Source organism: Perognathus longimembris, chromosome 11 (assembly GCF_023159225.1).
Source record: "Perognathus longimembris pacificus isolate PPM17 chromosome 11, ASM2315922v1, whole genome shotgun sequence".
NCBI lineage: Eukaryota > Metazoa > Chordata > Mammalia > Rodentia > Heteromyidae > Perognathus > Perognathus longimembris.
In genome coordinates this window covers 12,568,197-12,640,285 of record NC_063171.1, presented here as the reverse complement: position 1 = coordinate 12,640,285, position 72,089 = coordinate 12,568,197, and the positions used below count along the sequence as shown (strand labels likewise).

General features: G+C 33.9%; 1 long non-coding RNA gene and 1 pseudogene across 1 annotated transcript; both read right to left on the bottom strand.

Moving 5' to 3' along the window:
• Positions 1-38,503: 38,503 nt before the first annotated feature.
• On the bottom strand, positions 38,504-52,635 carry LOC125359971. The gene is made up of 3 exons (XR_007212629.1): positions 52,498-52,635; positions 47,901-47,907; positions 38,504-38,515 (listed from the first exon to the last, which is right to left on the bottom strand). It is a non-coding gene; the product is annotated as an uncharacterized LOC125359971 (long non-coding RNA).
• Positions 52,636-52,710: 75 nt separating this feature from the next.
• On the bottom strand, positions 52,711-53,467 carry LOC125359887 (annotated as a pseudogene).
• Positions 53,468-72,089: the final 18,622 nt, after the last annotated feature.

Below are 72,089 nucleotides of genomic sequence, written 5' to 3'. Positions count from 1 at the left end.
ATGACTCTGTTTGTGGTCATTTGGGTAAATGACCAGGAGTGGGATTTGTGGATCAGAAGAGAGCTCTATGTTTAGTCTTTTGAGGAACCTATATACTGCTTTCCAGAGTGTTGAACCAATTTACATTCCCACCAGCAGTGTAGAAGCGTCCCTTTGGCCACATAGCTGCCAGCATCTATTATTATTTGTTTATTTGATAATTGTCATTCTAACTTCAGTGAGGTGGAATCTCAATGCTGTTTTGATTTGCACTTCTTTTATGGCTAGATGTTGAACATTTATTCATGTTTCTATTGACTCTACTTATTTCCCCTCCAGAGATGTCTCTTTAATTATTCAGTCCATTTAGTAGTGGGTGGTTGTTTCTTCGAGGATTTGTTATTGGGGTTTTAATTTTTTGAACTCTAGGTATATTTTTCATATGAGGCCCTTATCTATTGTATAGCTAGTAAAGATCTGATGCTAATCTGTGGGCTTTCTATTTATCTTGCTAGCTGTGTCCTTTGCCATGAAGAAGCTCTGCAGTTTAATGAAATGCCATTCATTCAGTCTTTCTTTGATCTGTCATGAATCTGGATCTTTATTTAGGAACATTTATCCTGTGCCTAGGCGACCTAGTGTATCCCCTATCCCTTCCTGCTCAGGATATCTGCTCTTACCTGGATGTCTTTGATCAATTTGGAGTTGATTCTGGTGCAGGGTGATATATAAAGAACTAACATCACTTTCCTACACATGTACAGCTAATTCTGCCAGCACTATTTGTTGAAGAGCCCATTATTCTTCTGATAATTTCAGATCCCTTATCAAGGATTAGATGGCCCTAAGTCTGTGGGTTCATTTCTGGGTCTTCAATTCTATTCCACTGGTCCTCAGGCCTGTTCATGTGCCTGGCCAAGCTATTTTAATAATTAATGCTTTACAATAGGATTTAAATTTTGTAACTGATATTCCTCCAGCACATTTTTTCCCTCTAAGGATTGCTTTTGCTATTCAGGTCTTCTATTATCCCATGTGAATTTGTAGATTGTTTCTTCTATTTCATGACCGAAAAAAAATGACATTAAGTGAAGTAAACCAGATGCAAAGAATCATAGGCTCCATGTTTTCCCCCACTTGTAATAATTAGAATATGTCTAGGGTAGTCCTAGCAAAGAATCACAATGTATCAATAGCTATGTATATATGGCTATGTAAAAATGATGCTATTTGAATTGAACACCAAGATATCGAAACAAGAGGTTTTGTATGTTTTTTTTTTTTTTTTTTTTTTGGCCAGTCCTGGGCCTTAGCACTGTCCCTGGCTTCTTCCCGCTCAAGGCTAGCACTCTGCCACTTGAGCCACAGCGCCGCTTCTGGCCGTTTTCTGTATATGTGGTGCTTGGGAATCGAACCTAGGGCCTCGTGTATCCGAGGCAGGCACTCTTGCCACTAGGCTATATCCCCAGCCCTTGTATGTGTTTTTGTTTTTGCTTTTAATGTAATGTGTGAAGTTATTTCTATTTTCCTTCACCCCTCTTCAGTTTGGTTTAACCTCTGTTGTCACTGTTATTTATTTTGGTACTCTATGTCATGTATATCCATTTATCTGATTTGGGAGACCGGAGGTGAATAACAAAGTGATGAGACAAAGGGTGAATCAACGCAAAAGTAATAATCACAAGACACTATATAGGAAATGAACTTTGCGACTTGGGGGGAAGGAGAGGGAAAGTGGGAGAAAATGAGGAAGGGGATAAGAGTGTTCGGCAAGAAATGCATTCATTACCTTATGTACATAACTGTTACCCCTCTGCACATCAACCTTCCATTAAAAAAAAAAAATGAGACTTCAAACCACCTGACTTACAATTACTTGGATTTTTTTTTTTGTTTTATAGACCAAAAATATGACACAGAACAAGGTTGTAGACATCTTTTCCTTTTTTTTTTTTTTTTTTAACAAAAAATAAAAAGGGGGGCTGGGGATATAGCCTAGTGGCAAGAGTGCCTGCCTCGGATACACGAGGCCCTAGGTTCGATTCCCCAGAACCACATATACAGAAAACGGCCAGAAGCGGCGCTGTGGCTCAAGTGGCAGAGTGCTAGCCTTGAGCGGGAAGAAGCCAGGGACAGTGCTCAGGCCCTGAGTCCAAGGCCCAGGACTGGCCAAAAAAAAAAAAAAAAAAAAAAAAAACATAAAAAGGTTTTTTCTTGTTAACAGTCACATCCACTTTTGACTTACACAGAAGTAGGAATGCATTAAAAGTAATTTATCATTATGTGTCAATAAAATCTCTTTACCAAAACTAACAAGCCACAGAATATTTATAATAAGTATATTTTGAATCTATTTAGAACACAAGTTGATATTCTTCTGATACCTACTTTTAATCAAAAAAACAAATAAAGAACAAACCAAAAACTAAAAACCTGAGGACTAATTAACAAGTTAATAAAAGGTTTGATTAAGTATCCAATCCAATGAATTTACATGAATGAAATAACTTTGTTGTGAAATTATGATACGTTAAATTTTATTGATCAGGATTTTACTTTCTATGTTGTAACTTACTAATAATGCAGTCTGCCATGATATTTTCTTAAGGATAAAAATAGCTTGTTATGAAATAATCATCTTTGAAAACTAAGAGATAGTTTTTCAGTCTCACATTTTAACATTGCTTTATCGAGATAAAGAGGGAAAGGGAATATTCAAATCGAGAGACAAAGGATAAAAAGACAAATAACTCCAAAAGCAATACTTACAAAACCATTTGGTGTAAACCAACTGAACAACTCATGGGAGGGAAAGGGGAAAAGTGAGGGGGGAGGGGAGAAATGAGGGAGGGGGTAACAAATTGCACAAGGAATGTTTGGGCTGGGAATGTGGCCTAGTGGCAAGAGCGCCCTAGCACCACATATATAGAAAACGGCCAGAAGTGGCGCTGTGGCTCAAGTGACAGAGTGCTAGCCTTGAGCAAAAAGAAGCCAGGGACAGTGCTCAGGCCCTGAGTTCAAGGCCCAGGACTGGCCAAAAACAACAAAAAAAGAAATGTACCCAGTGCCTTACCTTTGAAACTGTAACCCCTCTGTAAATAACATTGACAATAAATAAGTAATTATTCAGAAAAAAATTGATTCATTTAGGACATATCTTATAGGTAGATTCATCTCCTGGTTTCCTTTACACTCTTCTAATTTATATGACTTAAAGAGACAGTTGCAAAATACTACACCAAAAATGTGTAATGTAGAAATTATATTTTTTGTGTATAGAACTCATTCATTACAGATAAAAGAAATATTGCATGAGGAAAATCAGCGTTGAACTTGCTGTATACCTTAAGAGGAAGGACCATTTTCAAATAACCACATTTGAGATTGAAATTTTAATTTATAGATAATAAATTGTATTATATCGGGCTCATGTAGTATTGATCTGAGTAAATTTTAATTAATTACTAAAGGTAAATATTAACTAATATGTACAAACATACAACTTTAATAAAATAAAATAAGTAATGGATTCCCTAGGTAAAATACAAAAAAAAAGCTGTATAGATGTTAAAAACTTATCTATGTAGTCAGAATATTTATGATCATTATTATGAAAGTAAGTACTTTAATCACTACACCTCTAGTGTTGATTGCCTACAGCAGTACTTGACAATCACAATAAGTCGTTACAAACATTTATTTAATGAAAGTATATTGAATGACTTTTCTATCCCAGCCAACATTTTTCACCAAATAGTTCCATAGACACTTGGTGAGATCTGTGTAACTTGAATAGTGTACATATAAAGTTGATTATTCTAATATATATTGATCATGTTTTGGGATTTTTTCCTCTTGATTATAAATGCAAACTCTATCATTTTTTTTCTTTCTGTGAGCTTAATGTACATGAAATTTGCATCATATGCAATTTTATATTATTTATATTGAATTTTCCATTGAATTTGTGACATAAATTTAGATTGTATTTAATTACATGATTCATTTACTCTGAAGGGTATATAACGGAATGCTATTTTATGAATTAGCATAATGAAACATTTTTCCTTTTTTATTAGAGCATTTTTCTGGGGAAACTATAAATATGATTTTTTTGTAATTAGCTAAATTATGGAATGAATAGTAAAATTTACAAATACACATGAGTTACAAACAATGGATCTATATACATTTATGGTCATTTCCTAAAACTCCTCAAAATTTGGACTTAGATTTTTTTAAAGTTTGCTAAAATGGAATACAATACATAAAAATAAAACAATTTTAAATCAGGTATAATATTATTTTAAAAACTCCAACTGTCAGAGAAATGGAGAAATATGTAAATTATTCAGTGAATGTGGAACTCAATCACAAGAGTCCAGTTTGAGCTAGATATAACTTGATATCATTCAAATTATATATATATATGTATAGATGAATATTACAGAGAATGATACATTAGTCATATTCATATGAGAATGGTTAATTAATTCCCAGTCCTGTGAATTAAGCATAAATTATCTTCTATGTTTCACTGATGTCATAGTACATAGTTAATAAATATAAGTTCTAGTTTCTCTTGGCCAATTTATCGGGCTAATATTTAAGAAGGAATAACAAAATTACAATGTTATTTTAAATAAAACAAATAGGTAGCATCTGTAGAAATATAGCAGCTTCATCCATATTAGAGTTCATTATAAATCTATAAAATGCATTTTGAAAGCATATTAAAAAACTTTTAGTGAATTATAATTAATACTGAAATGATACTGAAAATGACTAAACAATAAAACCAATATTTAATTTAAAAAAAAGCATATAATTTCAAGTTCACAAAGTTTGTTTGAGGAAGCCAAAAAAATTCCAGAATTCAGTTTAGATAGCCCCTCTCTTTTAGTATATTGTGATATATTATTTTTCCTGGAGAATTGCAAGGAACAATTCAGAAATTGAATTGAGTATAAGGTGACACAGCTCAGCAGATGGCTTCCAAGATTGAAGTTAAATGATATTACCCTTTAGGTTAGCTCCCTTTGACCAAGACTCATAGTACAAGTAAAAAGTTTGGTTTATGTTAATTTATTATGGTTGACATGTACATTTAAAAAGAATCAAGTAGGGCTGGGGATATGGCCTAGTGGCAAGAGTGCTTGACTTGCATACATGAGGCCCTGGGTTTAATTCCCCAGCACCACATATACAGAAAATGGCCAGAAGTGGCGCTGTGGCCCAAGTGGCATAGTGCTAGCCTTGAGCAAAAAGAAGCCAGGGACAGTGCTCAGGCCCTGAGTCCAAGCACCAGGACTGGCAAAAATAAATAAATAAATAAAAAGAAACAAATATTGGATAGCATTTATTCTCAATTGCCCATATTCAGATTGACAATATGAGAAATGATTGCAATGGGACTTCATAGACACTATATCAATATCAACATTAAATTCCACTATGTGAGCATATCTTATAGGACCATTTGTGGTTTAAAATTCCAAAGTGCAATAAAAAGGCAAGTCTTTTTCCAGCCACTGGGGACAAACATATATTTCTCATATAAAATAGAATGCAATTCAATAAGAAACATTGGGGTATGAACATTGCTGAATATAAAATTCACTGTACAGTTAGTTTCCATGTCAATCAATAGTTTGGAACTTGAAAAATGCACAATGATATTTGGCTTGCAAAGCAATGAAAGAATTTTATGGTAATTGATAAAGAGTTATAATGCCTTTAAGGGTATACTAGTGAAGAAGCTTGGATAATACTACCACTCATATGGCTTGGACATTACTATTGCGGAACTGTACTGTGATTTTTTTTTCCCCAAAAGTTATATAGTAAGAGCACATTATAAAAGTTACTCATACCTTGTGACTTTGTGATGTAAATTTTATATTGAATACATATTTAATAAACCCATGCTTACCACAACAGAATTTTGCACAAGAATGTTAAAATGAGATGGAACAAAGTCAATGATAAACAACTGAAAAGTTTCCATAATTTTAAACTTTCATTTTGTGTCTTCATTTTTTCATATTTTATTTGAATGTCCAAATTAAGGAATAAAGCAAATTTAATGATGTATATATTGTTTTGCAATATTAGTGGGTATATACTGATATTAGTGAGTATATACCAATAATTTCAGCCTCACTAAAAGTCTCAGAAAATAATTAAAATGCATACCAATTCCTTTCCAGAAAGTAACTTCAAGATCCCAGTTCAATTTGCAATGGAGTTACCATTTCCTTCTGGAACTAAATGAATAGACTTTACTATCCTCAATTTGAATCTTATAGTTTTCTGCTCCAGTTTTCATTGAACCTTGATACTCAGATCTCAGCCAACTGAATATAGAATTATAGCCCTGAGCCCTGAGCTTAAACTTTTTTCTTTATTTTTAACTTTAGTATCACACTTTAGCTCTAAAGTAAATACACGATATTATATATATTCTATTAGTACAATATGCTAATATTGGTATTAGTTAATTAGTATTAGTATTAATGTAATGTAATATGTACATATATAAATACTTGTTTTCTGAAAATGTTTAATTAAAATCAATATCAGTGTCCTGATCTACTTGCTTACAAACAACAACAATTATACAAATAACCATTGATGCAAAGCTCTATCTTTGAATTTTAGCCAAAAAAAAAAAATTGCTGTCCTATTTTAGTTGCCCATTGATTCACAATTTAACTCAAGACTCACTGATTACTTTCTGAATGTAAAACATACTTGTCTTTGAATATAATACTTCACATTCTAGGACAGTTTCCAATGCAATCAAAAGTTATATCCAGTGTGTTATATTGGAAAATAGGGAGGATGCTTCAGTTAAAATTGTTTTCTTTATTTTAAGGTGGGCACTCTTTCTTCCCAGCCCTAGGTATTTTTTTTAAATTTGAAATACATTAGAGCTTCAACAATTAAATTTTCTATATGAGAAGAGTTAAACACCTTTATAACATTCAGTAAGGCTCTAATATGATAACTGATTAATCTAACTGTGGCACATACCTAAATGCTTGTTTACATAGGAAAAATAAACTCATAATTATATATTCATCCATTCATATTCCATTACGTCTAATCTAATAGTTTTACTGGTACAGAGATAAAAGCACTTCTATTATCAAGGCAATCACTTTAGCTCTATGATAAAGTAATACAATAAAGTGTAGATAGAAAAGAGGGGAGCAAACAATCTGAATTTTCTTTTTGTCAAAATAAGTTGTCAATGTATCACTAGCCATTTATATGTGTGATTGTTTTATGTTTCACTGTGAATATTGTATAGATAAAATTGTCCAGTTTCCTTGAAAGCTACTTTTATTTTTCAATAGAAAAATTTTAATTTTCTTCTGAGACACATCTAGGCTGGGTGGCCCAGAACTAGAGGATAACAACAATGTAAACAGAATTCAGGTGAACTGTGCTTCATCCCTTTGTGAGGGCTGGACTTTAAGTGCCAGGATGGATTGCCCCTATTTGAGAACAAAACATCACTGTACGACCTTGCACTTCCCTACTCCAGGGCTTTGAAGTCCATGCCTCTTCTACTACCAGTCCACTGAAAGTTTCACTTGGGATCTCAGCTGCTTTTTCTACAACCACCTCTAGAGGAGACAAGACTTACTATGTTGATTTCACTTATATTTTTGTTGCTTAAAATTTTGATATGATTTCTACATTTTCTTCATTGACAACAATGATTAGTTTTGATCAGAAATTCATCATTTTTAATATTTTGATGTGTTTCTCTCTTGCACAAATAATTTTCCAAAACACTAATTGGTCATGGTACAAACCACCTAGATTCTGAATTTCACATAAAATAATTCAAAAGATTATGGACAATTTTAATTTTGAAATACATATCCAAAGATGTAAAATAACAAAATAAAAGATTAGTACATACCTTCTGGGATTCTAAATAAAGCCAAACTGTCTTTCATTTGGACACTTCCTCTAACTACTCTCTCTCTCTCTCTCTCTCTCTCTCTCTCTTTCAATATATATTCATAATTTATCTTAAATTTTGAAATTAAGCATTGTGTAGTAATCACTTTTTGTTTCATATTTAAATTAATTACATTGTGGTTAAAAACGCCTTTAAGGGGCTGGGCATATAGCCTAGTGGCAAGAGTGCCTGCCTCGGATACACGAGGCCCTAGGTTCGATTCCCCAGCACCATATATACAGAAAACGGCCAGAAGCGGCGCTGTGGCTCAAGTGGCAGAGTGCTAGCCTTGAGCGGGAAGAAGCCAGGGACAGTGCTCAGGCCCTGAGTCCAAGGCCCAGGACTGGCCAAAAAAAAAAAAAAAAAAAAAAAAAAAAAAAAAAAAAACGCCTTTAAATTTACCAGACATTGGGCTGGGGATATAGCCTATTGGCAAGAGTGCCTGCCTCGGATACACGAGGCCCTAGGTTCGATTGCCCAGCACCACATATACAGAAAACGGCCAGAAGCGGCACTGTGGCTCAAGTGGCAGAGTGCTAGCCTTGAGCGGGAAGAAGCCAGGGACAGTGCTCAGGCCCTGAGTCCAAGGCCCAGGACTGGCAAAAAAAAAAAAAAAAAAAAAAAAAATTTACCAGACATTGACAGGAATCTAAGGCCATCACAAGGTAGATTTGATACATAAGTTAAGTCATCTTGTCCACATTTTACTTCATAAAATTTGGGAACTTTTTTCTCTTTAGATAAACAGCAATTCATTGTAACTGAATTTACAGATTTTAAATCTTACTATGATATTCAGTCAGTAGATTTTTTTGACTTATGAAAATCATCCCAATATATTTCTCTTTAAGAAGAAATTAAAATAGTTCATGCCTACAATCCTTGTTAATCATAAGGCTAGGATCTGAGGCTCTCAAATCCTCATTACTCTGTCTCCAATATCCATCATAAAGCCTGAAGTGACTGCATGGCTAAAAGCTTGCCCAAATTATACATATTTATAACATTTTAGAAGATTTATTGAACAATTTCATGTATTCAAGATTTACAGAACCAATAGAACAATAAGGCTTAATAGTGGTGTGTTCAGACCTGAAAACTGAATGATCAACAACTCACTTATAGTAGTAAATTGTTTAAATAATTGTTAATATAGGAACACAGTGAAAGTCTATACTAAGATGCAGAATATTGTTGTTCTAAAAGTGTATATATAGTTAATAGCTTGAATTCATTGTGAAACCTATAATGTTACTGCAAGTGGTTTTGACATTTCCTTCATGGGTAGTAATTATCAAGTGCTTTACTGATAAGCATTTGCCAAATAAATAATAAATCTTTTTCTTGAAAACATTGACTACATATTTAAAATATTATTATAACATGACCAGAGAATAGACGAATATGTTGAGACAGATAGATTTAAAAGATAGGTAGATAGATAGATAGATAGATAGATAGATAGATAGATAGATAGACAGATAGATAGAAGATACAGATATACAAATATTTGGTATATATGAATATATATGTGTATATACTACTAAAAGATATACTAGAAAAAAGTTGATAAATGTAATTTTGAAATTTAGAGAATCCATACAGATGAACACTTCTTATAGAAAAATTTGAGCAATCCAGAAAACCTGTTATAATCTATTGTAGTTAAACTCAGGGCACAGGTTAGCATCTATAGGGTCCAGGTTCAATTTCCAGTTTTTCCATTCAAATCACACAGAGATATGTTCATATATACCCAGGCATTCACATACAAGGATATATTACAAGTCAGTCTAATAGACATATCTTATCATTCATCTTTCCCCTCAAGTCACTTCCAAGTCAAACTCATACTAAATGTCCCAACGTCCTACCACAAATCACACTGCTAGCATTAAAGAATTCCAAGATGGCTTCCATTAATATTGTTTGCATGAATTACCTATGTCCATGGCCTGAGGCAGAAAGACCCTGTATTAGGGTGTGGTGGCTCATATCTGCAATCCTATACTCAGAATATAGTTTGAGATTGGGCAAAAGTTAATAAAACTATCTCCCAGAAGGAAAAGCTGGGCTTAGTGGCATGTTCCTATCATCCCAGCTAAAGCAGCAAATACAAATGTGATTATAGGTAAGAATGTGCTGGGTAGAAAGCAAGCACATATATTAAAATAATTGCAGCAAAAAAATCTGGTGGCATAACTCAAGTAGTAAAGCTCCTGCTTAGTAAGCATGAATATATGAGTTAAAATCTAATAGGAAGGAAGGAAGAAGAAAGCAAAAAAGTAAGGAGGGAGGGGATGAGGGAAGGAGGAAGGACTGGAGTGAGGGAGATAGGGAAGAAGGGAAGAAGGGAGGAAGGACGGGAGGAAGGAAGGAAGGAAGGAAGGAAGGAAGGAAGGAAGGAAGGAAGGAAGGAAGGAAGGAAGGAAGGAAGGAAGGAAGGAAGGAAAGGAAGGAAGGAAATATCCTGTTAATATTTAAGTGCTTGGAGATATAGTCCAGGGAAAATATTTCTTTGGAATATACAAAGTGATCTTGGGGATTTAATCTTATTCTCTAAAGCTGAGAACTAACTGTAAAGAGTGTGGACTATTATTTGGAGGCTCTAATAGAGTTACAGCTAAAAATACAAAACAACAACTGTGTTCTTGGTAATATATTACATCTTCTTCCTTTCTAAGAAATGAACTTGTTTACAAATGAAATGTTCTATACAACTAAGTATGGCAATTTGATACTGGTTGCTTTACTAATTGTCACCAAATATCTTGAGACTCATTAACATTATCTTACCTTTCTGGACCATCTGGTATTTGTTGGAACTAAACTTAGAAAGTACCAAAAATATGATATTTTTATATTACTAGGTCATTCTTACATGATGGTCTATTCCATTTTCACACTTTTGCACAAAGATTAGATACATTCAATTAAAAAAGACATCATTCTTATCAAGTGAGAGTAAATTATTTCATGATACAGTGCAGCCATAGGAGTGAGAAATAAGTTTTACTTCGGTAAATTTTTCAATATTGATTTCATCTCAAATGTTACACTTTTTTCTTCCAGTCAAACATTTGTTGTCACCAAAATGGAAAGCAGAAATAACAAAGAAAGCAAGGTCATCTACAAAAATCACTGTTGCAAAAAGCATAGATTATGTTTTCTTCTCCATTTTATATTTTAGGAAAATAATGTTAACTTTTTAGGTACCGAGTACCATTTTTCCCTTCTATTTTATCCATACTGGAGTTTGAAATCATTACCTTGCATGAGGCAGGTGCTTTCCCACTTCGGCGACATCGCCACCCTTTTTTTTTCTGTTTTAATTAGATGCTAATGTGACCGTGTGTGTGTGTGTGTGTGTGTGATAGTTGTTGTAACTGGGGCCACCTTCAGATTATGATTTCAATTCTCGGGCCCATGTGTCTCTTTTACCTTATTAAAGAAATATACAGCAATATTTTGACTATTTGCTTTAATCAGTTGGGTTGTCCTAATGTTTTCCTTAGGCTGGTACTACTGTCCTCCCAACAACTTTGTCTTGGTTAGTTGAAATTATAGGCAGGAGACACTATGAAAAACTATCAAAGAGGTTTTGACAACACTCATAGACCCAAACACATTGATAGTTGGGGACTTTAACACTCCACTATCACCTCTGGACAGATCAACACGCCAAAAACTGAACAAAGAAACCCCAGAACTAAACAATTGCATAGACCAACTAGACTTAATCGACATCTACAGAATATTCCACCCAGCAAGGACAGAATACACATTCTTTTCAGCAGCACATGGAACATTCTCCAAAATAGATCACATCTTAGGGCACAAAGAAAATCTGTACAAATTCAGAAGTATTAAAACCATTCCCTGCAATCTCTCAGACCACAATGGAATAAATTTAGAGCTCAACTCAAACAGCCACCACAGAAATTGCTACAAATCATGGAGACTAAACAACACACTGCTGAACCATCAGAAGGTCATTGAAGAAATTAAAACGGAAATTCAAATGTTTATGGAATTCAACCAAGTTGAGGACACAAAGTACTAGCTCCTTTGGGACACAGCAAAGGCAGTACTCAGAGGAAAATTTATATCTCTGAGTGCATACATCAACAAACTGGAGAAACAGCAACTCAATCATTTAAGGAAGCACCTTAGTTTCCTTGAAAGAGAACAACAAGCCAAACCCCAAATCAACAGACGGAAGCAAATAATTAAAATCAAATCACAATTAAATCAATTAGAGATGAAAAAAACCATCGAAAGAATCAACAAAACAAAGAGTTGGTTCTTTGAAAAAAATCAACAAGATAGACAGACCCCTGGCAAACATGACCAAAAAACAAAGGCAGCACACTCAAATAAACAAGATAAGAGATAAAACAGGTAACATCACCACAGAAATAACCGAAATTCAGAAAAATAATAAGGGACTATTTTGCAAAACTTTATGCCAACAAATTCGAGAACTTGGAAGAAATGGATGATTTCCTAGAAAAAATTCATATCCCCAAACTGAACCATGAAGATTTAAACCTCCTAAACAGACCCACATCCAGTATTGAAATAGAAACAGCAATAAATGATCTCCATCCAAGAAAAGCCCAGGTCCAGACGGATTCACTGCAGAATTCCACAAGGCCTTCAAAACAGAACTCACACCAATATTTCTCAAACTCTTCAATGAAATTGAAAGAGAATGTTCACTTCCAGACTCATTCTATGAAGCCAGTATAACCCTCATCCCAAAACCAGGCAGGGACTCATCACGGAAAGAGGACTATAGATCGATCTCCCTGATGAACATAGATGCAAAAATTCTCAACAAAATTCTGGCCAATCGACTTCAACAGGTCATCAAAAAAATCATACACCACAATCGAACTGGATTCATCCCAGGGATGCAAAGTTGGTTTAATATACGCAAGTCAATTAATGTAATCCACCACATCAACCGGAGCAAGCTAAATAACCACATGGTTTTATCTCTGGATGTGGAAAAAGCATTTGATAAAATCCAGCACCCATTTATGCTAAAAGCCCTGGAAAAACTGGGATTCCAGGGAACATTCCTGAATATAATCAAGGCAGTTTATGACAAACCAACAGCAAGCATAACTCTAAATGGTGAAAAACTAAAGCCATTCCCTTTAAAATCAGGAACAAGGCAAGGATGTCCACTCTCTCCCCTGCTCTTCCACATAGTACTAGAATTCCTAGCCAGAGCAATCAGGCAAGAAGAAAATATAAAGGGGATCCAAGTAGGTAAAGATGAAGTTAAACTCTCTTCGCAGATGACATGATCCTATACCTAAAGAATCCCATAGACTCTATCCCCAAGCTACTAGAGCTGATCCACAACTTTGGCAAAGTTGCAGGATATAAAATAAACCTTCAAAAATCAACGGCCTATCTCTATGCTAATGACCCAAAGACCGAGGCTGATATCAGGAAAGCAACGCCCTTTGCAATAGCCCCCAAAAACATAAAATACCTAGGAATAACCTTAACCAAAGAAGTGAAAGACCTCTTTGAGGAGAACTTTAAAACCTTGAAAAACGAAATTAAGTCAGAACTAAGGAAATGGAAAAACCTCCCATGCTCCTGGATTGGGAGGATTAATATAATCAAAATGGCAATATTGCCAAAGGCTATCTACAAGTTCAATGCAATACCCATTAATATCCCAACACCATTTTTTGATGAAATAGAGGAAGCAATTGGGAAATTCATATGGAATAATAAAAGACCTAGAATAGCAAAAACAATCCTAAGCAGAAAGAACAGTTCTGGGGGAATTACAATACCAAACTTCAAGTAGTATTATAAAGCTATAGTAATAAAAACAGCTTGGTATTGGCACCGGAACAGGCCTGAAGACCAATGGAACAGAATTGAAGACGCGGGAATCAACCCACAGAACTACCCCTACTTAATATTTGATAAAGGGGCTAAAACAATAGTTTGGAAGAAAGATAGCCTCTTTAACAAATTGTGCTGGAAAAACTGGCTCAACACATGCAACAAACTAAAACTAGATCCATATATATCACCCTGCACCAAAATCAATTCCAAATGGATTAAAGACCTTGAAATCAAAACAGACACCCTGAAAACACTAAAGGAAGAAGTAGGAGAAGCCCTTGGGCTCCTTGGCACAGGACAGAACTTCCTTAACAAAGACCCTGAAAGGCTACAAATCAAAGAAATGTTGGACAAATGGGACTGCATCAAACTGCAGAGCTTCTGCACGGCAAAGGACATATCTTGCAAGATAAACAGAAATCCCACAGCCTGGGAGAAGATCTTTACCGGCCATTCAATGGACAAAGGCCTCATATCTAAAATATATGCAGAACTAAAAAAATTACCTTCCTCCAAAACAAAACTGCAAAGAACTAATAGCCCACTCATCAAGTGGGCTAAAGACCTACAAAGAGACTTTTCTGATGAGGAAATGAGAATGGCCAAGAGACATATGAAAAAGTGCTCTACATCAGTGGCCATAAAAGAAATGCAAATCAAAACAACATTGAGATTCCATCTCACCCCAGTAAGAATGTCATATATCAAGACAACTAACAATAACAATTGTTGGAGGGGATGTGGCCAAAAGGGAACCCTACTTCATTGTTGGTGGGAATGTAAATTGGTTCAGCCACTCTGGCAAGCAGTATGGAGATTCCTCAGAAGGCTAAATATAGAACTCCCCTATGACCCAGCAACCCCTCTTTTGGGTATTTATCCAAAAAACCACAAACAAAATCACAGTAAAGCCACCAGCACAACAATGTTCATTGCTGCGCAATTTGTTATAGCGAGCATCTGGAACCAACCCAGATGCCCCTCCATAGACGAATGGATCAGGAAAATGTGGTACATATACACAATGGAATTTTATGCCTCTATCAGAAAGAATTACATTGCCCCATTTGTAAGGAAATGGAAGGACTTAAAAAAAATTATACTAAGTGAAGTGAGCCAGACCCAAAGAAACATGGACTCTATGGACTCCCTTATTGGGAATAATTATCACAGGATTAGGCAAGCCACAGCAGAGGATCACAAGAGCCCAATAGCTAAACCCTTATGATCACATAAGATGATGCTAAGTGAAATGAACTCCATTTTATGGAAATGATTGTTATATCCCAGTTGTAACTACTTTCAACATCCCATGTGTATCTGTAGTTTATACTGTTGATGATGTTCTTGTATCATCTTCTTGGATTGTACCTACACTATCTCTGTAATCTTATCTGAGTATATTGGAAACCGTGTACACTGGTATTAGAATTAGGAAATTCAAAGGGAATACCAAAATTGAGAGACAAAGGGTAAATTAAGAGAAACAACAACAAAAGCAATACTTGCAAAACTGTATGGTGTAAGCGAACTGAACACCTCAGGGGGGCAAAGGGGGAGGGGGGAACTGGGTATGAGGGACAAGGTAACAAACAGTACAAGAAATGTATCCAATGCCTAACGTATGAAACTGTAACCTCTCTGTACATCAGTTTTATAATAAATAATTAAAAAAAGAGGTTTTGACAATGGCAATAGTCCAATAAATTGTAAGTTTGTCTACCATTTCTCATTACTCTGAAACTTTTATAATCAGAAAAGAATATGCCTTCCAATTTAATGTAGATATTTACACTATCATTTGAAAAAAAATCAATAAAATGATCAAGTCTGAACCTCAAGTCTGAAGATTGTGTCCATTTCTGAATTATCTCCTAGAATATGACGTTTTCTTTTTCTTCTTCTTAGACAGTGAAGAACAATAGTGGGGAGCTGTAGGAAACACACATCAGAGAAACAAGGGTACTGAGTGCTACTCCATGTTTTCATTCCAATAAAATAGAAGAAGACTGGGAAAATAACCTCAAGACCTATTGTTAATTAGACCTCAAACAGGCAAAACTCCAATTACAATCTGAATTCCATAAGTCATCACTGTAATTGCAAGACCTTTTTAGTTTCTTGGTATTATTATCAACTTAGTGAATGTACTACCAATGTCAAAAACTTTCCCAAGAAGCAAATTTATTTCTCTTATTGTAGTGTACCATTACCCTGTAAAATACCCCTAGAATTCTACCAAAAAACTCTCTCTCTGTCCCTCTCTCCCTAGATCTATCAATTGATAGATAGATAGATCGATAGATGGATGGATGGATATATAGCTCTCTAGAGATAGATGGATAGATAGATAAGTAGATAGATAGATCAATCAATAGAAAGATAGATATGTAGGTAGACAGATGGATATATAACTATCTAGAGATAGATCATAGAGAGATAGATTGATATAGAGCTATCTAGAGATAGATAGATAAATAGATAGATGGCTATCTAGAGATAGATAGATAGATAGATACATAGACAGATAGACAGATCATGGGGTTTGAACTCAGGACTTGGGCATTGTCTCAGAGGTTTTCTGATTAATATTATTTCTCTATCACTTTAAGCTACAGCTCCATTTCTGAATTTCTAGTGGTTAATTGGGAAAAAGAATCTCAGGGACTTTCTTTTCTCAGCAGCCTCCTGAGTAGCTAGGATTACAGATGTGAGCCACTCTGCTCCATGATCTATATTGTATATTTTTGCAATATGGTTTCCTGGTCACTCTTCTGGAAGAAGCAGCCTACTCTTTGGACTATTTGATTGTAGGACTTTAATCTTTTTTTAAAAAACAAATTGCAAATTGGTGGCAATTACTATTATTTTTTTGCTCTCCAAATCTTAAAATCTACCATTCAGCAAGCCTTCAGTAGTCTGTCTCACTATGTAAATCCTACTTTAGTCATTGTCAGTGCTATGTGTGTACTTGCAGCAGAAATTCAGGGTCGCAGTATAAGTTTGTCATTTTCATAGGATTTTTATATTTTTCAGGAGATGTGGCTGATATGCAAATACTACTACCTGACCATTGCTAATCCAGTATGTTTTCATTTTATAATCCATCATTTTATTCATTTAGTAAATTTAAGTATCTTTACAAAAGAATTTATAGTCAACATTTCAATTTCTAGTAGAAGATATTTCCATCAATGTTGTTGGTAGTGAAAAAAAAATCTCTTAGCCTGACAGTGGTAATCAAACCTTGCTATTTCATATGCCATTTTGGAGACAGCCTCTTGGGAGGTTGAGATCTGAGCTCAAAGCCAATTAAAGTAGTAAAGTTCAAGGTACATAATACACAGTCATGAAAATATCCAATCTTAAGATGTAATTTAAGTAGTAGAGTGACTGCAATGTCCAAAAATTGCAAGTGAGGTTATGTGGTGGTGAGGCTTTCAGTTCAAGTTCCAGCATTAGCATGGGTTCCTGCTAGAGCATGCTGGCATGCTAGTATGCATGCACACACATACACACACTGATCTGGTTCCACTGAAACTCTTTATTTCCCATCATCTGTAGTCTGTAGAGCACAGCCACTGCTGAGCCATTGAAAAACCCATCTAGCCTTTATCAGATGAATTTCACAAGGCAATTAAGTGAAAAGAATGGCCCATAGGAGCTCCCCTATGGCCCAGCAGCCCCACTTTTGGGCATCTACCCAAAAGACCACAAACAACAACACACTAAAGCCACCAGAACAACAATGTTCATCACAGCAAAATTTGTCATAGCTGAAATATGGAACCAACCTAGATGCCTCTCAGTAGACAAATGGATTAGGAAAATGTGGTACATATACACAATGGAATTTTATGCCTCTATTAGAAAGAATGATATTGCCCCGTTCGTGAGGAAATGGAAGGACTTGGAAAAACTTATACTAAGTGAAGTGAACCAGACCCAAAGAAACATGGACTCTATGGTCTCCCTCATAGGGAATAATTAGCACAGGTTTAGGCTAGTCACAGCAGAGGATCACAAGAGCCTAATACCTATGCCCCTATGAATGTATAAGATAATGCTAAGTGAAATGAACTCTATGTTATGGAAATGAGTGATATATCACTGTTGTAATTACTTTCAACATGCCATGTGAAACCATAGCTTCTATTGTTGATGATCCTCTTGTATCCCCTTCCTGTGGTTGTACCTGCACTATCACTGTATCTTATCTGAGTACATTGGAAACTGTACTGGTATTAGAACTATGCAAGTGAAAGGGAATACCAAAATCGAGAGACACAGGATAAAAAGACAAATGACTACAAAAACAATACTCGCAAACTGTTTGGTGTAAACCAACTGAACAACTCAAGGGGGACAGGGAAGGAGGCAATGAGGGAGGAGATAACAAACAGTACAAGAAATGTATCCAATGCCTAACATATGAAACTGTAACCTCTCTGTACATCACTTTGACAAATAAATCTAAAATAAAATTAAATAAAAATTAAAATTAAAAAAAAGAATAATTTTGGACAGGAAGAAACTGAGCCCCTTATAGAAGAGAACGTTCTAGAAAAAACACAGATGATTCAACAGAAAATACATGTGACAACAGCAGCAGAAAGATATAATCAAGCCCAGGATGTCAGGGATTGCTGGCAGTCTTTAGAAGCTAGGAAACACTAAGGGAGGACCCTCCACTAGATGATGCATAAACATCAAGGCGACAATCTTTTCCTTTAAAACTTGTAGCCACAGCCAGGTGCTAGTGGCCCACTCCTGTAATCCTAACTACTCAGGAGGCTGAGATCTGATTATCACAATTGAAAGTCAGCCCTGACAGGAAAGTCCGTGAGACTCTTATCTCTAATCATCCACCAGAAAACTGGAAGTGGTACAGTGTCTCAAGGGGTAGAGTGCTATCCCTAAGTAAATTAAAAAACAAACAAACAAAAAAAAAACCAAACCTGTGGTCTCAGAAAGATAAGAGAATAAATTTCTGTTCTTTTAAGTCACCAACCTTTCAATATTGTGTTATATTGATTGTAGAAACCTAATATAAAGTCAAAGCAGAGCATCACAAGGCCCAATAGCTATACCCTTATGAACACATAAGATGATGCTAAGTGAAATGAACTTCATGTTATGGAAACAGTTGTAACTACTTTCAACGTCCTATGTGTATCTGTAGCTTCTATTATTGATGATGTTCTTGTATCACCTTCCTGTGGTTGTACCTACACTATCTCTGTAATCTTATCTGAGTATATTGGAAATCGTGTGTACTGGTATTGGAAGTAGGAAATTGAAAGGGAATACCAAATTTGAGAGACACAGGGTAAAAAAAGACAAACAACTACAAAAGCAATACTTGCAAAACTGTTTGGTGTAAGTGAACTGAACACCTCCGTGAGGGGGGGAAGGGAAATGGGGAGGAGGGAGGAGGGAGGGGGGTATGAGGGACAAGGTAACAAACTGTACAAGAAATGTATCCAGTGCCTAACGTATGAAACTGTAACCTTTCTGTACATCAGTTTGATAATAAAAATTTTTAAAAAAAGAAACCTAATATAATATGCAAATGTTAGTCAAATAATGATTATAGTTGAGAAGCATTCCAGGTTTTTCTATTATGTTTTATTGTCCTTATTGCATATATTATATGTTGAATTTATATAAAATATTTCTATGGGATGCTTTAATCCTAAATTCTTTCATATTCTCAATCACAAGCCAATAATCAATATACAATAAGACATACACAATATTAGCTAGCCTTCAATAGTGTTACTCTGTTTTAACCTGTTATTAAAAACACTTCACAATATTTATCCATTGTTCTGCCAATAGAGTAGCTGTTTAAGAGGTATGTACGAGAAAGCTTACATTTCTCATTCTTCATGAAAACATTACATAATATGAAGTAACTCTCTCATGATATACACACATATATGTATATGGGTATGTATTTGTATATACACATATACACATGTACATGAACTTGTGTATATGTGCACACAGATACATGAATATGTATAAACACTTATATACATGCGTACATGTATAAATACAGATGTACATGCATACACACCTGCCATGAATGTGTATCCATGTATATACACATACATATGTATTCATACACATATAAACATATGCATTTGTGCCTATATACAAAAATATATATGCATGTCCATATATCTATATACATGCTTAAATATATATTATATGTATGCATATACTTATATTACATTATATATGTACATGTGCATATATAACACACATATACATATATTATGCTATGTATGTATATACACATATTAGTATGATATAGCATATACACATATGTTTATGTGTATACATTATATGTATATATTTATATGTGTATACATTATATGTATATATTTATATTATCTATGTTTATACATATATTACATATACATGTACATATATTTATTATTTTCATGTATATGCATATTTATATGTTATATATATGATGTGTGAGGAAATTATACAGAAAATGATAGTCTGTCATTTTTTTATATGTAGCATCACAATACACTAAGATATTTTCTATTATCTTTAGAAAGGTTATACAGATTTTAAAAAGTACACTAGATATGAATATACTCTAGAAAACATGAATCATATATATTTGGAAAAGTATAATTAAGACTCATTTGCAACAAAATACAAGCAAATGCACATATTATTTTATACTTTAAATTTCATATACTTCATATGGCATTGGTTACCCTTTCCAATTTCAAGATATTTGAGAAATGAAACCTTCTCTGTAGATAGCCTTGTGTGAAGATAAGTGATGTGATGTGTGTCTAGGTTCCAACAGTTTGCGTATATGTCCAGATAAAAGCAGAACTCTAAAGGTCAACAGTAAGAATGTACAGTCACATTAACCTCGACTGGGGATTGAGAAAGATAAGAAGAGGATAATTAAGATACACCGGATTCAGATACAAGAGTAGTAAATTCTTAGAATCTCATGCATGGTATGATGACTATGATAATAGTCCTATATTGTTTACTTGAGATTCCATAAAAGCAGAAGTTGTAACCACAATGAGCATACACATAAACCCACATACATGTTTGCATGTAACACTGAAGATAACCCTGTTTGGTGGCTGATTTTGTTAAAAATTTCAATGCTGACAATCACCATTTAATGTGAAAAATCCACAGGAAAATTCTTACATTGCACATCTTGAATCCGTAAATTCATCAATTAAATATTTTGAAAGAAAAACAAACCATTAACTAAGTTAAAAGTAAACTAAATACATGATCTCCTTATCATTAGAATATCACTTCACATATAAATTGTATATCTTAGCAACTAGACACAACAGTCATGCTAATTAGGACTTGAAAACAATAATCATGTGAAACTCATTTATGTAAAACAGTTGATTTTATTAAAATGAATGGAACCAGGAATTTTTTTTTGAGATTATTCTTCATTGTATGACATCTCACTGCCTCTCACAATGCAAGATTTTTTTTTCAAGCAAGTTCTAAATGATTATATTTAAGTAGTTGTACAATGAAGCTTTCATTTAACACTGTTTATGAATACAATTTATCTTGGTTAGTGTTACCCCTTACAACACTGTCATCCATCGCTCCTTTAGCCAGCTCTTCCCTCGTTCCCTTTAATTTTGTAGGATATATATTGGATTCTTGATTGCATTCTTCCCCTCTTGTCCTTTACCTTCACAATGCAAGATTCCAGTATTCATCCCCTGTGTGACACTAAGTCTGTTTACTTTACAGCAATTAAAAATATCCCATAAATTTCTTGGAAAGGTGGTAGTAGTCACTCTAGTTGAAAATCACTGAGGCAGAAGATAATATTCCATCAAATACAAACTACTCGATATCGATTTAGTGTTCTCAAATTCTTTTCTTTGTGTCATATTTTTATTTTTAAACTTACATATTTGTTTGAGTTGCTGTGAAGATGAAAGGTTTGACCTAGTAGAGAAAAATACAGTTTTTAAAGCCATAAATATATGTTCAACCAGGCACCAATTCGAAGGCAGCCCAGGAAGGAAAGTCCATGACACGCTTATTTCCAACTAACTTAGGAAATCTCGAGGTCGGGGCTAGATGTAGCTCAGTGGCAAACCTCTTCGGTAGCAAGTGCAACGTCCTGGGTTCAATCGCCAGTACCAAAAAAGAAAAGACAAAAAAAATACAGTTTTTAAAAAAAATCTGGAGGTGGATCTGTAGATCAAGTGGTGGAGGAACAGCCTTGGGCAAAAAAGTAAAGAATCAATGCCCAGACCTTGACTGATTCAAGCCCCAGTTAAAGGTACAAAATAGATGAATAGATAGATAAATATTTACATAGACAGATTTGGCAATGGAATCTAAAATATTAAAGAAATGCTATTTCTGGAATTACATCATGTGGTCCATGTTATCTCATGCAAAATATATGATTATTTGTTTAAGAAGTTCTGTCATGCTAATTTAATACTTAAGGCATAAGGTAGAAATAGTAAATTTGCTACGCACTCAAAAAACTTTCATTTGGTAAATAATAAATTTTGCACTAAAAAATATACGTAGAAAATTAATAGGAACTTGAAGTGGTGTAACTTAAAATTGCAGAAGATATCTGACCATTTTCAACTCTGCTCTATTGTTTACACCATACAAATACACTAATAAAGTAAGAAGATTACTTAGAATAAATGGCCAAAAGAATAAATTAAATGTATTGCCATAGGAAATAGAAAAATGTCTGCAAATTGCAGCCTCTATGAACAGCTATGTTTGCAACATCCCATACACAAGGCTATGATATTTGCTAACTATGATTTTGCTATTTGTTCTTATTACAGACCCAGATGGCCCAGGTTGATCTTTAATTTGTTAGGCTCAAAATAAAATACTGTCCTCTCCAGAGTTTAACAAAGGTTGTTCAACTTTAGAATTTAAGACATTCCAAATAAATCTGTTTCACATTGCAATTTAACCAGAGGCTGGGTATAAAGATTAGCACTTTCTCATGGGTCTAACCAGCTGCTCGGATTTAAATAGCCATCTCACTTAGGATTCTCCTTTCTCTATAGTATAGATTTATAGCTTTGCTTTATAGAGAATCTGTGTGTGTGTGTGTGTGTGTGTGTGTGTGTGTGTGCGTGTGTACCCACAGATATATGTATGTGTTTTATTAACATTTTGTAAGTTCTTCATAACTTTACTTAAATAGGATAAATACCATGTTTGGCTTAAAAAATTAATATCTTACAACATAGAACTGCTATATTTGGGTAAAAGCATTAGACTGTGCTGAATTATTCAGGACTATTTTCATTCAAATGGTCAAATTATCTCAACTCTTCATGAATAATTCTTCAGTGTTGAAATGAACAAAGACAGTAGGTATTTTAATATCCAAAAAAGTCTTGAGTTGTGTACTAGTTTGGTCTAACCTCTTCTTGTGTTTACTTGTAAATGTACATTGACATTACACTGAGTTATGTAACATATTTTGCTGAAAATCTGTCATTTTTCAAGAGGTGTGAGGTTTGGATAATGAGAAATGAATAATACTAAAACACTCAAGCAAAATAGCTTAATATCTAAAGACTGGACTGATACGAGGGTGAGAAGTCTGCAGAATTCAAACTTTTTTTCTACAGCTATCTGAGAGTAGGGAGAAATGGGAAATTTAGAAGTAGGAAGAAAACCCAATTGTGAGATGCAAGAGAAAAGTGTTCTTACCTCTTCAATTAGAGGAATGAATATATAATTTTGACAATGTTATACTTCTGTAATTTGTATCTAAATTTTATTCAAATGTGGAAAAGCTTTGTGGAAAGAAAAACCTAGTATTCCTTTGAGAATTCTTTCAGTGAAATAGTTTTCTGTAATTATATATTAAAAAGAAAATGCATGCAAAAAACCTCTAGAACAATATTTGCTTGTGAAATTATATATTTAACAAACTAATGCCAGATAAAAAGTAAATTGGCAATGAAAGGTAATTTTCTTCCTCTCCAACTTCCCCTCCAAACCTACAAAACTCCCACCTCAAATAATCTATTACTGTTTCTAATTTCATACATAATGGTATTTCTTACTTATTTTATGATTAGGTAGTCTCTAATTAATAGAATTTATTCTCACTCCTTTACACTGAGGTGGATTTTTCAAAACATGTCCCTCATGATTATTATAATTAAAACTTATTTTATTCTACCAGTAAGTAGAAATGCTTGGCACATCAATCACAGAAGAGACAAAATGCTTTTCCCACTCAAAAAGCCAACCTCTTTATACTGCACAATTGTAAACAAGATAATTAAGAGACTAAATATATTGGGTGAGAAACCTCAAAAACTTACAATTTTAAACTTCTAATGAATATATTTATTGTGAGTTAAATTATTTTTATAGTATAGCTCTTGATAGGCTTTGACTGGTAATTTAAAATTCTGGCAAATCCCATCAGATGTACACTGAAAAATTCTTTGTAAAAAATCATACATATTATGTATCATCCTGCCCAGTGAAATGTGGAGTGGCCTATTCAAAAATATGATGATATTTCATCAAGAAATTTCCCTTCTTGGGGGAAGGCTACAAATTGCCTTAGTATCCTAGGAACCCCCCGCAGGCACCCATAAAACATCACCAGGCCTCCACTGTGGATACCAACTTCCCAGGACAAAGCTGTGAGGACCACAAAAAAAATTCAAATGGTATAATTTTTGTATGCTTCATTTGTAAAATATGGGAGAGAATGCAATACTATAATGAGAAAGTTTATATGACAGTAGTGTCTATCCTTAAAACAACAATTTTTATTATGCTTTATTTGTTAAAGAACTTATTTTAAGCTACAGTGCTGTTGCCCTCTCTCTCTCTCTCTCTCTCTCTCTCTAAAATATATATATATATATATATATATTTTTTTTTTTTTTGCCAGTCCTGGGGATTGAACTCAGGGCCCAGGGACTTCTGGCCATTTTCTGTATATGTGGTGCTGGGGAATTGAACCCAGGGCCTCATGTATGCGAGACAAGCACTCTTGCCACTAGGCCATATTCCTAGCCCTATATATCTTTTTTTAAGAAAGCATTCTTTGTTGTCAAAATGATGTACAGTTTCATACATAAGGCAGTGAGTACATTTCTTATGCCATTTGTTTAATATGCTTTATTCACTAAAGAACATACTGTAAGCTAAAAGTAATATTGCTATCTATAATGTGCCCTTTAGTTTCCATTGCATTATTTGCTTTCATATTGTCTTTTAAGTAGGTGTAAAAAAAGGTTGAAATTTAACAAAGCAGTTTATGAATACAGTGCATCCTGATCAGTGTCAACCCTTTCAATTTTCTTACCCACCCCTCCTGACCCCCTCCTTGCTTCAATTTTCTTCATTTTGTAGTACATAAATGGGATTGGCAGCATCCCTTCACCTTCTCCTCTTCATTCATCTATCCCTCCCCTTGGCCTCATCCCATGATTTGCCAGTGTCTATTTGCTGGCAATTGTTTTCTTGGACTTCGACTTTACCTTTCCTTCTTTGGGTGCATGAGGGGCTTTTAATCTTGCTTTAATTTTTTAATATATGAGAAACTATGATTTTATGATCTAAAATACAAACCATTTTGGTAATTTCTGCTGTCCTGTAAATGTTATTATTTCTTAAATGAAAATTATGTTTTTATGACAAGTCTAGTTGGTCATAATTGAGGAATCATAGTAACTGCACAGAATGGTATAGATGGGGAAATAAGTGAGGAAGCTGATTTAGAAATATAGGTAAATAATAATCTATAAAGGATGGATGGTTGATTGACAGACATAAAGAAAAATGGATGATAGATAAATGGGTGGCTATCTCATTCTGGTATCCACATTGACTTTTTTTTATAAAGAGCTACAAAACTGAGCATGTGATTTTTGAAAAACTCTCTAAGCATTGTAAGAATTAATAGAATTTGTTCTCTTATTTTTCAGATATTGTAGCTGAGGTTAAAAGGTACACAACATTTTCCCCAGATATTAAAAGGTAGAGAACAGCATTTTTTTTCTGAATAATTACTTATTTATTGTCAAAGTGATGTACAGAGGGGTTACAGTTTCATACATATGGCAGTGGTACATTCTTATACAATTCGTTATCTCCTCCCTCATTCCCCCCTCTCCAATCCCCTTCACCTCTCCCCCACGGAGAACAGCATTTTTACAAAATTTCATCTTCGGGCTGAAACTCCAGGCTTGGGCACTGTTTCTGAGCTTTGTTGATCAAGGCTTACATTCTAGTACTTGAAACATAGCTTCACTCCTGGCATTTTTTGTGGTTAACTGGAGATAGTAGTCTCACAGACCTGTTGCTGGGTATGGTTTTGAACAATGATTCGCAGATCTCAGCCATCTCAGGATTACAGAAGGCAGCTACTGGTACCCAGGCTTGAAAAACAATTTTTTTGTTGTTATAAGAATTTCCTTAAGGCAGCCTGAACGTGGTGAAATTTGTATACATGTACATGTCACGTGCTCACCTAGAATATCTCCTTAACCTTAAAAATGTTGAAAATATGATTATTTTTTTCTTATTGTTATTATGGAAGTGATATACAGAGGAATTTCTGTTTCCTAAGTAAGGAAAATATGTCTTTTTGCTCAACATCACCTCTTCATTACGTCTCTCCCAGTTTTCCCTTCCCATCCCACTCACAAGTTTTATAGTTCATTTTCAATACAGTTTCTACTTAGTGCCACTGCTGCATTTATTCTTTATATTAGTGTTGGGGAGCAAAGTATAAATGGACTTTTTAAAATTTTAATTTATCCCTTGCTCATTTTTCTCCCACTTTCTCTCCCTCCAATTTGTAAATTTCATTTGAAACAGATTGTCTTGTGAGTATCGCTGTTGCAATGGTTCCGCTTTTGTCCTTTGTCTTACCATTTTTCTTATTTCCCTTCTCTTCCCCAATTCAGAGAAATGTATATACAAGACACAGGCTACCAAAATAAAATACAATGACAACAGAAGACAAAAAAAGGGGGGGGGGAGAAAAAAATGAAAGAAAAAATAAATAACTTTTAAATTTAATACCTAAAATTAGAGGACCAAGAAGGAAGACAATATATTTCTGAAAAAAACAAACAAACAGAAGTCTATGTTGATTAATACTAAATAGAAATTGAACTTTCAATTTGTTACATTTGATTAATGTACATATTACATCTTAGTCTAGGAAGTACACATCTTACCAGAAAATGCCTCAACTCAGGCTCTGTTATCAAGCAGAAGCATCAATATTTGTATTTTGATCAATATCATAAACCCATTTTATTGTAGAAACACTGATACAAAGAGTAATGCATAGTAATCACAGAATATACTTATACTTACTGTAAAGAAAACAGGTTTGAGATATTCTTTTCATCAAAATTATATAACCGAATCCCTAAAAACTGCAGTCTACTTGTAAAGTTATTTTATACATTAAGTTAGGAGATACAATACATTTTTATTGAATTTTGAAAATAATATTGGAAGGTTTAAATGAGTCGGTAGTGGGAAGATGAGCTATCAGAAAATAATATTTTCAAGTAATCTCAAACATCACCATTCACAGTCATGTTATTGCTTGAAAACAGAGTCCATGACCTTCAACTTTACACAGATGGTTTTAAAAATTGGAGGAAATTATGTTGGATCTTGGTAAATTACAATCTTGATTGACATAAATCTCCATTTCCTGTTAAATGAACCAATCAATATCTAACCACCCAAAACTGCATATCTACTGTGAGCTGGGTGTTTTCTATCTCCAAAATAAACTTTAGAAGTTGATGAAAAGCTTAACTTACCTACAGGTTGTTAATGCAAATGTAAACTCAAGATCTATAAGAGCTATTAGTTAAGGCTGGGATTTTGGCCTAGTGGTAAAGTGCTCGCCTCATATACATAAAGCCCTGGGTTCGATTCCTTAGCACCACATATATAGAAAAAGCCAAAAGTGGCACTGTGGCTCAAGTGGTAGAGTGCTAGCCTTGAGCAGAAAGAAGCCAGAGATAGTGCTCAAGCCTTGAGTTCAAGTCCTAGGACTGGCAAAAAAACAAACAAACAAAAAACAAAAGAACAAAAACTATGTTATAATGTTAAGATTTAGTTTACAGAAAAATGAAAATATCTTCTTAAAATTTCTAATTTTATGTGGCACTGATGGCTTGAACTGTTAATTGTAGCTGTTCAGGAAGCTGAGGTTTAGAAGATAACATTTTGAGGAGGCCATCCTATGCTGAAAATACTGAGAAGAATAAAGTATGATATATTCCAAAATAACAAGCAAAACCACAAGCTGAAGTCACAGTTAAAATGGCAGAGACGAGCAAGAAAACTAAGAAACCAAGTTAGTAAGGGGGGAAAATCAATCTATCTCTCTATCTATCCATCTATTAAGCTAATCACCCAAAATATCTGTACATGTTCAAAATATTCCTTTCCTCTGGGGAAGTTACTGCCTTCCAATATATTTTTAAAAGCATTCAAGAAACCAAAAGAGCTCATCAACAGATCTCTTGTTTGGTCAGGATTGGATTCTTAATAAATATTTATTTTTGAGGTAATTTTCACTCAAGTTCAACTATGTCATATTATTAATATGTAAAATAGATTAAATAATTTAAAAGGTAGAGTTCACACCTATGTGTCCTTTTCATGATTTGGCTACATTTTCCCCTCAAGAATATATTCTATAGCTAGGGATGACAAAAAATTTAACACCGGCAAGATTTCCTGGTCTCAAGCCAATCTTATTCTCTGTCCTTCTATATTCTTTTATTTTGCAGTTTCTTGGAGTTTAACAACCACTCTCTTTTGACCTGTAATAACCCCTCTAACAAGACATATAGCCTCTTTTGGTTGTTTTTCTGATTTTTTTTTTCTTACCTGTACCATTCCTCTTTATGTGATCAGGTAGGTTTTCTTTCTGTTGTGCAGTTTTTTTCTCTGCTGTCTTTTTATTCCTCTGCGGCCTCTCAATGAATTCCATTTATATCCATGGTTTCTTCCTGTGATGCTGTCTAATTCCCTAGCAACACTTCTTATTCACTGAACTCCCCTGTGCTCTGTGTTTCTAGAGATGTCCCAGTTCCCTTCATGCTACTTTTAAGATCTTCCCAGAAAGATGCATTGTAATGTTTGGTTTGGTATCGGAATACTGCACCTAATACTTCATAAGTGAGGTTTCAGAAAAGAGAGAGGAAATAAGAGAGAAGAGAGGAATAGGGAGACAGAGAAGGAAGGGAGAGAGACAAGGAGAGGGAGAGGAAGAGAGAGAGAAGTAGAAGGAAATGGAGAGGGAGAAGAAGAGGGAGAAGGAGGGACAATAGAAAACAAAAATCCTCTGATTCAATACAATATTATGTTTTTATCTTATGAATGATTTTTAAAATTTTTATTATCTTTAAATAGTTGTATAAAAGAGTTTCAACTTAGCATATAAATTTATGAGTACAATTTTTTAACCAACATCACCCATTCCATCATTCTTTTCCATTTTTCACAGTCCCACCTTTCTCCTCAAGTATAATTTCTGACTTTCTAAATTAAAAATAATGTTGTCCAACTGCACTGATTATTAGTAGATGTTTATTCTCTACATTACTTTTTTCCATTTGTCAACTCTTGATAATCTTTCTTTTTTTCAGTTCTTTAATTGTTAAAGTGATGTACAGAGGGGTTACGTTTCATATATATGGCAACAATTACATTTCTTATCGAACTTGTTACCTCCTTCTTCATGTTTCTCCCACCTCTCTTTTCCCCATTTCCCTTTCCACCATGAGTTGCACAGTTGGTTTATATCATACAGTTTTGTAAGTATTGAGGTTGCATTGGTTTGTTTTATTATCCTTTGTCTCTGGATTTTGTCATTCCCTTTCCCTTCTCTAGTTCCAATACACATATATACAATATGCAAGCTACTAAAATCAGTTACAGTGAAATCTGGAGTAAAACAAAGACAAAGAAAAAAGGCATATTTTCACATGGGATGTTCAAAATAGTCCATATGAACACATAAGATGATGCTAAGCGAAATGAACTTCCAGTTATGGAAACAAGTTTATCGTTGTTGTTTCTCTTTACCTTATTCAATCCAGATAAGGAGGAGCTAGGGATTTTCTTTCTTTCTTTGTTTCTTATAACACCTAACCATTTTGCATGATTATTCTTTGGTAACATTTATAAAAAAAAAAATCCATGATGATCTATGCCTACCATTTTCCAATATGCTCTATTCTTCCTTCCAGAGCTATTTTACAAATAATTCATTCTATGATCCTTTTTTCTGGCCAACAATATTTTTTGATTCAAATAATTCATATGAAATTATCTCATATTCTCTTAGTAAAGATGCAAGTGTCATGGTTTTACATGCTTGCTTTCCTTTGAGAGGAGATTAAATGGGGGCCAACAAGTTAGAGATATCTTCAGCATAATAGGAATTTTCTTCATGGTTTTGATGTATAGATGTGACAGCTAATGCTCAGTTGAGGAAAGAGAAGATATACATGGAAGAAATGCACATAAGCACAGGACAAAATGATAAACATAATGCGTTTTTATAGGTGAGTTATGTATTGAGTGTCATATAATATTGTATTTTTCATTTATGCAAATGAATCCAAAGCAATGTGTTTGTGCACTTTCAGTAGTGTACATATTTTGCAGAGTGTAGTTACACAAACTAAATGGCTATCATATCTTTATATGATCCAGTATTGTTGGGCCACCATTCTGTATGCTATTTGTCATAATATTCATAGCATGACTAAAATTTTAACAGTATTATGTTTAGAATTAAAAATATAATCTGACCAACATGGTTTATAGATTTAATCCTAATTACTCAGGAGGCAGAGATCATGAGGATTTGGGTTCTAAGTGGTCTCTTGGAAAAAGTTTATGGGATCCCACCTCAATTAGTAAACTAATTGCGGTAAAAAATATGTGCAATCTTAGAAACAGGGAGGTCAAGAGTAGGAGAATTTTGTTCTGAAGACTGCCACAGTAGTGTATTTTTTAAAATATAAATTTTAAAGCAATGATTGAGGGGATATTTCAATTGGTAGAATGAATAGCATGCATGAGAACATGAGTTCAAATCGCAGTACCATAAATTATATAGGCTAGTTCATAAATATTTCATCATATTTCCATAGGAGCACTGATAATTTTATCTCAATGGTTGTAATTTCATGGTGTTTGCTGCTGAAGAAAAAAAATTGTGCAGTTTGTCTTCTCTTTATAGTGAACCATTAGACCAAGAATTGTCTAATGCCATTAAGTATTCTTCAAAGACATGATTGTTTATGACCGAAATTCCATTAATCCTACCCTTCTTTTTGGTAGGCTTCTTTCTATTATTCTTTAAAATTAAAAAAAAAAAGTAAGAATACAATCACTTCACCAATTAACACTGGGATCTGGTAATGTTTCTGCTATGTTTAAGCAGGATAGGATGTAGCTTAATACAAGAGATAAGGAAGGAACTGCATGTAGATATTTCCACATATCTCTGAAGAAATATCGTTTGATTATGCAAACATTTTGGGCTAAGTTCACACATATATTTCAGCATAAATTATGTGCAGCAAGACTCCTAATATTTCCTTAAGTATCTTGGATAAAAACTTAACAACTAAGATAATATATGGAAATCACCTTCTATATCTAGAGCTAGTTTAAACCCTGTGTTCATAATGACAGAAAAACACACTGTAGTGAATTGGTGACATAGTCGATATGTAAATTCAACCTTGAAGTCACATACTTTACTTGATTCAACAGTAAAGACACTAAGATCAAAGATATCTTAGTCTCAGAACAAGTGTCATAAACATGCAGTAGCCACAAGGGGAAGAAGTTAGATAAAAGGAAAAAAGGAAGAAACAGTTGCATTGGATCCCTGAAAGATGAGTGAATATTTTGAGCAAGAGAAACAGTTTCCCAGTTCTTAGTTAATCTATATATTTGAAAAATCTGCTACAATCTGAAAGCATATCTGCCCATCATAGGAATTGACTTGATATATAGATAGCTAGATAGATACATATACATATTTTCAACTCAGCACTACTTTTATTTAAAACATGAATTCTTCCTAAATATAGAATTAATGATGTATCTACTGTGTTTATAATTAGAAAAAAATACACTGTGTACAAATGTGTACATAGTTCAAGTTATTTCTTTCAATCTCAACAACAAAAATTTCTTGATAAGCCCCTTTTTAAAATTTATAGACATTTCATTTATACTGAGAAGATTCTATTGTGATGACATATCTCTAATATTGTTTCAAATATAATTACTAAAATGAACTGCTTTGAATCAAAACATTTCTGCATATCAAAGTTAAGTATTTCATAGAACACAATATTTAATGTTTTAGATGTTTACACAAATTATAATTAAGCATACCTGATGATTATGAGAAAAGACGATGCTTAAAAGCAGTCTTCAAATTTATCTTTTATTATCTTAAAGTACTTATACAAAGAAGTTACCATTCAGCAAATGTGATTATAAATATAATGCATATATATGTATAATTCATTCATACCAATATGTAACAAAGATGAGTAATATACAATTAGATTACACTTGAAGTTTATTTTTACAATACTTACAAAACCCCAAGTATTGTGACAATATATATTGTGATATCTCAAACAGTGAATTCTAATAGGTTTATCTAAGATTCTGAATGTTTAAAAGTGTTATCCTCCTAAATATTTAATTATTGTTACTAAATTACACAATCAGAACTTTTGTGGGAATCCATGCTCTGTATTTTATAACTTAATAACATTTTCTCTGTACAGTTATTAGTGATAACTGTTGGGCTACACCACAATTCACACTACAATCTTTTACAGAACATTGCATGAAACTTGACTGTCAGTAATCTACTTAACTGAAGCCCGTATCTTTATGACCTACCAAATTTTCCACTGCAATAAGAAACTGGAAAGGGTTTGGTGAATAAGCATATAAAAGTGTGGATGAATACGTATAAATACATCACACAGAATAGAATGGTTACATAAACAATGACTTTACTAACTCACCTCATAACAATTTGAAAATAGTAGAAACATGCATGACAGTATGATTTGTTTTGTCTTCTCATATTTGTTCGGAGAAATAGTGAACACAGAATAAGATACTTCTATAACTGCAACATAAACCAAAATTTCTTGCAACCATGTTAAATTTTGAAGTGCATAATTGGAAAATCATGTAGAATGACATAGTTAAATTTAGAAATAAGAGCCTGGCACTGGTGACTCATGTCTGTAAACTTAGCTACTCAGGAGGCTGAGCTCTGAGAATTGAGGTTCAAAACTAGCCTAGGCAAGAAAATCCCTGTGAGACTTTATCTCTAATTAACCACACAAACAGCACAAGTGGAGCTCTGGCTCAGAGTGGTAGAGAACTAGACTTGAGCAAAAGAAGCTCAGGGAGAATGTTGGTAACTTGAATTCAAGTCCAACAACAGACAAAAAGAATAGAAATAAGAATATCAAGATGTATTTCAAAGTACATCTAAAAATCTATTTGTAGATATAGATTGGTCGCTTCAATTTTATTTAAGCTAATGGAATCCCATATTTATCTATACCATCATATCTTATAAATGAAATCGAGAAATATAGCTCCACATATCTATTATACAGATTATTATCCTTATATATAAAACATTACAATATTAAAAACTTATTGCTAACAAAAATTTTGCTAAACTGATTATTATACTGCAAAATGAATAATAAATGTTATAATATGCTTCAATAAAATACAACATACCATATTGTACATTCCTATGTAGATGTTCTTATGTGCATCTCTTTTTACTACTTTGTATTTTAACAATATATACTAAATTAAAGTTAACCTCTTACTGGTTTAATTAATTTTATGTATTATAATTTTAGTATTTAGGACACTGTAATTTTTTTTGGATTCTAGTAGTCTTTATTTTACTTAAGGAAATGTTACTTTTAATGCATAGAATGCATTGTACAAACATTATGCAAACAGGAATCCCGTTTGTGTATGTGTGTTGTGGAATGTTGAATGAAACTAAGATGGCTCATGTTACTATCTCAATGTTAAGATTCATCTTGGGAGATAATTCAGAATGATGATAGAGCTTAGTAAAACTTTCAACTGAAGACCATTTTTTAATTGTGGAAAATTCAAGGAAAATAACTTTACTATCAAAACAGGTCATGCCACTTGTCAAATGTTGAAAAATCTGGAATTCATAAAAATCCATACTGTACCAAGTTCTCAGGACTCCACCAAGTACCTTGCTTTCCCTGTCCTAGCCAGAAAACAAGACTCAGTCATACACTTGCAGTTTCCCATCCACCTTTTTATTTTCCGTACCGGTGTGTTTGTGTACATTTTTATTTTGGAGGGCTGGGGTAGTACTGGGGTTTGAGGACCTTTCACTCTTAAGGCATGTGCTCTACCCCTTAAGCCACACCTCCAGACCTCAAGTTGTTTGCATTATCTAAACGTTTTAATTTTCCCCAGAAGGCAATGGAGGTGACAGTGTAACCTTGTGTCTTTACTAGTAGTTGTGCTGTGCTGGCTGAGTTTTAACTCTTATTTATAGGATTGCATTTTCCAGTAAGTGAAGTGAACTACATATGTTACAACAAGAACATAGCTTTAAACAAGTCTCTATCTTGCTTGAAGAAAGCACTGGACCACACTGGATTCAGTTCTGGTTTAGGTTCAATCCTGGATCTGACCATCTTGCAAAGCCATAAGGTATTGTGGAGATAATGAATATTTTGTTAGTTCTTTTGCCAAAGCAACATATTTATGTACTCATATTTGAAGGTTGTGTACATTGCTTTCCTGGATAACAGTTTGAGACTTTCAACCATTATAGTAGTAAAACAAGGAAGCAACGTCTTCCCCCATTTGATTTTCAGTACATTCTAGTAGTAAAATTTATTTATGTAAGGACTTTGAAAGGACCTTCCAGAAACAAAGGACTTTGTAATCTTGGACTTTTTGATTTGTCAGCCACAGCTGTTACCATTTTACCTTTTGAATTGCATTGATTCCTCCACTTCCTTGATTTTGCCTCTGGGAGGGAGTTGGGAGTGGCTGCAATAAAGATGCAAGGAATTTGAAATAGACCACTAGAGGTCTTATCTGGATTGCTTGGGGGACTGGAAATTGTTTATCTCTGGATCTAACCTTCTTTGTAGACATACTTTATTCCTCCCTAACTAAAGTAGAGAATAGATCTGGGGTGATTCCAAAGTGGTAGGCAAGGCTTTTGATGTGTATCCATGAACCAGAAATTTCTGTGGATCCAGCATTTTTCAGTGATGTTCAGCTAGAATCCATCTGTGGTTTCAGTTTGTTAATCAGGGCATATTCCTGCTACATTTAATGCAAAGTCAGATGAAGGAACAGAATGTCTCCACAGGCTGACATGATTCATATTCTTCACCCCCTATCCCCTGCCCCTCCTGCCCTCCTTCCTTCCCTCCTTTCCTCTTTCACTCTCTCCTCTTCTGCTACTGATGTTTGGACTCAGGATCTGGGTAGTTTCTTAACTTTTTCCCTCAAGGCTTATGTTTTACTATTGAGGCACACCTCCACTTCTGGGTTTTTGCTGTTTAATTGGAGTTAAGGGTCTTATGGATTTTTTTTTTTTTAACCTCAGCTGGCTTTGAACTGTTATCCTCAGATCTCAGCTCCATAACGCTTAGGATTACAGGCCTGAGCCACTGGCACCTGGCTACTTTTCTTCATTTATTTTTTATTAGTATATTCCTTCCTTGACCTGAAGAACAAATTACTCCTTTGTAGGAATTAGTGCAAAGAAATTGAATGGGGGAAGACATTGCTTCCTTGTTTTGCCATTCCTGGGTTTGTGATTCTATGTGTTTTTAACATTTGATCTTCTGTTTGGAAACTGCTATCTTTTAAAACCACCATGCTAAAGTTTCACATAAAAGAAATTCTTGAATTGAAATGAGTGTTTGGATATTACTGGCCATGTTTATCAGCAGTAGGAAGGTTTTACAATTTGAATAAAGAGGATATTTAAGTTTTATACTTTCCATTATGTGAACACTTGGTCATAAGGGCACTGGAATTTCAAACTGTTCTTCTCTAAGGAAGATGTAACCAAACAGATTCCCGGCCATTCTTAGGATTCAGATACCACAGTACAGAGGCTACCAGCCATCTCTGAATTAATCAAAGTTAATGGGTCAAGTCTAAATATGCTCACTTTGTAAATGGAATATGATGGTACGCAGGTTTAGTTGGTTCTTTTGGGCAGGAAATGCTTTGAAGTTACAGAAAGTCATTTTAAAATATCAAAGCATTATAAAACAGCTGTAACAAAACAGCTTTTGAGTACATACATGTATTAGATATAACTCTATTAGACTACTGTAAAGATCCAAGCTATATCAGAGCTCGCTACCTTAAAGGATTTTTTTATTTTTTTAATTGATTTTATTATTTAAATTTTGTTGATGAGGTGTTGTGCAAGAGGGGTACAGTTACATAATAAGTCAGTGAGTTGTGATATCTATTTGTTGTGATATCTTTTTTTTTTTTTTTGGCCAGTCCTGGGGCTTGGACTCTGGGCCTGAGCACTGTCCCTGGCTTCTTTTTGCTCAAGGCTAGCACTCAGCCACTTGAGCCACAGCACCACTTCTGGCCATTTTCTGTATATGTGGTGCTGGGGAATCGAACCCAGGGCCTCATGTATATGAGGCAGGCACTCTTGCCACTAGGCCATATCCCCAGCCCCTGTTGTGATATCTTATACCTTCATTTTTCTTTCCCTTCCCTAGATCAGGTAGGCATATATACAATATCCAGTGTACAAAAATAATATACAGTAACCAAGTAGGGTACACCAAAGGATATTCACCTAGAACTTTAAATGTAACATCCCTGACCCAAACCTGTGTAAATATCATTTGAAAAAAAGTTTGTTGTTTTGCAGACCTGGTCTCTACTCCCTGCCCTTCCTGTCATATATCAAGGGGGCCATGCCCCTTTGTTCTCTGTGTTCTAGGGCTGTCTCATTCAACATAATTTGTTCAAGTTTTGACCATTTCCCTGCGAATACCAACATTTTTTTCATTTCTAATGGGTATGTAGTATTCCATTGTGTATAAGTACCAAATATTTTGTATCCATTCATTTGTAGTGGGGCATCTGGGTTGTTTCCATATTTTGGGTATTGTGAATTGTGCAGCAATACAAATGGATGTACAGATGTTTTTATGATATCCTGAGACCTGTTCTTCAGGATAGATGCCTAGGAATGGTATGGCTGGGTCATAGGGTATGTCTATACTGAGCTTTTTGAGGAACCTCCATACAGTTCTCCAAAATGGTTGTACTAATTTGCCCTCCCACCAGCAGTGGAGAAGGGCTCCTCTTTCCCCACATGCAATCCAGCATTTGTTCTTGGCTGAGTTCAGAGTATAGGCCATTCTAACTGGAGTGGGGTGGTTTCTCAGGGTTGTTTTCATTTGCATTTCCTTTACTGCAAGGCATGTTGAACATTTCCTCATATGTTTCTTTGCCATTTTTATCTCTTCTCCTGTGAAGTCTCTCTTTAGCTCCTTTGCCCATTTAATAATTGGTCTACTGGGTTTGGAGGGGGTTAGTTTTTTGAGTTCTATGTAGATGACAGATATTAGGCCTTTGTTGCTGTGCTGGTGAAGATCCTTTCCCACATGGTTGGCTGTCTTTCTAGTTTGGTGGCTATGTCTTTAGCTGTGCAGAAACTTTTTATTTTGTAGTAGTTCCATTTGTTGAGTTTCTCCCCTATCTGTTGTGCCCCTGGGACTATGTTCAGGAAGTTCCTACCTGTGTTTATAAATTCTAGTGTCTCTCCTAATCTGTCCTTCACTAGTTTTAAGGACTCAGGTCTGATGTTGAGGTTCTTAATCCATTTTGAGTTGATCTTGGTGCATGGTGAGAGGCTAGGGTCTACTGTGAGTTTCCTACATGTGGCTTCCCAGTTTTCCCAGCACCAGTAGTTGAAGAGGCTCTGTTTTTTCCATTGTATGTCTTTAGATCATTTGTCGAATATCAGTTGACTGTAAGAATATGGCTTTATTTCTGGGTCCTCTATTCCATTTCATTGGTCTTCAGGTCTGATTTTATACCAATTCCAGGCTGTTTTTGTTATGATGGCTCTATAATAGAGCTTGAAATCTGGTATTGTGATTCCTCCTGTGCTGCTTCTTTTGCCTGGAATTGCTTTGGCTATTCTAGGTCTATTGTTGTTCCATATGAATTATGGGTTATTTTCTCTATTTCAGTGAAGAATGTAGCTGGGATCTTGATAGGGATTGCATTGAATTTGTATAACATTTTGGGCAATATGGCCATTTTCACTATGTTGATTCTGCCTACCCATGAGTATGGGAGGTCTTTCCATCTCCTGGTGTCCTCTTTGATTTCCTTTTTAGCGTTTCATAGTTCTCATTAAATAGGTCATTTATGTCTTTAGTTAGGTTAATCCCTAGGTAATTTATTCTTTTTTTAGATATTGAAAATGGTATTTTTCCATAATTTCCTTTTTTGTTTGTACATTGCTGGTGTACAGAAATGCTGCTGATTTTTGTGGGTTGATTTTGTATCCTGCTACTTTGCCAAAATGGCTTATTAGTTCTAGGAGTTTTGGGAGTGAGTTTTTTGCATTCTTTAGATATATGATCATGTCATCTGCAAAAACGGATAGTTTGATTTCTTATTGGCCAATGTGGATCCCTTTGATGTCCTCCTCTTGCCTTATTGCTATGACTAGGGATTCCAGCACTATGTTGAATAGAAATGGGGAGAGTGGGCATCCTTGTCTTGTTTCTCCCATTTAATATGATATTAGCAGTTGGTCTATTGTATATATCTTTTATTATTTCAAGGAATGTTCCCTCTATTCCTCTTCTCTCCAGGGCTTTTAACATGTATGGGTTTTCTGTTTTGTCAAAAGCTTTTTGAGCATCGACTGAGATGATGATGTGGTTCTTGGTCTTAGTTCTGTTGATGTGGTGAATTATATTTATTGATTTGCAGATGTTGAACCATCCTTGCATCTGTGGGAATGAAGCCTACTTGATCGTGATATAGAATTTTCTTGATCAGTTTCTGGATCCTGTTAGCTAATACTTCGTTGAGGAGCTTTGCATCTGTGTGTTATTTCGTGATTTTGGTCTGTAATTTTCTTTTTTTGTGGGGTCTTTGCCATGTTTGGGGATGAGTACGATATTAGCTTCATAGAAAGAGTTTGGGATTTCTCCCTCTGTTTCTGTTCCGCAAAAGAGCTCCTCACTGAAGGTTTTATAGAATTCATTGGTGATTCCATCTGGGCCTGGGCTTTTCTTTGTTGGGAGGCTCTTGATTACATGCTATATTTCGCTGTAGGTTATTACTTTATTTAGTTGATTTATGTCTTCTTGATTCAGTTTGGGCAGTTTATAATTCTCTAAGAATTGATCCATTTCTGTAAAATTTTTGTTCTTTAGTGAGTAAAGTTTCTGGAAATAGTTCCTTAAAATTGTTTGAATATCCTGTGTATGTTGTAATTTTTCCGGTGGAATCCTTGACCTTACAGATACGAGTCTCTTCTTTTTTTTTCTTTTGTAAGTCTTGCAAGGGGTCTGTCAATTTTATTTATTTTCTCAATGAACCAGCTTTTAGTTTTATTTATTTGTTGAATAGTCTTTCTATTCTCAATCAGATTTATCTCTTCTTTAATGTTGATGATCTCTCTCCTCCTAGTCATTTTAAATTCATTTTTTTCTTTTTTTCTCCAGTCATTTTAATTGCATCATGAGGTATTTACCTGTTCTCTGTTCTGATTGCATTATTTTAATGTGTGTACTGAGGGCAATGATCTTGCCCCTCAGCACTGCCTTTCCTGTGTCCCATAGGTTTCTTTGTGATGCATTTTCATGGTCCTTGTGGCTTATGAACTCATTAATTTTGTCCTTAATTTGCTCTGTGACCCAAATGTTGGATAGCAGTGAGGGGTTTAGCCTCCAAGTAATTGTGTAGTTTCTGTTGTATCCTTTGTTATGGAGGGCTACCTTGATTCCACTGTTATCAGATAGAATACATGGGATATTTTCAATACTCTTGTATTTGCTGAGGTTCTTTGTGTGGGCTATTACATGATTTGTTTTGGAGTATGTTCCATGGGCTGCTGAGAAGAATGTGTATTGGGTCTCTGTAGGGTGAAACCCTCTGTACAGATCTGTCAGATCCATGTGGGATATGGTGTTACTTAGGTCTTCAGCTCCCATGCTAATCCTCTGTGTGTTGGAGACAGTATTAAAATCTCCCACTATGATTGTATTTGGGTCTATCTTGTTTGTAGTTCTGAAAGAATTTGTTTGACATATTTACGGCTTCTTTTGTTCAGTGAGTATAAATATATCAAGGTGATATCTTGATTCTGGATTTTTCCTTGTATTAAAAAGCAGAGGACACCATAATTTTTAAACCTAAAACTAATTATGCTTTATAAGTATAATATACTTTTAGCAGATATTTTTGTAACTATGAAACGATTCTTATTTTGACGGAAATTATATCAACTGAATGAAACTATAAATCTCTTTCCAAAGGTTGCATAACAAAATGTGACTGAATTCTATTACTGAATAATGTAAACTTTCAGGACAAATAGATATAGCATGCTAGTCCTAGATCGTGTATTTCTTCCAATATAACATAACAAACAACTAGAAACAATAATTTCAAATGCAGAGAGTAAAAAATTCCCCTCCCACATTTTTGAGAACATTTATGAGAGAAAGGAGTGGCTTGTTTACCTGTGAATCATAAGGAAATATTCTCAAAATTGAAACAAAATATATGTTTAACAGTTTTGTGATTTTTTTATGAGGCTAGGAAACCCATTTTGAAGTATTGTTACAGATCATTTTTCACACAGAAAACCTCTGTAAAAGATTGAACCCAGAAACTTGATTACATATATCTGGAAAATGAAGGCCAATGATTACTTTGAGTCCTGTAAACACAGCCTCAAGAAAACTTTATTGTAAAATAAAAAAATCCAGTCTTCAGTGTTACTTAGTGAAAACAAGTTAGATCAAAACAGAAAAGAGAGCAACGTTTTAGCAAGATTAGAGCACTTGCATGTGTCAAGTTAAATGTATGACAGTATAAATCGAACACATAATATTTATATACAATCACACTCGCAAATTGAATAATGATAAATTGAAAAGTCCAGCCAATGTTGTGTAAAGGCAATAAACAGTAGGATATCAAGTATACTTCGTGCATTTCTCTTTGCTACATTATTACAATGATGGAAAACTTAATAGACTCTCAAAGGTTTAAAAAAATTCAACTAATTAAACACAACATATAGTTACAGGCTTGTTCTAACTACTTATCCATACTCTTTATTGTATGTATCAGTAAATGTTAAATGATGGATTAAGCTGTATTCATACAATGCTGTATTCATGCAATATGATTTAAGTATTACATTAAGATTGAAGTGGATTCATTTAATCTTGTTAGGACAATTCTTTGATGTTTTATTTATTTTACCCTATGTGGTATGTTTGTACCACCAACAGGAACAAAGTATATGCAAGATAGAAATGTGGAAAACATTAAAGGGCACCTTCAGTAATTCCTTTTGTGTAGTAAGAGATCACATAGAGAGATTCATTCATTTGAGTGATAAGTAATATCTCTTGAGAAATAAACAAGTTTTGTACTAGAGATGTTCTGGATGACACCATCCCCACTACTGCTTTCACATAAGTTGTTATGTTTCCTTTCCCCTGTACCATCACACAAAGGGAAAAGGTTGTCTTGCTTAGGGTGTCAATTGCTGTCCTATATATTTCCTAAAACAGCCATCGCAAAAACTTCCCCTATGGCAGAGGTTGAAGATATGTGGCAATTTTGACTTGTAGAAGAGTACCATACAAAAAAGTGAAATGCTACGAAAAAATTCAGAAAATATTATATATTTATTAAAACACTTGAAAAAATATGGTTTTAAAATCAGGGTAGATTGCACATGAATATGATGTAGGTATGTTACTATTTATTTACTTAGTGTAAGTTTTGGGGCTTAAAGTCAGGGCCTGTGAGCTGTTTCAGTGATGTTTTGGTCAAGGTTAGCATTCTGTCACTTGAGCCACATTTTGAGCTTCTTGGTCATTATTGCCTATGATTATAGCTACTCAGGAGGCTGAGATCTGACAATCACGATTTGCAACTATCCCAGACAGGAAAGTCTGTGATATTTTTATCTCCAATTAAGCATCAGAAACCAGAAGTAGAGCTGTGGCTCAAAGTGTTAGAGTGCTAGCCTTGAGAAAAAGAGCTCAGGGTCAGGACCCAAGCCTTGAGTTCAAGTAGCTATGATCATAGTTATGAGCCATGGATGTCTGGCTACCTTTTATTAACATAGAGTTCTAATAATATTACATTTCTATAGTATTTAGAATCTACAATATTTGCAAGGTAACACTAGCTAGGTATAATCTAAATTCTATTTAATATCACAAAAATCAATTTCTATATCTATAGCTGTGTATACATGTTTCTCTTGTCCTCTGCATATATCCCCTATATTCCTTTTACTTATTGATTTATTTGTATCATGGCTTGTCCAAGTTCACACCATAGAAAACTGGGACTGAATTGCTAGTTGTGTCAGTGATCCAGATATTATAAATTTAGCAACACCCCAGTTTCTCATTCTGCAAACCTCCACACTCATCCCCTCAGTTATAGAGCCAGTGCTAAACCAGACACTACCAGAATCATCTTGTTGATAAGGCAAACAAATAAAAATATCAAAAACCAACAGTAGTCTAAAAATATAAAAAAAAAATGATAGTGTAAAACAAGCCTGGAGCCAGCAGTTCATATCTGGCATCGCAGCTATTCAGGAGGTTAAGACTAGGAGAGGTGATGGTAAATGCCAGCTGGGGAAAGCATTTTTAAGATAGCTTCTGGAACAATCACAGGGCTTGTAGGTAGAAAACCCATCATCTCACTTGTGGCTAGAAAAGTAGCAAGCATTGCAGGCCAGGTTGGTGCAGAAAAAAAGTGAGACCTTATCTATGAAATACTGAGATCAAAAGAACTGGAGCTCACGTAGCTCTTGTAGTAAAGGACCAACCTGAGTTTAAACCTCAGTACTTAAGTAAAAACAACAACAACAAAAACCTGTAAGAAAATCATAAACATATGGCAAATGAGCCAGGCACCAGAGGCTCACACCTGTAATCCTAGGGACTCATAGTTACTGGATTCAAGGCTTTTAGCCAGCCTGGGCAGAAAAGGTCATGAGAAATTAACTCCAATATACTATTCAGAAAAAGCTGGAAGTGACACTGTGGCTCCCTTGGTAGAGCAATCACCTTGAGCACAAGGAATCTCAGGGACAGAGCTGAGACTCTGAGTTGAAACCCCATGACTGGCAAACACACACACACACACACACACACACACACACACACACAGGCATGCACACACATGCACGCAGGCACACATATATACACAGGCAAATGTACAGTGCTAAATTTTGAAGAAGAGCTTTGTCTTAGGGACCATAACAAGTTCATGAATATCAACAGTTTAGAAATGTTTCCCACTGGCTCAGGATGCAGGTGGCTCACGTCTCTAATCCTAGCTACTCTGGAGGCTGAGATGTGAGGATGCTAGTTCAAAGCCAGCCAGGGCAGGAAAGCCTATGAGATTATTATCTCCAGTAAATTAATCAGAAAAACCTGGAAGTGGTGTTATGGCTCAAGTGGGAGTGTGCAAGCCTTGAACAAAAAGAGGCTCAGGGACAGTACTCAGGCACTCAGTGCAAGCCCTAGGACTGGAAAAAAATATTCCCTATAAAATTGTCAAAATATACATAAAATACATTTGATTTCTTAGTATTGTATTGGGTATTGATGTGTGCAGTAATTTTTGTGACAGTCATGTATCTGTCCATGCAGTTATAGGTTTTAAATTCTCAAATTTACATTATAGATCATATTTTTAATTTTACAGTACTAAGCTCTATGCACTTTGAGCATTTTTGTTTTTGTTTTCCTCAATGAGAGTTTCTCTGGAACCATGTATCAATGAATTTTAAGGATCTGCTGTAATCTGTTTTCCAAAGCTTTTAATTTCACTTGTCTTCTGACTGTATTTGGTTAATGAGAATGTAAGAAATATACTCAGATTCATGAAAGAACTTTCTTGTTTGTTTTGTTAAACTGTGGACTGCAAATGAATACATGGAGGTACTAGTGGAAGAAGTTCGCATTTATCCCAGGGTATTCCATACTAAGACCTCTGGAACTTAGCCTAGCTCTTCATGAACCGAATCTGACTACAAATGCATGCAGAAACACATGCAAGTCCACTGTTCATTTTAGTCTACATAACATTGCTAACTAATTAAAATCACTTTAACAAATTCAATTTTAGATTGTAGACACACATCACTTTAACAATGGGGACATGTTCAGGGACATGCATTAGTGTAAGTTTTTGTCACTGGTAAACATCATAGGTAGTACTTGCACAAACTTAGAAAGCATATGTTAGTCATTCAACATGAGGTAAATGTGAAATATTCACAATGTTGCCAGGATGTGGCACGTCGTTTGACATATTGAGTATTCATGGATATTGATATGTATATATGTGTATCTGTGTGCATACATGGATATTCTTTAAAATAAGATTTAAAGTACAGGCCAGATGGGGGAAATTAATGAGCAATCTTACCACACAGGGGGCAGAGATCAGGAGAATAGCAGTTTAAGACCATGCAAAGAAATAAGAAAGACAACTTCTTAACAAATATGTTGGCATAATGATCCAAACTGGTGAGCAAAGAAATGTTAGATACATTGACATGAGGACTACAGTCCAAGGCCATTCCCAAGGGAAATGTCTAGCTGTATATGTAAATTTTTTTTATAAAAAACCTAAAACTAGAGAACAAAAGGAGTGAGGATATTACTTACAGGCTATTGTACATATATAGCCCACCCTAGGTTCTAAGGTCAATCCCTGTCCCTCAAATAGCATCAGTAAATATCAGAAACAATCACTTAGCATCATAAAGTATTTTGCACATGTGTAATTGTATATTTAACTGGGTTCATTGGAATATACCTTGTATCCCATCACTACTGTTGGTTTAGCAGTGGAATATTGCTACATGTCCTTCACTAACTTTCATAAAATAAGCATTCTATATGTTATAGATTATTATAGATCCTATAGTATTATAGTGTTATATTCCATAGTTAAGTTCAAAGTTTATCAATATTCTTACCGAGTACAATCAAATTCCTTGTCCCCTTGTTGCTTGTCACTTTTATTACTAAGATGCATTTTTATCTTTGCTGTTTATCTGCATGTTTTCTTTCCAATTGTGAAATTAGTTTTCTTCACTTATCTGTGAAGTGCATTGTAGACTGATTGAAGTCATTTCACCAAAGATGATTTGTGTATGCTTCTTCCAGGTAGCTGGAGACAAATTTGATCAAAAGGTATTTTGAATGAAATGTTTTACCTTTAGGAATTACAGGGTGGTGAACATATCCTTGTGAACAGTCTTTATAAGTGTGCCATGAGTTGCATTTCCTTTTGCTCCCTTTTCCAATGGTAAATTTGAGATACCTACTTTTCTATTATGTTAGGTTTGTTGTTGTTGTTTTGTTCGTTACACAAAGAATACTATATTTGGGGACATATTTATGTAAGCACATTTTATAAGACTTCCTTATCAATGTCATTACATATATATGTAATGAATGTATGAATACATGTATGTATGTAATATCCACACACATATATTATACACACATCCATATTAATCCAATCATCAAAGCAGGATTTCACAGTTTCTTGGCAGCTATGGGTTGGATTCTATATTTCTCCAAAATTCACATATAGAAACCTCATCCCTAATGCATTTGAAGAAAGAATAGTGGGAAAGTCCAGACAGAAGAAAAACTTGAAGGTAGGTCATAAAGGCAGAGTCCATATGAATAGCATTAGAAGCCCTATTGTAATATATATAGTAGGTGACATTGGATGGGCTCCATCTCAGCCATAGGATGATACACAAAGACTATGCAAGTGAGCCTTCTCTGATACTGGATTGGTTGGCTCTCTAATCCTTGTACCTCAGTGTTAGGTAGCAAAATGTTATTTTATTTTTTTAATTACTAAATCCACTTTAATTTTGTTGCATTAGTTTCAAATAAGATATGGGGCAAGATGAAAGTTTCTGGAAATATAAAATCCATGCTGACTGCATCATTTCCAGTGTTCCTAGTTTTGCAATGTTCTCAGCCACTGCTAATATTTTCTTTTATGGAAGCATAAAATTATGTTTAAATATTTTCTTATAATGCTTACTCATAATTTGTTTTCAGTTATATTGTTACTAATGGCTTGCAGTCATATTGTGTTTATGATTGGCTAATATATGATAGGAAGCATTGAACATCCCTTTTCAAATGTTGACTCTGTGTTTCTGGTTTTCGAAGAATCATTTTACTGTCATATTTATTTCCTTTAAAATTATAATATATTCATGATTTTCTAATGTATGAACACAACATATGTTTGTCTTATGGACGGTTCTGTTGTTCCAAGAACCCATGGTATTCACTTCTTTTAATGTATGAAAATCCAATTTTCTAACCTATAATTTCACACAATAAACTTTATATAGAATTAATTTTAAATATAAGAGATACCAATGCAAAGCCTGAAGATATACATTAATTTGTTTAACTGTATTGCATAAGGCTAGCCCAACATGTAATGTTTTTTAAAAATCTGTATTAAATATAATAAAAATCAAGTGCAATTAACAGAACTAATAGGAAGGAACAAGATAAATGCTATATCCTAATAGAATCCCAGGGCTAACAACTCAAGCCACAGCTGTCTTATTTGTAGACTCAAGCAGATAACATTAAGCTAAAGAACCAGCTAATGGATAATTAATGTTCCCTATTAAATTATCTGAAGGAAAATAGCAATGTTAGCAGGTCACTGAAGTGGAATTAAAAAAGAAACTTTGACAAGGGCAATTTTTCTGGAGTTTCATTTTTTAAAAGACTGTGACTATAGTTACCCAGAAAGAATTAAAATGTGTCTATGACTGACCACACATTTTTTCTTTAATTAAGCATGAAAGTTTAGTTTATGACATGTGTGGTTGATGTTATATTTGGCTAACGTGCTTATATGTTATAAGCTTAAATTTCCCCTAAGGTAATTTTTTGTCAACACATTACATTAAAATCCTTTGCAGCTAACTTTGATTAAAGAAAAATTCATGTCATAATACTATCCAAAGGATAGAACTATATTAATGACATTTTAATGTGATATAGTTCTCTTATATTGTTGAACACTTGACTAAAAGGAAGATTTCAAGCCCCTTGGCACTGGCTGAGAGAATATATTTGTGTACATAATTATGTGTCTAAGCAGAGAATCAGAGAGGACAGAGGAAGGTAAAAATTCCTCAGTGTTGTATTATATAAATTTGAAAATATTAATTACTCATTTGCTTCCTGTTACCCCAATTATCTGTGGATTATGAAGACATGGATATGATATATGGTGGGTATGTCTCCAATTTAATATGAACTCTGGTTTACATTTTTATATTGCATAACCTATATGATCACTCTGTTTTATCTGTTCTTTCATTTCATATATGTAAATAGATATAAATAATATGAAAGCAAATGTCCAATACATTATTTTTACTTCACAAGACAATATCTTAACTGATCTTTAAAATTGTGTTTAGCATAATTATTTTTCAGAAACATATTATATACATCTAATACATAGGCATATAGAATATATATTTGTACCAAATTATACATAACTCTCAAACTTTCATTTATTTCATTCCAACTGTTCTTCATTATTTTTTGTAAACATTCATTTCAGATACTACAAAACTGATTTGCATCAAAATTTTAATATATTTTGTGGTATATGCCAGTTAGTATTTATCATTTTTATGAGAAAGTAAATTCTTAAATTCTTCATTTTTCTTTTTTCTTTGATTTTCCTTCCTTCCTTCCTTCCTTCCTTCCTTCCTTCCTTCCTTCCTTCCTTCTTTCCTTCCTTCCTTCCTTCCTTCCTTCCGTCCTTCCTTCCTTCCTCCCTCCCTCCCTCCCTCCCTCCCTCCCTCCCTCTTTCTTTCTTTCTTTCTCCTTTCTTTCCTTCATTCTTTCTTTCTGTTTTTCTTTCTTTCTTTTTTGTTGTTGTTTTTGTTGGTTGCATGGCTCAAACTCAGAGTGTGGGCACTGTCTCTGAACAAGTTTTGCTCAAGGGAAGCACTCTCCTACTTTGAGCTACAGCACCACTATCACTATCAGTGGTTAATTGAGATAAGAGCCTCACACCCTTCCTTCCCTAAGTGGCCTCAAACCACAATCCTAAAATCTCAGCCTCCCGAGTAGCTAAGATTACAGGTATAAGACAACGGCACCTACAAACTTTTACTTTTAAAGGACAGTTCATCTACATATTAATTTCTTGGTTGATAGATATTCCCCCTTCATCAATCCATTGATTTCTTTACCTAGTGTTGATATGAGACTTACTTGTGTCCATTTGTAGATGAATCCCTACTCTCATCTACTGTCAGAAAAACTCCTGTTTTTCTTTAGTGGCTTCAATTTTCATATAATGTGACCAAATTTCATTTACAATTTGTTACAATAATGATTTTTTCTTAGCATTGTCTTTTTTTTATTCTTTGAGGTGTGATTTGAGGTGTGTAGCTAACTTCTGTGAACTTTCAATTTCTAATACATGGAATAAGTTCAGTGCCCTTCAGTAAAAAGAAGGATCAAGAAAATGTCATATATTTTCACAATGGAATTTTACTCATCCATCAGAAAGAATTGTATTATTCCATTCCTAAGAAAAATGAAAGACTTTTGGAAAATATATTAAGTGAAAAAATCAGGTCCACAGAAACAAAGGTTTCATTGTTTTCCTCATTTGTGATAGTTAGAATGAGCCTATAAATCTATAAGTAAAAATATTGGGTGGTATGCAAGTATTTGCAAATGAATTAAATGAAGTATGGTTGAATCTATGGGAATTCATAGAGTCTATGTTTCTTTGAGTGGTTCACTTCACTCTATGTTTAACTTACCATTGCTAAACTATGGAACCAACCTAGAAGCCCCTCAGTAGATGAATGGATCAAGAAAATGAGATACATATACACAGTGGAATTCTACGCTTTCATCAGAAAGAATAGCATTTCCCCATTTGTAAGGAAATGGAGAGATTTGGGGAAAAAATCATATTAAGTGAAGTGAACCACTCTAAGAAACATAGACTCTATGAATTCCCTTATTGGTAATAATTAGGACATTTCTAGGATAGTCCTTGCAGAAGATCACAATAGCTCAATAGCTAGTACATACGAATACATAAGATGATGGTATGATTGTGGTTGTTATTTTCAACACACCATGTGAAATTATGCCTTTTTTCTTTTGTCTTTCTTCCCCATGGTTTTATCCCTGATGTCACTGTAACTGATGTTGGTACCCTGGGTATTGTAAATATGTTTATTAGAATGAGGGAAGGGAAGGGGAGGATCAAAATGAAAAGACAAAGGGTAAAGGTGAACCAATGCAACAATACTTTCAGGACGATGTGCTATAAACCAACTGTAAAACTCAGAGGTGGGGAGTGAATTGGGGAGGGGGAAAGGTGGGAGAAAAATGAGGGAGGAGGTAACAAGTTTAATAAGAAAAGTACTCACTGGCTTATGTATGAAACTGTAACCCCTTTGTACATCACTTTGACAATAAATACATTTTTAAAAATTAATTGTATGATGCTACAAAATAAAGAAAAATAGGGAAGGGAATAGATTGAAATGCGGTGAGAAGGTTGAAGGTTGTATTCATAAACTGTTTCATTAATTGGCAACCCTTTTGCACAGGTATTTAAACATAATAAATAAAAGCTAGAATAAATAACAAGTTTAGACAACAATGTAACTCAGCAGTAGATATAGCCCCCCCTGAAAAATAATAAATAAAAAATATGCTGTAAATAAATAAGTAAAATTTTAAGGCTACCTAGAGTGAGGCAAAATGTGGCAAGTGATTATGTATATTTAGTTTTTATTTGATAAAATCATGTAATGGAGTAAGTCATATAAGATGAAAATGAGGCAAAAATGGGAAGTATTGATTAATTTATACCACAAAATGATGAAGATAAATGCTGCAATTCTTGTGTAGCCATTGGGATAGAAAGAGGTTACAAAAATTTCCACTAGGGAACATGGGAAAGTAGAAAGATAAAATTCTTATTTTATCCTCTATAGAAGCAATCGGGTAGATAACAAACTCTAGAACATATTAGCTGAAAGGTAATTTGTAAAAATGACATATATACACACACACATACACACACACTAGTATCTAATAGCATTAAATTTTTATTAACTAAAAATTTAGTTAAAAACCCAAGATGGTCAAGTTTAGGAACATTATTCCAACTGAGTTTGCTGCAACATCACATTCCTAAGTCAGGAATTCTCAAGGACATAGCAGAAATTAAATAAGGGTAAAACTGATTGTAGAAAATACCAGAAGAAAGCTTCTACTGGCTTAAAAGAAAAATAAAAGAGTTTTGTAACCAAAACATTAGTAGATTGAAAATAACTAGCCTTGACCAAACAGGTATGCTGAAACAAATAAATGGAACACACATGCACAACACACACACACACACACACACACACACACACACACACAGAATAAAGAGAAGGCAAAGTGCAGCCCCTGTTAAAAGCATTTTGCAGTTAATGAGTGATCTAAGTATAAATTCTAATTATATCTTAAAGATATTTTTAAAAATGGAAATTTTATTTATATGCCGGTAGTTTAAACAAATGTAAACACTAATATGGGCATATAAAAAACACATGGCTTTTCCTGGCTCTAAAAACTTGAAAGCTAATTTTGTTACTGCAAGTGCATCACCTATTGTTTCTACAGCTGGCTCTATACTGGTTATAACTGGAAATATACACCTAGAATTTAAAGTGTCACAAAATATCAAAAATATCAAATTGGGCATTTGTCAGAAATAAACAGTTTATGGAAAGATACTACAGTGGAATAAAGATAGACAAATGGACTTAATTACACTTCTCAACTTGTGGCCTAGAAAGCTCTGGAGATTCTGGAAAGTCATTCAGGTATTCACGATAAAAAGCAAGAATATTTCTATGATGATACAAGTGCTTCATCACATTATTTTTCATATCTCATCTTCTAGTATCAGCACATACATATGTACAATATGAGGCATTAATTTGGATATCTCCATGCATGCCTAAATGTCCCTTGAAGACATTAAACCCTCCTATTGACAATTTTAAAAACACAGATATAAGGCTCTATTACTTGAAGGTCTAATTTAATGTGTGATTATATATTGCTGTGTGTAGTTTCATTTCTCAGCTTGTATTTTCAGTATGACAAAGTGACAAAAAAAGGTAATATCTATGAAATCTGTATTTAGGTTGTATTTGGCCCAGTGACGGTTATGGAGCCAATGACAGTGCCTTTCTCTGTCAAGCATTTCATCCTACAATGGGGAGGATTAATCAACCTCAGTGTTTGCGTGTTTTTTTTTTTTAATTTAAAGTTTATTGTAAAGATGATGTACAGAGATGTTGCAGTTATATAAGTCAGGCAATGAGTACATTTCTTTTTGAACAGTGTTATCCCCTCCCTCATTTCTCATTTTCCCTTCTGCCCCTCACCCCACTTCCAGTCAGTGTTTGTATTCTAAAAGTCATTATCTTAGTGCAGCATAATAATGAAAGGCAAAGTATGCTACAAAATATTTGTCCTTGCATGTGTCTTGTGTATTCCTTTTTTCCTCTTTTCTTTCTACCTTTCCTTCTTCCTTATTGTCTTTCCTTTGTCTTTTCTTTTCCTCTTTCTGTTTCTTTTTCCTTTCTTTTCTTTTCTTTTTTTTTGGTGCCAATTCTGGAGTTAAACTGAGGATCTCGGTGCTGTCCCTTAGCTACTTTTACTCAAAACTAGCACTCTAGCAGTTGAGTCACAGCTCCACTTTTGCCTTTTTGGTGGCTGATTGGAGACATAAGAATCTCACAGACTTGCCTGGGTGGCTGGCTTCAAACTATGATCCTCGGACCTCATAAATACCTAGGATTTACATATTATGAATACACAGTTGTTGTTTTTTTTCTGGCATATGGAAAGTATGCACCACCAAACAGTTCAAATAAGACGAATTACACTGGTTTCATCTTTTTATTTTATTTTTCTGTTTTTGGATAAGCTGAATGATCTTAGTTTTCTAATTTATACACAAGCTGGGGCAATGCTGGGCCATACATAGCATAGTTCACTCTAGGTCAATGTTTGTAGCAGGACATTAGAACAGGAGTGTCTTCAGAAGCCAGCTTTGAGACCTCTGTGTTCTGAAATCCCTATTATCAATTTAAATCTCAAAGAATAAGAGTATTGTACATAACTTCAAGGCTTTCTCATCTTGGGTTTTAAGGAAATCAACAAGGTCATTTGGATTTCAAGGACTCACAAGGTCACTAATAAAGAAATAGCTAGTTCTTTACTGCAAGCAAGACCTTTGCACAAAGCCCACTGGTGGATTCCATTTATTCCATTTATTCCTCTATTGGGATGGTTCACTCAACAGTCCAGAGAGATTGGTGCTGGGTAACTTCACTGGGATTGGGACATATCCTGAAGCACCCGGGGGCGCAGTCCGCCTAAGGTCGTCGGTTTGTTGTTGAAGGTGTGCCACTGTCCCTGGATGCTAGTGTTGTCCATGTGGAAGGGCTTGTGGATGCGGATTATGTCCAAACCAGACTGGTTCGCCAACTTTTGCACCAGTGTGGTGATCTCCTCCACCGACTTGCAGTTTAGATTCTCCTCACGCACAGACCCATTGAGGTATTCGCCCACTACTCTAGGCACTTGACACGGCCGCGGGTTCACGTAGATCATGACCTCTGGGTTCTGTCAGGCAAAGTCGGTCACCTTCTGCTCCACGAACTCCTTGGTGCTCTGGGAAGAGGGCATGTCGTGGCTGAAGGTGAAGATGAGGCCCTGCAGCTGCTGCAAGTAGCGACTCAGCCCGTTGTGGTGGACACTGACCAAAAAGTGACTTGAACCAGTAGTAAGCCTGATTTTATCTTAAGTCATGTTTCATTGTGTGTGCATTGTTAGTATTGTTAGGGATTTAGACTAAGGATAAAATTCAATTCAAATTCCCCGTTAACACTCACTAAATTAAAAATCAACAAGTTTTCTTTCCACACATCCAATAACACTTCCTTATGTTGTATATTAAAATTTCTTGCACTAAATGTTAATGGAACACTTTAAGACTTTAAGTATAGATAAAAAGGAAACTTTCATTAAAGTTACAATCAAAATACTTAGTTTTAGTGTTGATTCCAACATCTGAATGATCCATTGCAACTTGAAGGCTTTTTGTTTGACATGCATGCTTATGATCTCTAACTTGCACTCCTAAATAGTGTTTGGATTCAGTTTCACAGAAGTCACAATGATTGCCCATGAGAAACCTTTTGTTTTTCCTTAGAAACTTCCCAACAAACTATAAACATAAGTTTGTAGCATTCGCGCCTGGAATCAGCAATGTAAAAGACCTTTGGTAATGAGCTTAAATAAAACCAGGTACTTTCCAAATAGGACAAAATCACTGCTGTCCTAAGCAATGCAGGTATCTTCACTCTGATCCAAACTATGGTCTATAGTGGCCACAAGGACAATGTGCCTTTCAATAATACCTGAACAATTACTATCTGTAACTTAGTCACTCTGTCTCCATCTTCTGCTTCATAGTACCTAGAGCTAGATCTTACACATTGGGGCTTGGTTGGTTGTTAGCTAACCCAGGTAAATGAATATAAACCTTTCAGTATTGCATTATTTAAACTATGTCATTGAGTCTATGAGTTGGTAAACTATAATAACCACCATAAATGAATGAAAAAAAATGTGTATGAAAAAGTATAATGCAATGCTTAGTAATTACAGTACTCAAGAATGTTCTGTAGGAATTGAGTGTTATGCTATGACTTTTCAACCAGGAAAGATAGCAAAGGTCTTATCACCAACTTTAAATCACTATTTGGTCATTTAGCTACATTTACTTATGTGCTAAAATAGAACAGAAGACTTAGATTAGAGAAAAAAAGACTATTATCCATCAAGGATCCTCATGCTGTTCTCCCAACCTTGTGGTGGGTTATTGGTAAAAACTTGAGGTGTCATTATATCTACAGTGAAGTTGTAGCATAAAGAGGGACCCTAACATTAAGGGACCAACAATATTTTGTGAGATCCAATGTTTAACTTAGAGAAGCTGTCAAAATGAAACTTCTTCCATCCAGAGAGAAAGGAAATTTAGCTTGGAATATTAACATGCTAAGAATATTAGTAACAAATTATCTGAAAATAAACTCTGAAAGTCAGTATATTTTATTACTTTTTTCAATAGATAAAATATGATCTGTTAGGTCTCTGGGAAAATTTTATTTATCTTTGTTCCAAGAGAGATTTGATCTTTAAATATCTAGTGATTATTTCCTACCATCAGCCTTGTCAGAAACATAAAACCATTCATGAAGCTTTGTGTCCATCTGAAACATACACAAGAAAACCATTACAAATGCATACCTATTTTTTGATCAAGCTATTTTTAAAAATCATTTCATGATGAAGAAATGAGTAAAAGCACTCCATTATGGTAATTCTAATGTCCAAATACAAAACGAAAAGCAAAAATACAGTGTGTATTGACCAAGTTAAATATTTGTAATGATAGTTTACATGTGCATACTAAGTATAATATTCTATATCTTATAATTATCAATACCTAAATGATATTAAATTTACATTTGAAATTTATATTAATTAACAGATATTATAACACCTAATATAGTGAAAGTCACAAAAATCATTTTACTGTGTTAATACATGCAGTATAAATATATACATTTTAAAATTACTGCTAGAAAAGAATTTCCATTGATTGGATGGTACTATTGATTGCTAACCTATCTAAAATAAGCATTTCCTCAATGTAAATCAAATCACAGCCTTCATGTAGCGTTCCTTAAGATTAGAATAATATTTCATCAAGCATACTTAATTTAAAATTGCATTAATGTCACTCTTAAATAAAGTAGCATTTTAATTTTTATTCTTTGTGTTTAGTATTTTATTGGAATTGTATTTCCACAGATAAAATTTATAAAATACTTTATAACTTAATACTTCATACTCCATATGTTTTTAAAAGATGTTATAATATTCTGACTAATGAAATTGTTGGATGTTACTTGACTTGTAGTCATATAAAAACATGAGAGAAATGTGCTGAAATTACTGCACCATATATTAAATATTTATGGCCATTCAAAAATGAATTTTTTTTTTTTTTTTTTTTTTTTGCCAGTCCTGGGCCTTGGACTCAGGGCCTGAGCACTGTCCCTGGCTTCTTCCTGCTCAAGGCTAGCACTCTGCCACTTGAGCCACAGCGACGCTTCTGGCCGTTCTCTGTATATGTGGTGCTGGGGAATCGAACCTAGGGCCTCGTGTATCCGAGGCAGGCACTCTTGCCACTAGGCTATATCCCCAGCCCCAAAAATGAATTTTAAGATCTACTTTAGTGTTATATGACCAGTGTTGAAATATGACATTTTTAGTCTGATCAAACAAACTTTCTACTTGGCCTAGTAGGTACCTAAGAAAAGTTTTTTGTTTTTTTTTTGGCCAGTCCTGGGGCTTGGACTCAGGGCCGGAGCACTGTCCCTGGCTTCTTTTTGCTCAAGGCTAGCACTCTGCCACTTGAGCCACAGCGCCACTTCTGGCCATTTTCTGTATCTGGCCATTTTCTGTATATGTGGTGCTGGGGAATTGAACCCAGGGCCTCATGTATACGAGGCAAGCACTCTTGCCACTAGGCCTTATCCCCAGCTCCCTAAGAAAAGTTTAAATCTATTAAAATATCATACTCACGCATAATGCAAAAAAAATAAAATAAAATGAGCAACATATGTATGGCTGTGCATATATATGTGTATATATGTGTGTGTTTGTATATTTTCTATTTATAGAGAGATGCTCCAGATAAAAAGTTGTATACTTTGAAAATACTTAACTAAATTCTTATACTTCCATTGGCTTTTTTATTTTTCAATATTCTTTTGTCTTCTCATTTTCATTCAGAGAATATACTTTTGCTTCTTATCTATCATAATGACAGTATACCTTTTTCTTCTAAGTAGTCAGACTTTTTATAGTATCTACCATAGGATAAAACAATGTACCTTCATGAGGTACATTCTCCTAGTGCTTCTTTTAATTCTTATACCTGTTGGGGACTGTGTGGGAGGCAGCTTAATTCTCTTATATGCATAAAAATCAGAGAAGTTACAGCCCTTAGGTTACATATTAACTAAATCATTAACAGGATAAAGACAAAGTCATTGCATAAATAAACATGAAGAATTTAAGTGGAAACCCTTCTGGCCATAAGGATGCTAGGAAGTTTTTAAGAATAAAGACCTGTTAATAACAGAAAAAAATTTTAGAATAGCTAGTAGTTTGTTTTATTCACTTGAATTAAAATTGTTCTTGATTAACTGTAACCAAAATGTTCTGCAAAAGCTATTTCTACAAATCATCATCATCATTGCTGCACTTGATGGAGTACGAAGAGCCTAGAGGAAGGAATTGAATATTTGTAATGAGATGAAGCAGGCATTTTGTAGATCATGGCTTACAGGAGTGGAATATCTTCTTGAATGTACACATGTTTTTATACTGGTGGCATCTATACAAAAACCTCTAGCAATGATGGGCTTTAAAATTTTCCTAGAATAAGACCACTCTCTCCTTTTCACAGGGTGGTAGAGTGAATATTCTTAAGGAAAACAGTTTTCATGTAGAAAACAAGAGTCAAAGCAACATATATTTAGCAGCTTCATAGCTGTAAGCTTGATAGCCTACTCTCCCATAGCTTAGCATGCTCCTTCCCTAGGCAATACTAGGCTCATCTAGTAAGGTCAGTAAATAGCCTCCATCTGCTCTGCCCTAAGATGGCAGTCCTTTAGGGCAATTATGACCATATAAGGCAACAAGATACCCTTACAAGTGACATCTAGGGTCAAGGAAGCTGCAAGACGCCCTCCCCACCACCCCCATGAGAGCAGCCATCAATCATAGCATGACATGGTGAAGCCCCTGGTCTGCATGTCCATACTGAGGTTCCAGCCTCCAAAACCTCCTAGGTTATATGTCACCCCAGACAATAGATCGCACACTTGTCACTTCTCCCAGTGGAGAGGGGTCTTGCCAGCAATAAACCTTTCCTTTCTTCTTTTCCTGGATGTCTTCATGGTTTCTGACAAAGTCTAATATATTTGAACAATAGTATTGACATTATAGTATCATTTTCTATCACAAGGTAATAATTAATTTTATATATTTAAAAATAATATTTTTTTCTTCTCTTTTACCAGTCCTGGGGCTTGAAGTTGGGGCCTGTACACTGTACCTGAGCTTCTTTTACTCAATTCTAGCACTCTACCCATTTGAGCCACAGCATCACTTCCAGCTTTTTCTGTGTATGTGGTGCTGAGGAATGGAACCCAGGGCTTCATGCATGCTAGATCAGCATTCTACCGCTAAGCCACATTCCCAGCCTAAAAATAGTAATGTATAAGCCCTGAAAGTAACACTGTAAGCTAAGCTATGAGAAAAAAGAGCACATAAAAATTATGGAAAATCTGGTAATAGTTGCTCCTTGAAATAAAAACGCTGAAAATGGAGTTTCCTGGAACACAACTGGAAATAGAATTTGTAAATAATGCTTTCAGGAATATCACACGTGTAAGTTAGCTCATAAATCTGAGGAATAAAGATAAATTTAAAGTTATGTTATGATGAATTAGATGCATTCTATCTGAGTGAAACTGGGAGAATATAATCAGAAATTAGTGGTATAAGATAATTAACTAAGATGTAATTAATCAAGAAAAAATTATAGTTCTTTACCAAGATGCATACATAACACTATCTTCAAAAGATAAGAAGCAAAGATGATAGAATTAAAGGAAGAGATGAGTAATTTATTAATACAACAGGAGTTTTCAAAAGTAATTCCTGTTGAGAAAAAAATAGAGAGATACATCAATATTAATCTAAAAATCATTGACAATCCAGATAGTTTTATGCATAGAGAAGGTAAAAGGACGAAAGAATTTTATTTCAAACAACAGTAGCCTAAAGAATATGTATCTGTATATTTACATATATACATCTATATATCTACGTATATGTATGTATACATATCTACATATATATACCTGACCACTATTCAATGACATAATACCATAAAATAAATACATTATACATCAATATATTGTTCTAAATTATTCAATATTAATGAAGAAATTATCATGAAAATTAAAAATAACATTGCATAAATTTATCAATGCATATTGGATTCAATCATGTGGCCCTAAATATTTACAGTGAAATTTAAGGCAAGACGGTAATGTAAAAGTTAATAGGTAAATTCAAGTACGTACTAGAAAAAGAATATATTTTCTTGATATGTAAATAAAAAGATCCACACAAAATCATAAGGAAAAAAGCATATAAATAAATCCTTTCTCTTAAAAAATTAACATAATCTTTGTTATTAGCCACAAATAAAAATGTAAGGTTCCAAGGGGAAATACTAAGTTGCTTTTTTTCTAGTGTTCTTGTTTTTCTCTTCTATGATTAAGTATCTTCAGAACAATCTCCTCTTTCATAGTATTGTTTCATTGGGAATTAGTTTTCAAGATTGTCATTACTATATTTCAGGGCAGTAAAATATCATTAGTAAGATATTGATGAATATAAAACAAGCAAATGTGCTTGCGTACATGACAAAAGTTTCATTCAAAACACTAAAAAAGGAAAAATCCAATGAAAAGCAGATCAATAATGTGAGTAGATAATTCTATAAAAAGAGATTTACATATACTAAATAAACATCAAAGGATATGTCTACTATATAACATTGAGAATATACAATTTTAAAAGTAATGTGATAGCACACAAGTATAGCCTTACAGGGATGTCAAAGTCTAGATTACAGATAGCATCAATGATGTTTAGGATTTGAAACAAGATAATTTCTCAATCTTTGCTGGTAGTAATGTAAAATACTAGTCACTTTGGAAGACTAGAAATTCATATAAAATATTATAAATGAATCTGTAATATTCCCATTCATGTATTTTGAAATTGACCTAAACTTGATACTTATATCCTCAAAAACAAGAATGGATGTGTTTACATAGACTTTACTAATGATTACCAACTTATGGAATCCAATATCTTGTCCTTTGGTACATAAATACACAAATAAAAGTTCATCCATCAGATGGAATACTTCAAAAGCAATCAAAATCATTCAAAATCTATATAATAACCAGGCACAAAAAGACATGAGACAATGTAAGTGATATCAACAGTAACTATAAAAACTGTACACACTGTATGATTCTAACTCTATGATCTTTTGAAAAAGACAAATAATAGCCCACAAATTTTTTTTAGAGGTTTGAGTAGGGAAAAGGAAAGAGAGAACAAAGTTTTGAAGGTGGTGAATTTTCTGTGAAACTACAAAGATGTCTGTGTGTGTGTGTGTGTGTGTGTGTGTGTGTATCATTATGTATATACTCAAACAAATACAATGCAAATCACAAGAATAAACTGATGTAAACTGTGGACTATGAGTGATCATTATGTGCCAATACACCCTCATTGGGAGTGTTAATTGTGGGAATACTTATAAATGAAAGCAGCATATCTATTTGAGAATCCTCGTTTTCCTTTTAATTGTTTTTGTAGTTAAAACTTCTATTTTAAAACAACTTTATCAAGCTGAGTTCAGGTGGGTCATACCTGTAATCCAAGCTACTTAAAAGCCTATGATATGAGGATGTTTGTTCAAAGTCAACTCAGGCAAAATGTCCACAAGACTTTAATTGTTAGTTAATAATCTAAAAGACAAAAGTGAAACTGAAGCTCAAGTGGTAGAGTGCTAGCCTTCAGCAAAAATGGTCAGGGACAGCACCTAAGCCCTGAGTTCAAGCCTCAGCACTTACACACACACACACACACACACACACACACACACACACGCACACACCACATGATTATAAATTAGAAAAACCTTACTTTTACTATTTAAAACGTACTATTTTCTATTCCCTTCAACTACATTCTATCCACTTCTATCATAAAGTTCTAGATCTAACTCTCTAAAATTGTTAGAGAGTATGCACATATATTGTGATAGTTACTTGCATATCAAATCTCAGGTGAAAGTGTTCTACCTCAAGACACTCCACTCGTTACTCCAGCTCATTCCTTTCAATCATACAGTTCTACAAATCTTTCTCTATTTCCCCATCATATCTCCTGTACCTGCATATATCCACTATTTTACAACCTTTAAATCTCATAACTTCTGTGACCCAATTTGATTACATATCCTATTCTGTAGGGAGCCAACAGTGATGATTATCTCAAGGATGTGCAAGGTCATGGCTTAGGGAGCCAACAACAAAGTTCATCCTGACATCTGGCTATGTTGTTATCTCAAGGATGTTCAAGGACATGGCTTACTTGAAGGACAGAAATAATTCGGAGATGTTTTATTACGTCCACAAGAGTCTGTTTTATGTAAACCATTCAACCTTATCTTGTTGTACTGCCTTTTGTTACCAACTTCAGGGCCTTCTTGTTTTCTTAAACTTTAGCTAATCCTATGCCACTCCCTGGTTCCTAAGCTGTGTATGAGCTGGAAGTTAAGAATAAATTGGGCTGCAGTCTTGAGCTACAGTTTTGAGCTGCAGACCTCCCAAACCCCATCTTTTGTCTTTTGTCTTTTGTCTCTTGTCTTGTATCTTTCTTTTTCTTTAATCCTCACTCCCTCAATCCCTTTTGCTGCTGGCTGGCTGGCTCCAACACTATTCTAATCACTCTCCTACATTGTCCTTTGTTTTACCTCTTCCCCCCTCTCTCTCTATAAAGCCAACAGTCATCCATAGAAAGCTTTCCCCCTATTCTCTGCCTGAATCCATGAACACATGTTTGCTGAGTCAGCAAAACATGGCTTTTGTGGATTCATGTTAGATTTCAAAATATTAACTTCAAACATAATTTTACAAATACACAATAAAATTATGACCTTTCTTCTCATTTAGTCAGAAAATGGCAAATGAAAAGACTACAGATCTACCAACAAGAAATCTGTTCCTTATTTTTATGTGAAAATATGGATCTTGATATCCTCTCAATATTATAAATCAACATCATATACCATATTGTATACACCACATCCTCTCTTGCAGTCAGTCATAATCTTGATCAGTTTTCCCTTTTCTCTACATTAAAAACTATTCCTCCTATTCTCACAATGAATAAGTATATCTGAATAAATTAATGAGATTGATATTTTAAATAATACATTTATGATAAAATAGAACTACTAGTACTTATGGCTGAGTTTATAATGTTAATATTACAGCATTTTCAAGTTAAATATATTATTAATATGTATGATTGCTCAAAATGTGTTCCAATTTGAGAAAGGATGAATCAGTGCCATGGAATTTTTACATAATTGGAACATTTGTCTCTTAGCAGAAATTATCTCACTAAGTCACGTTAATAGTGTAATAGCTGTTACTCAATTTTTTTTGCATGTTAAAATCCATAAAATGTGACTTCGCTACAGAAAGTTCTAAGGATCTTGTGTAAAATTCTACATTTAAAATTTACTCAAAAAATTATAATGAAATCAATGATGTTTGCATGAACATGTCTCAATCTATAATGAATAGCTTGTTTCAGTCACTTTAGCAGAAAAAAATTAAACCTAATTTTCTAAGAAAAGACATATATTACTATTCAACTTAGAAAAAAAACCTGGGAGTGGCATTCAATAATTTAAAAAGGAAATAGATTTAAAATACTTGAGTAGTCTTTTTTGCAATATGTGTCTTAAAATATAAGACATATGGTTTACTGTCTTATACTAAAAAAAAATAGAAGAGAGCATGATTTTTTTGTGAATCAAAATAATCCTTACCTATCTCACATATTTTATCAATAATCACACTAGTGATTTGGTGAAATTCTTTTTTCAATATAAATAATTTTGTAATTTTGTTGTTAATATGTTAGTTTCCTACATAGAAAATGTAATGTTTTGTTATAAAATAATGTCTTTTTGCATTCTACCATTACAATATAGAGGAATTTTTAAAATGACATCAACTGCAATATTTTGATGTTTTGTTGATAAATTTCTATGGAAATGTAATAAAGTATGACATCAATCAATTGAAATATTTAAATTAAATTGCTAGTTATCTGTCACCTAGAAAATGATAAATAACCAGTTTTACTCTCCTCTAAAGTTTAGAATTCTTTGAAATCCCTTGAAACTTGGAAGACAAAATATGTGTGAGTATTTTGTACTTCCTTCATTTTGACATGTCATATGTGTATTGGTATAAATATTATCTAAGTAAGGAAATGTACATTAGTATAAACAATAAAACATTTCTTTGTTTTTGTTTTACATTTATTCTATTATTGGTATTCTGGTTTATTAATTTGATCTGGAAGAAAGAAAACAAAACAATGCCAGAAGTCCAGCTCAGTATCTAACTAGCTCTATGTCCCATAATTAATTAAATGCACATATATCAACAATGCAAGCAAGAGTACCACACACACACATCACAGCTGGTATTCGCATAGCTCTTCCTAAGTTATATTTTAACTAGTGTTTGAAAGTTCCATGTAATCATATTTCATTTTATTCTGAACTTCTATATAGTAGTACTCTACCAGTTTTAGAGTGGCTACCTGGAAAATGAACCTGCCCATAGATTATTTTCCAGTTCCTAGCTAAATACAACAATCATTTGTTAATCAGAAATAAAATAATAGAGTCAAGAACTTAAATGTAGTCGTTTTTGGTGTTAATGAACTAAGAATTTACAAACTCCAAATCTCAAATGTGAGCTGATTCTAAATTTATTACTACTTTGACAAACACAAGGGGTTCAAGATCCTACTTAACAACAGTCATCTATCTACAATATGCTTGTTCCTTAAACTAATAAAATATCCCTTACTATATTGTGTTGAAAAGGTAAGCTTATTTTTCTGAAATTTATTAAGGTAATCACAATATATACAAGAAGACTAATGATCATTTACTACAGTTTCAATAGCCATGATTGACTATACCTCTTCCCAGAGTTTCTTTCTGTATGTTTGTGTGTATAATCAATGTGTTTGTGTAGGATATATATGTGTTTGTGTATGTATATGTACATGTATATTTACCAACACATATAGGCTGTGTGTGAATGTATACATCTGTATTATTGTATACATATGTATTATTGACTGAAGGCATTCTTCTAGAAAGGTTTTCCTATTTAAAATTGGATACTTAAAAATAATTGAAGTAAAAGAAATTTGGGATAACTGAATAAGCAATACAAATATTTGAAATATTCATGTAAACTTTTCTAAATCAAATCTAGTCTGTGTAAATTTATTCAACAAATATGTAAAGACATGGCTTGTTTTATCTTGCTTTGATTTGTTGCACTTCTCAGTTTATTATGTTTAACAAAGTGAAGTGTTGTGGACCATATATTCAGCAACACTATTAGCAGGAATTTTTAACAACGTGTTCTACTGTTAGTCCTATGTCACATGTTCATAATTTTCACCAGACTTCAAATGCTTTTCATTGTGTTCTATTTGTTAAGATGGTTTGTAATTAGTGATCTTGGTGGTATGATTGTTATTTTTTTTAATTTATTTTTTATTTTTTTACAGTTTCATATGTTAGGCTATGGGTACATTTCTTATACTATTTGTTATTTCCTCCCTCCTGCCTCCCTCCCCCTCCCCCTATCCCTTTCCTCCCATGAGTTGTTCAGTTGGTTTACACCAAATGGTTTTGCAGGTATTGCTTTTGGAGTCATTTGTCTTTTATCCTTCATCTCTCGATTTTGATATTCCCTTTCACTTTCCTAGTTCTAATACCAGTATATACAGTATCCAGGGTACTCAGATGAGATACAGTGATAGATAGTGTGGGTACAACCACAGGAAGGGGATACAAGAGGATCATCAACAAACGAAGCTACAGTTTCACATGGCACGTTGAAAGTAGTTACAACAGTGATATAACACTCGTTCCCATGACATGGAGTTCATTTTAGTTAGCATCATCTTATGTGTTCATAAGTGCATAGCTATTGGGCTCTTGTGATCCTCACATTGAACTACAAACTTCCTGTCTCAACCTACCTGTAACTATTATCAGAAAGAAGTATATAGAACCAGAGAGAGGTTTATATAACCACATAAGTTTAAATTAAAATGTGTACATATTTTAGAGGTATGCTGTTGCATAATTTAATAGTGGTGATCAACAGAAACAGCCCTTTTATTTTAAACACGAGGAAAACAACATGACAAGTCTGAGGAGAAAATATATTTTCTAGAAGAGTAAGGAAATTAACCAATGATGTGAACCTGGACTGTAAAAACATCTAGTAATTTTGGTTTGGGTAATATATTTCAAAAGATAATTTGTGATATTTATTTTGCTCCAGCCATCTTCATGCATATGCAGGTACATAGGCAATTGAGAACCGAATTTAAGCCAGAGTTGAGATTTTTTCTAGTAAAGTTGATATAACAAAAGCAGAACAAGAGCCTTGAGATTTCATGTAGGATATTGATTACATAATAAGTGATGATACAAATGCAAGCTACATAGTAAAAAAATGAGAAATTGATTGTGTAATGGACAGTGGGGAACAGTTCAATTGTCTGGACATCCTGTTGGGGAAGATTCCTTGAATCAGAAGTAGTCAAAGGAATGAGCTGGGAAGAAGGTGAATAATGGTCTTATTACAATTCTTTGAAACTAAGCTCTGTAGAGGGTTATAGTCAGAATTCTGGCTCTGATGTAAACTAAAGGATGTTGCTGGGGAAAGTAATAGTTAGAGGAGATGAGATCAGAAAATGGAAGGAATGAATGATTGGATATAGACAAAGGAGAAATATTCTCTCCCTTCTCCAACACACACACACACACACACACACACACACACACACACTCACGCACACACACATATTGAGGCAAATACTAAGAATTAATAGCCATATATACAAACTTGAAATAGATTGTTACAACAAAAATCTTGCCATAATTATATATGAAGCCCTAGACTATGATCCTTTTAAAGAAGTGATGGATATACACAAATTGATGGATGTCTGAAGAATTGAGTTGAGAGAAGAGAAACTCTTCCATCCTACCAAAAGATAATGGGCATTTCATATTTCTCATGTAATAGTCTAGATAATGATCAGTACTCTGTAGTGACAGAAATAAGATTAGTTTAGCTTGTGGCAATGAGGCTTTGGAGACCAAAAGTACAAAGGGCAAGACTAGACATTGTTTTAAAGATGGGCAAATGGTCACTTTCTCATCTGAAACAAGGGTATGAGGATTGTTTATGCATGCCAATAACTATACAGCGCTTTCTATTTCCACCTTGATATATAGCATGTGGATTTTCGAGGCTGCTTATCTCATCATATTTAGCTAGCAATGTCATGACAAATATCATTTTTTGAAGAATATAAACTGTGCCTATAATTTTGCTGGTATTTTCAATACTGATTATTATATACTTTTGAGGAATGCTCATGCACTTTGTTTTGTGTCTCCCTTTCATTTGTTTTTGGGATTATTTTAATTACAGCAAATCTAATTGCCTTATAAATGAACTACATACATTAGGCACACAATTCAATTCCAATTAATAGCTCATTCCTATAATGATAATGCGTGAACAAAACAGGCACGTACCTCTCCCTTGACAGGGCAAAGGAAGAAATAATATTTTCTACTTGTTTCTTCCAAAACCCATTAAAAAGTTTCCTATCACACACTGACCATAAGTTGAAAACATAGTAGTATTACCTCAAGGACATAATTTGAACTTAACTCAGGTTGAGAACATTCTTACACTTACAGATTCAATTCACATAAACAAATATCAGTCAAAGAGCATGTAGAAAAGTACACTTTGGGGCAGCAATGCTAGAAAAAATAAACAAAATATCCTGATGTGTAATTATTTTCTAAAGCTGATACAAGGGCCATTAATTTCTTATTCTGAAATTCACCTCCACACTTGACAATATTCCCAATTTTCAATTTTTAATTGATACATAAAAACCATAAAAATATTACATATTTCTAGAGTACTATGCAGTACTGTATTTGTTTAAGACATGTTAAGCATATTTATTTCCTGAATCATTTATTATTTTCTTATTGTAAAAATCTTCAAAATCATTTAGTCCTGTCCATTTTTTATTTATATTTTTCTCAAAATGTGGACAAATAAGATATATAAGAGAACTAGTTTTACATTGTTAAATGGACATATAAAAAGTGTATTTATAACATTTATTCTGATACATTTCAATGATAGATTCTTTTTTTTATTAAAGTTAGAGTCGCTTATAAGTCAGAAATCAGTTGTAAAAGTCAGAAAATGTAATTTTCAAGGAATCATGTATTTGTTGCTCTGATTCATATGTTTTCCTGACACTCACTTTTGTCTGGAACTGATGATTAGAGAGTAACTTCATGTTTTGTGTATTTAGAACTGACTGAGCAATGGCACTGGATTATTAAGGACGTTAGATTATGACAGTGCCCGGAAGTTAAGGCTTGAGAACTTCTCTAGAACCATTTTCTCCTATTCTAACAATAACACAATTTAGAAACATTTTAATATGTCTCCCAGAGTCAAAAGATTCCATTCCAGGTTTGGGAACTTTCCTCTTTCTGCACAGAAAAGTACCTACACTGGAGGACAAGGTATCTGTTTATCTTCAGAGTGGAGGGAAAGTACATATGTCAGCACTTTTTCATGAAATTTGAACTTCAAACAACTTTATTTTTTTAAAGGGTGATGTCATGAAGATACACTGTACACATTAATTAATATGTTTACCTAAAACTATTTTATACAAGTACTTAAAGATAATATGGATATTATAAAACACCAAAATGGTATGAAACACAGAATATTAATATAATTTCAGTATTCATTGGCATACTTATTATTGTGTAATGCAATAAAAAGAAATACAATATTTATAATAGATTTGGACCTAAATAAGTCAATGTATAGCAGGGAAAAATAAGCATATAAATGAGACATGAGGATTGTAATGACTTGGAATTTTAGGACATTTTCACATGGTTTTGTTACATGCTTTCTTAGATATACACCTTTCAGACCTGTGAAAGTTTTAAGTCACTTTTCATAAGGAACTTTAGGTACCAAACATGAAAATGCCATCTGTGATATTTTTCTTCTACTGTATAGAAATATTTTCTTGGGGGTATATATCATATCTAAAGTTATACTTAAAGTACCTATATAAATGTTCCTATATAATGAGGGGCTGGGAATGTGACTTACTGGTAGAGTACTTGCCTAACATTCATGAAGACTTGAGTTTGTTTCCTCACTATCACATAAACAGAAAAAGTCATATGTGATACTTTGGATCAACTGGTAGAGTGCTAGCCTTATGCAAATGAAGCTCAGGGACACTGCCCAAAACCTGAATTCATGCCTCAGGACAGTCCAAACATAATAATAATAATAAAATTTTCAAGCAATGTGACAATTTTTGCATGCAGAGTGGAATGTGAACTACCTATTTGGGCACTCTACCTTAACTATTTTGCTCAAGGCCAGTACTTTACAACTAGAGCCTCATCTCAACTTCTAGCTTTGTTTTGGTTACTTGAAGATCAGCGTCTAACAGATTTCTGCCTGGGATAGCTTTGAACTATGATCTTCAGATCTTAGTCTTCTGAGTTGCTAAGATTACAAGAATGAACCACAGGAACTTGGCTCAGTGCAATGTATTTATATCTCCCTGAACTAACAACACATAGCCTAGATATCCAAACTTGATGCTAGTTCATCTCTTTGCCAACAAGAGCCCCTTCAAATATGTTAGATCTCTGAAAATGAGGACAAAATGTGTCACAAAACTAAGGTGCAGGTTTTACTCTTTCATTGAAGAGTTAGTGCTCTTTGAACGTCTTTGATGGTCATGAAAATAAATACATTATCATCACTTTGTATTTTAAACTTAATCCTTTTGAAATATCATCAAGAGAAGTAAGAAGAGCCTCAGATTCCAGTGTGTTGGGGTAGCAACATGTTTTAGGGTAGCTCGGAGAACAAAATGGTGTTTCTCCGCATCTAGTTTGTGAGATGCCAAAACACAGTGAACTCTCTTCTCTGTGACACTATTGTGTTATAGGGAATCTTCAAACAATCAATTCTTAATGTCCACAACTGGGTAAAAAAAAATTCTGGGTATTGCATTAATTCAGTGTATTGCATTAATACATTTATGTGTAGTGTTGCATGTGTCATACTTGATAAGTACTCTTAAATACCAATGATAAAAGTTTATAGAAGTAACACTGGTGTTAATTTTCGGGACTAATATTCATGATTTTGTAACATTTCATATACTGTACTCCTTTGATTATGGATGATATATTACATGTCTGCACACATCCACACATGTACACACACACACACACACACAACATAGATTCTAAGTTAAGAAGCTATCTTGCTTAGGATGAACATCTCTAATGCTTGCCATTTATTCATCAACTGCACATATGCCTCTTTTTACAAGCTTCAAAAAAGAAATCTCCTGCTCCCATTCTCATGTCTTTTCCAATCTCTGTATGTCCAAATATCATAAGGACTAATGACACCATTTATATAATAACCTCACTAGTTTGAAATACATCTCATTGAGTTCTACAGTGTCAGTTCTTTCTGGAGGACTCATCCATTGTGTTAAAGCTGCCAGATATTCGACCTTTATGTGACATTTTCTCACAAATTTTTCTTAAAAAAATTCTGATTACTGATAGTAAAAGTCTAAGTAACCATGTTATAGGATCATTTTATATGTAACATTTTCAATTAAATATACTCTATGGTTATACAAGGAAAATGTAAATTGAAGCAAATGTTTTACTATAACAATGATCATCAGCAATTTGCTATGTTCTCAACACTATACAATGTGGGGTCAATACATTGTAGCTCCCATAGGTCATTGTATTTTAATGCTAATTCAATTTTTTATAAAGACTCTATTTTTTATACATTTTAAACAATTCCCAGGAAAACTGAAGGAAAATATAGAAATCTCCTGTTGTGCAAATCCCAAAGTATGCATATTCTTTCCAGTTATCAACCTCTCTAGAGGGTAGAGCATTTGTTATAATTGATGAACATGTTGTTAGCTCCCAAAGAACACAGTCTACATTAGAACTGACTTTTTGATATATTACACATTTGAGTTAATGAATATTTGTTATATGATGGGTTTTTATTTTGATATTTTCATAAGTTTACCTAGCATAATTTGAATAAACTCAACTTGACCATGTTACCATACCTTCTTTTCCTTTCCCTTCCTTTCCAAATAATATTTGGTAGATCTTATCATGCTGTACATTTGTATGTATGCACACACATATTTATGTACCTCTGAATGTAATGTATCTATATGTGATGTCCTTCTCTAATCAGTATCCTCTCTTCCCCATTCACCCACCTAATGATCTCTCCTAAGCAGTCATCCTTTTTACATTCTTTTTTTCACATTCATATAAATTATAATTATTATCATCACCACCACCACCATCATTTTAGGTTAATACTCTACAAATAAGTGGGAAATTCAGCACATGGCCTTTTAAACTTGGCTTATTTAACTCAATGTCATGGTCACCATTTCTATAAACCTTCCTGAAAATAATATAAGTTCATTTCTCAATAGAACTGAATAATATTCCAGAATAAATACCAAATAACAAGTAATCCAATTGATAAATACTCCAATTTAACAGTTACTTTTCAAACAAAGAAATTCAAATGGCCAATAGTCATATAAAAATATGTTCCACATCTTTAGCATGGGATTTAAATCAAAATGGAATTCTATCTCACAAAACAACAAATGTTAACCAGATGTGTGCTCAAGAAACACATATCCTGCTAGAGAAAATGTTTCCTATTGCATCCACTAAACAAAACAATATGAAGATTTCTCAAAAATTAGAAATAGAAATGCCATATGATCCTGTTCTATTTCTTGTGGGTACATAAAAGAATTAGGGAGGAAGTAATAAACAGTACAAGAAATGTACCCAAGGCCTAACGTATGAAACTGTAACCTCTCTGTACATCAATTTGACAATAAAATAATAATTAAAATAGAAGTAAAAGATAACATTATATTCATGAGTATTGTGACACAATAGTTATGATATGATTTTTGTCCATAAATAAGCATTTGCAGGAAAATAAATGCAACTGGATATAATCACATTAAGTAAAACATTCATATAGAGAAAGGCAAATAGTACATATATCCTGTTCTCAATTGTAGAATTCAGTTACAATTTTAAACAGCTTTTTTAACATAATGTGTTTTGAATTTTATGATCCAAAAGGTTTGAAATATCCACTAACCTAAGGTCACTCTTTTCCTTGTCTTAGTATATAAGAAATCCAGTAAGATTCCTGAAGGTAATTTTACTAGGCTGTTGATAATTGTAATGTTACTGAGTTGGGCACTCATAGCTAAAACAGAAGACTGAGACCTACAGAATCACAGTTTCTAAGACTGGGCAAACAGTGTTCAAGATTCCATCAAAAGTTAAACAATAAAAAAAAGAGGCTGGAGGCTTGACTCAAGTAACATAGGGCCAGCTGTGAACATTCAATAAAGGGATCATGAAGACCTTTAACTTAAGTTCCAGTACCATTGAGAAGGTATCACTGAAACTCGTGATGGTCCAGGAAAGATCTCCAAAAGACAGGAAGACACTGCCCTAGGACCTTGGGTACCAAATTGATAAGGTTATCACAATGAAAGAATGTTAGAATATATCAGTGTAGAGACCAACAAAGTTTATTAGTAAGGCAAAAGTAAAAAAAAAAAATAGGAAGACAGGAATTCAAACACAGCCACATGTATATCTTATAACAGGTAGAGTTAATACTCTCATATAACTGACAGTTATGGTAAAATAGTGAGACATAATTATGATGGTAATTTATCCTCCAATGAGTATTCCCTTTATTCATGACATGGGGTTTTCAATTATTTCTGTCTGACACTATCTGGTCATTTGGGCCCAGAGATATTCAAGGTCAGCCTATTTACCAAATTTTTGGACATAATCACATGAGTGTTTGAATATTCTTCTAAACAAAGTCTGGGAATTGTCAAATGCTCACTTCAAGATAGTTATCTAACCTTGAGACAAATATTTTCTTTTGCAAACCATTTTTACACCAAGAAGAGTCACTTTCCCAAGTTTTCAACCAGTCCCACCGACCATGTTTTTCTTTAAGATACCTTGCTCAGTTCCCCTAGAACACAAGTTTTTGTGCCAGCCATCAATATCAGGAAGCTGCTCTTTTTAGTTGTCACTTTTTTACCAAATTTTGTAGATAAATGTGTATGCAAAGACTAAGAGAGAAAAATAATAGCTGTGTGCTCTTAATCCACCTGTGTTCATTAATACTGTGTTTATTTGTGAGTTCTTGGCTGCTTTTCCAAATGTATCATTTTCCTGGATTTATCTTGCATTCAGTAGGTAAAACTTAATTTACTAGCATTTGGTTATTATAAGTTTGGATTTTTTGATTGTTGAAATAAAAAATCTATAGGCCTATAGGCACGAATGATGATTAATAATAAGAATTAGAGCCACATAAATTCATTAATACTCAAATAACCTACTATATTTTTAAGGTTGAAAATCCCAAATAAATACAATATTTTGTGAAATGTCCAGATACTGTGCC